Here is a 59,930-nt window from a genome sequence, read left to right on the forward strand (position 1 = left end):
CTCCTCGCCAAGAAAGGCCGGAGCCGGCCCGCCGCGCTGCACAGGGCCGAGCCGCACCGTGATCCACCCCTCGCCTCACGGCCGGGCGCTCTCCCGTCCCCACAATCCTCTGCGGCAGCAGCATCCGCCCGGTCTGGCGCAGGGCCCCGGCGCTCATCGATCGCTCGGCCGATCGGCTGCTCGCCCCTCGCCGCCCGTTGCTAGGCAGGCCCGGACGCAGCTGCCGTCGCCTCCTGCCCGCTCGGAGGCGGCCGGCGGTGGGACGCGGCGCCCCGCCCCGCTTGCCCCTCGCCCGCCATGGAGGGTAACAAGGTGAGGGGCTGCCGCGAAGCGGTCGGGGCGCCGGGCGAGCGGCCGGCGCCGCCCAGGCCCGGCTCCTGCGGACGCCGCGCGAGGGGCCGTCCCGCCTCGTCCCTTGCCCTCCGCTCTGGGAGGGCCCTGAGGAGCCCCCGGGGGCGGCGGCAGCGGCGGTAGCGGGGCACGGCCGCCGTCTGGCCCGGCTTGTTCCTGTGCTCGGCCTCCCTTTACGCCTGAGGTGCCTCGGTGCCTGCCAAACCCGTCCCCGCGCTCGGCCGCGTCTCGCTGCCGCCACTCGTGTCTCCTGGCGCTGAACAAGCCGGGGGCCTGAGGGGGCAAAGGCAGGAGACAGCCCTCGCGCTTCTGCTGCTGCTCCTCAGGGCACTCCTTGGGCAACGCAAGTCTTGTTTTGTCAGCAAGACGGTGAAACTCCCACCCAAGTAGCGGGAGTAAGGAAGTTTTTCCAGATGAAGCCCTATTAGCCACAGATCTTTCTGCAGAAGAGGATAGGTGGTTTGTGAAAATATCCAAAGCTGTTAATGTTTTGGATTGTAGATAAAGTATATTTAATAATTGGTACTCCTGTAACTGTTAATTTTGGGGTTTTAGTCCTTTAGGAACCCACATAACTTTTGCATGATGGTGTTAAATTATGAAAAGTTTGTAGGGCTCCAAAGTAAAGGACAAAACCACATGGACATGCTAACATCAATTATTGTGTTACATATAATAACACAATAATAACTTCTGCTTGTTCACTTGAAAAAGCAGAAGTATCAAATCACTTTTATTACTGTTGTCTGAATCTGGATTTTACAGCTAATTAATTTGTGGTCATGCTAAACAGAAGATGGAGTAGGAAACAGTGGCTGGGCAGAGTATGTGAAGTAGTATGTTAGGACCACTCAAAAAACTTTAATTTGGATATTGTTTCAGTAACTGATACATCAGTAACCTCTTTGCTGAAAACAGATGAGCTACTGAATTGTGATGGAAGGTTTAACTTTAATCTAAAATTTTTTCAGGTGCATTGATATAAGACTGCCAAAGACCCTGAAGTGGTTATGCTAACAGCCACACCATGAGAAAGCCTCCTTTTGCTGTTTTTTGTTAAATCAAGTCTATCACTTGTGCTCTTTAACTATGTGAGGGCTCTCCAATAGGCAACTTGTATTGGAAGTAAGAAAGATAAATATTTATATGTGAAAAATAAAGTACTTTTCTCTGGCTTAAAAACTTAAACACATTTTACTGTTGTTTTTTTTTAATTTTATTTCTTTAGAATCATAGTTAACTGAGTTCTTAACCTAGTTAAAAACTTAATGTTAGTAAGTTCTGGAAACCTCTAGTCTTTCTGGGTTGTGAGTGAAAAACCCCCTCTTGATCTCTCTTCAAGAGTTTATCTAAAGTAAGAAGGTCTCTTGTTCTACTAACTTCATAAGGCAACATGCTTATTGTTGAGTTTAAAGGACAGATTCTTAAGTGTTTAAAATTTTCATAGTACTTTTTGCATTCATTATGTATGTGGCGTTTTATGTCAACTGATGTGCTCCCTGTGCTCTCGGGTGGATAAATTAAGTTAAACCTCAGTGTTGCTTAAATAACTAATCTTAAGCTGGATTTAACTAAGTATATGAAGACTTATAAGTTAGCAGAGAGGTGAGAAACTTCAATAAATCATTTTAAAGTTTGTTTTAAACATTTATTTTTGTGGGTACAATGATTGCTCTACTTACAGAGGGACAGTGGTCTCAAAGGTATTAAGTTTCTTTAAGTTTCATAAAAGATCTCTGTTTGTTTGTTAGTTAGTTTCCTGCAAAAGCAGAGAATTAAGTGGAAAATCATATAGAAAAGCAACAGATTCTAGTGGTAGTGGTAGTGAGACGAAAACTGCAGACCCCAGGAAAGTGGTACGTGCACCTTTTTGTGCACCAGAGAATTGTCTCTGTTTTTGCCTCAGTTTTGAAATAGGTCTCCAACTACATTATCTGATATTGTGTATTGGTTATACTGGGTTTTGGCTATTAACGTCATTAGCATTCTTTCTTTATTTGCTGATCTGTACCTAAATATTGTCTAAAACCAAAACATAATCATATATATTAGGGATTTTAAATAGATTACTATTTGAGACTATAATACAGCACTCTGTTCTCTTCCTACCCTTATCCTTCCTTCCATCTTACCCTCACACAAGGTCTGTTGAGTTTCGTAGGCTTTGTTAAAACTCCACTCCAGAAAATGGTCATTGGTGTTACTTTCTCTTCTGACTTTCTGCAGAAGTATTTGTATTTTTTTACCTTTTTTTATGGATCAAAGAAAATAAAACTTAAAGGGCACTTTCTTTTTGTTACAAAGGCTGCTTTCTTGGTGCTTCTGATCAACTTTAGGTGAAATTTACCAACCCACTACAATCTTCCATAAATTCTAAGTTTGAAAATACAAGAATTTTTTCATGTACAATAATTAAAAATTTAAAATATACTGCTAAAATGCCGCTTCTATATAATTAATTAGCAAAAAGTGGGTACCATATGTTTATTTTCTTCCACCTGCAGCTCATCGTTCGAGTATTTATCAGGGATTATTTTCTTAATCTTTAGTAACTTTTACCAAGTGTAAATTTGAGAATAAGTGTGGCCTGGTCATGTCACTTTGAGTATAGTCATCATAACTTCAGTGAACTAGTTAAAATTATTCAATAGATTAAAATTACTCATTTGCTTTAGTGATCTCAAGCAATATGGTTTTTTTTTAGTTCAATCTATTTAGCAGCAGTGAATCAGTTAAAGGCAGTAACTCTGCAAATGAGGATAGAAGAAATATAACATAAGTAAGTAGGGTGAAGTCTAGTGAAACAATCTCCATGTACTCTGATTATTTTCATTATCTTTTTACTTTTTTCTTCAGTGCTACATATAAATATTTCATATGGCAGTCAATTTACACATGTAGTCTGAACCATTTAAAAATATTGACAGTTGATTGGAAAATAGCGCCAGTGTTTTTTAAGATGCTTGCGATTGCTAAACCAGAAGCTTCCATTGTTCAGTTGAAATGCACAGTAATCTATTTTTAACTTTCGGTGTTTAAAAATCTAACAAAAATGTGTTGTGGCTGTGTCAGATTCCTGCTGATGGATAAAAAAAAAATAAAAATTACATTTGTCATGGTATTTTTAGATTCACTGCTTGCCCATGTTAGTTATCTCCTGAAATGTTCTTACAACTGATTTTGGGGTGACTCAAATGATATGTCTAAGGGGAAAATACTATATTTATTGTTTGCCATGTGAATGGGTTTTGTGAGTTGTTCTGCAGAAAAAGGATCCGGGCATCTTGGTGGACAGAAACTTGAACATAAGTTATCAGAGTGCTCTTCAGGTGGTTATGGCTAATCACATACTGGTTATGTGTATCGTGAAGACCATACCTAGCAGGTGTAGGGAGGACTATTCTCCTCTACTCAGCACTTGTGAAGCCCTATCTACAGTTCTAGGTCTGGTTTTAAGGCCCCTGGTACTAAAGAGGTTCTAGAGTGAGGCACTGAGGTGACTGTGGGGCTGGAGCCCTGATGCATGTGGGAAGGGGACTAAGGACCTGTTCAGACTAGAGAAAAGAAAATTAAGAGGCGATCTAACCACTTTCTTCAAGTATCTACAGAGGATCTTTGGAAAAGATTTGGCCAAATTCTTCTTGGAGATGTACAGTGAAAGTAGAGAAGGTAGGGGCCCTAACTGTCAGCAAACGAAATTATGACTCGGTGTAAGGAAAACATTTTTAGATGAGAGTGGTCAAACCCAAGAACCAGGTTACCCAGAGAAACTCCAACCTCAGAGATATTAAAACCTCAACTAAGTCAGTCCCTGACCAGGGCTGTGAAGTTAAATCTAATAGAGCAAGAGGTTGAACCTAATGGCATTGATACATTGATTACTTCCCAAAAGTGGCCTGACTGAGTACCCATTTGGTCTGTAGCATGATTGAATGGCTGTCATTGGAAGACCAATTTTAAGTCTTCCTTGAAGGGCCACGCTGTTATCCACCATAGGCACTGACGTCAAAATTATTTACCACGTGAGTACAGAGCTGGATAACCCAGTAGAAGTCTGAGCTCCGGGCCTCTTCTAGGTGCAGACAGGTCAGGCAGACTGTGAGTGTGCACTTTAGGGCTAAATCAAGTTAGTGATCACGTAGCAGAGTTCAGTGGTACTTGCCATATATGACTTGATCCTTTCCTTGGAAAAACTATTCATTGTTAATTGTTTACTTCTCTCTGCAAATTCATTACTCAGTCTTTCACTGTTTTTTCTGTTCTAGATAAGAGCCATGGAAGATACTTGGACAGCAGAAGAACTTAGGAAATATTTTAGGGTGATTTTATTTTATTTCTACTATTTTGGATGTTAAGTTACCTTACAGCAGTAGAATTTCTTGACAGTCTAAACACAGAGAGTTGACAGCTTGTTCTACTAGGCACTCTGTCTTGTGGGATCTATAGTAGGTCTTTAAGTCTTTTTGGTACACCAGAGACTTTAAATTTGCATCACTGAATACAAACAGCACAGATCTTTAATGTGTAGCTGCTAACTTCCATGCCACAACCGACTGTTCTGGAGTCTGTCTAGTCCGAGTGTGTCCAGAGACTGGTCTGCTCAACTGTTTCTAGCTCCACAAGTCATATAAGATCATTCTGCAGATTTCTTAATTAGATAAATGGAAAAAATACCATTGTTTTGATAATCACACAGCACACAGCGAGGTCTGATTTGCTGGCCACCAAATCCAAGTTGCCACTCTGCTTTATATAATACTTACTCACTTTCCTACATGTATATTATGTATTGTATTTGTTATCATCATCTATCGTGTTTGTCGTGCTCATTTAAACTGGTTAATTACTTTATCCTCTGGTCAAATCGGCATTCAGGCTCCAGTCAGTTACACCATTGATATTGATATTAGGCTTGTGCTGTATTTTTTAAAAAGCTGTCTTCCAGGAGGTATCTTTTTTCCTTGTGCAGGTCTTTGTTAGTCCTTTGATAAACTGAGCATCCTACTTGTTGATCTATTACCTAGCTTTCTGTTAATTGCATTTCAAAGCTCTCCGTTATTTCGGTATAAGTACTTTGTATATTTATAGACATTCAATAACATTTCCCCTACTTCCAAGTGGGCTAAAGCAAATTTGAGTTGGAATGCTTTAGTTCCAACAGAAGTGGTGTGATTAGACTTTCATTCCTGTGACACAGATGGATAAAGTTTAATTCACTTTACTCATTGACTATAATCAAAGCAAGTTCTGTTTCTTCTGCATTGAGTAAATAGCTGAAATCATGTATGTAGTGAAATCAGTGGGAGTTGTCCTATTTGCTTCAGGAGAGTTAAAATATATTCTCTTATGACTTTAAAAAAATGTAACAATAGTTGCATCCTCAAGGAATCTTGGCCAAAAACTTTCTTTCACAGTTTTCGTATACTGCTTTCTGTTCAAGTAGAAGCTAATCTTCTGTTCTAAAGGCAGCTGCAGGATGGCCAGTTATCTATCGTTATTGCTTATATCTGTAACATGTTTTACAAGATGGCACAGTTTCTGTCTACAGGAGCTAACAGCTTTACGATGCTTGGTTAATTTTTCAATGTAGCTCTAAACAGAATGCACAGTTCCACAGAAAATTTCCTCTTTTTTAGCAAATTCTTTTCAAATACATTGAAAATGAAGCTTATTATTTATTTCATTTATTAGTTCTTTTTTTCAATATGTACAGACATGATGTTAATAATTTTACAAAGTAAATTTAGAAATATATCAGCATTGTAATACAGTGGAAATTAAATTCATGGTTAGCAATTCATGATTATATTATCCAAATTATCCAAAATATTTTTTTCACATGAATATCCTATATAAAGATAGATTGCTACATTATAATAATAGGTTTGTTTGTGTGGTTTTTTTTTATTTCAGGCATCACAACCAGATAGTCAGAATGGAGACCAAAAGCACAGAGAAAAGAAACTGCAGAAAGAGAGATCTGTCTATGACACAGGCACTCATAAACATGAAAGCAGAGACAGAGGGAAGAGCAAGGAAAGAACAAGAGAGAGAGAGAGATTTAAGTCTCGTGAAAGAGACAGGGATAAAAAGAGAGAGAGAGAAAGGGGAAAGGAACACCAGAGAGAAGGAGACAGAGAGAGATACAGAGATAAGCTTCAAGAGTTAAGTTTGGAGAAGGAAAGATACAGTGTACCAAAAGATAAAGACAGGGAGACTGATAGAGAACGAGACAAAAAACATAAAAGACATGAGATAAAGCAAACAGCTACACAAAATAATCCCATATCATTTGAGGGAAGAGATAAAGAACATCACAGAAGAAGGGAAAGCAGACATCATTTGGGTAAGTTGCTGTGAGTTGCTCTTGTACTTTGAAATATTTGATATTTAAATAGAAATATTCTGAAACCATACCCTATCTGTACAGAGAGGATAAAGACCGGCGGGTGTGAGTACCTACTGAAATGTATATCTTTACAGAATCTTGTGGTAACCTAATTTTGTTTTGGTGCCTCTGAAGATAAGGTAAATGTTGCTGGTTTCATTGGTCAGCTGACTTGAAGGGAGTAAGTACCTTACAGCCTAGACATTCTCTACTGAGTGCTCCATTGGAATCCCCAAGTTGCATGGTGATTGCTGAAATTAGTAGTGTGTGTCATTACTCTTACCATTACAAAAGATGATTGAGAATAGAGAGATTCGTTGGGAAAGAAAAAGGAGTAACCAGCTTTGGAGAGAGAATTTCCACAGACTATTAAGTTATTTTTAGAAAGCTCTTATGTTACAGAAAACCCATGCACTGAAATACTGTTTTCTACATGCTATAGTTAATTATGTATGGAGTTTGAGTATAGTAAAATTTGTTCATTCATTTATACGTATATTTTCTAGAGGAGGAGAAAAAAAGAAGTGAAGAGCAAGAAAGAAGACATAAAGAAAAGAAGGTAAAAGAAAGGAAAGGAACAAAGTTTTCCATAATGGAATAAGATAAAATTGTAGAATAATGAAGAAACTGGATCAGACTCCAGTCCCTAAGAAATCTGAGAGATGCATAGGTAGTATGGTCCTCACAAGTGTGCAAAAAATGCAACATCAAAATATATCTGAGGCGTTCTATTTCAAGAACATAAGTCATTCTTTTTTTAAAGTAAAAAAAAAAATATGTAGCAAACATTGCTTCATTTTTGTACAGCTACATCAAAATTTTCCATCAGCTATTCGTACCTTTATTACAAGGATATTGGTAAGTGTATATCCTATTTTATATTAGACCACCTAGTGAACAAAGAATTAAATTTTTGTGTGAAGAATACATAATCTAAAGAATTTTCTGTAGCAAAGTATGTGATGTCCCAGAAGAAATATCAGAATCTTGAGTGAAATGCTAATTTGAAACTTGCCATTGTAGGAGATTAAAAAAAAATGGCTGGAAGATCCATGTGGCAGAAAGAGATTAGGTACTTCAAAATCCATTGAAGTCAAAAAAAAAAAAAGTCCATGGTCAAAAATTGATAGATTTGTGAAGATAAAACAGTCTTGGAGAACCTTCTAACTCTTCAATGGTATTTTTCTCTTTCCAGGATAATGATAACAAAAAAAGCATTGACAAATTTGTAGCCCACAAAGCTGAAGAAGGTGAACATGTACACAAGTTACAAAAAGATCAAGAGTTGAATAAAGAGAGAGAAAGAAGACATGGAGAAAAAAAAGAATATTCTGTTCGACCAGGAAAAGAGAAGAGTCATAAACGTTACGAAAAGGAAGAGAAAGAGAAACATAAATCAAAGAGATCTAAAGAGGGATCTTTTCATGGAGACAGAGAAAGGCAACGAGCAGAAGCTAATGAGAGAGTAAAAAGTAGAGAAAATGAAAGAAAGAAGCATGATCAAAGGGTTAGTTTTGTTAAGGCTTTAAAACATTGCCTTGAAACCTACTTTAATTGTTGATATATCATCACTGATAAGGTGAATAATAAAAATACTAGGATTATAAACCAATATTTTCTGAAATTTGAGGCTAAAGTGGTAGATACAAACACTACATCTGCATTTAAGTATCTTAACCCAGAGCTGATTCCTTCCATGATGTTTAAACTAGAAATTTGTCTGTATGTTAGAAATATCTTTTATTCATAAAATTCTTTATTGCAATGACTTTTGAAACTTTTACAAACACTTTGAAGTGGAGACAAATTTAAGCTAGAGGTCCCTTAAAATGTATTGGCTGCCTTTATAGAAAAAAAATATTGTTTACTAGTAGTTATTTTAGATGTTGCCTATAAAGGGAGCATGGATATACAAGTAGGTACTTGAGTATAGATCCCTTATATTTATGTTTTTCCCTCTACTTCTGAAGCCATTGAATGTCTTGTATGTTTCTAATACAGAGCATGATACTATATCCTAGAGACTTAATCAAAACTTTGATCTGAAGAGTGAAGGCGTACAAGCTTCTCAAAGAAAAGTTTAGAAATATATTTTCTAGTGAAATACTAGGCATCTTTAGTGTAGGAACCCACTGCCAATGATGCCTGTTACTGACTTTCTGCAGCAGAATTCACAAGTCTATCAGGAGCTTGCTCAAGGTTTGACTTACTTGGAAATTTACTCAAGTAGCTGTTACAGGATATATGTTTCTTTTCTGATGTTCATGAATAGAGAAAAGCACCTTTATCTTAAACAAGCTATTGAATACATTTCCAAACTTAAGCAAACCTTCATAATATAGAATTTGAGAGTCAAGTCCCTATACTGGATATTAAAAGTGTCTGAGGCTGTTCTCTGTCCCTGGGTCCTGATGGTGTGAATTGTTGAAGTCCATACTGTTAAAATCTCATGCTTTGAAACGGGGTGTCTACAGCCTGCTCAGGTCAGCACTTAACCCCCATCAGCCTTTCAGCCATGCCTAGGGGTTATTTAGGGAAGTGCCCTGGGCTCACAATTTAGGCAGTGTACACTGGGCCCATACTATTTTTTAACCATTGTTACTAATACACTAATATGAACTTACCCTATAAAAAAGCCAGAATTTGCTCTGGTAAAGCATTGTAAGGTTTTGTCAAGCAAAGGAGAAGACTCAAGATCCCTTATTGTTTCCTTTATGAAATGCATTGCAGAAGGGGATGTAGCCACACTTCACCCTCAGGTATTTAATGTTTTCGGGAGATGCTCATATTATGTGCGTAGCATCTCTTTTGTGGGTGTTCTTTTTCTTTGCTTACCATATCTGTAGGGAGTAGATTATTCTGATGTTAGTTCATACACATAACTTCTTACAAGTAATAACTCATTAAAAATACCATGTGTCATTGAAATAATTAATTAGAAACCTTTCTTACTATTTAATATCACTACTACTATTACAGGTTTGTATACATATTTCATCCCAGCATGATGAAACTGAAATTCTGACACATGAATATTGTGACTTCTTTTACAGAACAGTGAATACAAAAAAGAGAAGGAAATTCGAGAAGTGGTGAGCCATCAGCATGTAAGGTAAATTCAGAGATTTAAAATAAGTATATACTGTATGGTATCTACTAACAGTCAGTCACCACCAAAACAATAAGCATGAATTCTTGATCTCAAAAATCTAAGGTGCATAAAATATTTTTCCTAGGTCCTTTGTACAGTACTATAGAAATTAAATGAAACCCCTGAGTGAAAGCCCAGGTTTGAATGTCAGTCTGTGATTTACAGCTTTAGAGCACATTACACCAAGCTGATCCTGTTCTCCAGTTTGGTGCGGATATTAATACAACTAGTAGATATGTGGTTTATTAGGTTTTTCTTCCTTGGCTTTTTCTTCCATTTTGATGCAACCATAGACATTAAATTTGGACAAGATTTTTGCAGTTCTTAGCTGATTGATCACTTGGCTGTTTCATTATCATTTCATATCAAAAGTAGAGATCTATATTAGTTTTCATAGAAATATTTTAGTTTATTGGAAATTTTCAACTATTTTTGCCTTTTCAGGAAAAAAGACCTATTTTTTCTAAAACAAAAAATCCCCAACAAAACCCCAGAAAACAAAACCAAACCAAAACTAGTGCTTTCTTCTATGTTAACCAATAAAATTGTTGTTCGCTTTTTCAGTAGGACTGTAAAAGATATAGGAAAAGCCATTGAAAAAGAGGAAAGAGACACAAGACAAGAGGTAAAACTATTTGGTTTTGGGATTTAGAATGTTACATTTTTCTTGGGATTAATAACAACTACAATATGTATTTCTATATCATTCCATTCTAAGACAAGATTTAGGTATGTTGGTCTTCAAGTATCTCCTAACCTCTCTTTCTGGATACAGCATTAGAAAATTGATTTATTGTGTATAAATTTGCTAGGCATTGAAGGTAGCCATCTATTCAACTGTATTTTGGTGTCTTCTATGCTTGAAAAAATAATTCTCAATAAATGGAAAGAGTTTAGATGTGTAATACAAATCATCTACAGATACCTAAAGTATATTATTTATTTCTATAAACAGCTGGCATAGGCAAACAATATGTAGTGTAAGCCAAGTAAAATGCAGCTAAGAATGTAGATCATATATATCTCTTAAAACAGTTGCCATACAAAAGAGGAAAGTATTTGCATATGTTTAGATGGACAGGTGCAGACAGACCCAAGTTTTCAGCGAGTCTGAAGTGCAGGCTGTACAGACTTGGGTTTATTTGGACCAGTCTGGCAGGTAGAGCCTAACTTTACCATAAAAAAAGTTTTAAAATATTTTGTCATATTTTCAGCCATTCATAACCATCCCCCAAAATCCAAATTCTGTTTTGGAATGCTGTAGGATTATGGTCCTGATCTAGAAAAAGTAGTAGTACCTAAGGAAGACATCCTTTTCCATATTCTCATGTTATGGACAGCCATATATCTTTCACATGTCCTTCAGCCATGCATCTTTCAAAACCTTACTAAATTCTATTGAAATCTGGCTGTTTTCATGCCAGAAATACTTCTCTCTTGAGGACGCTCCAAGACCTCTGTTATTCCTTCCTTTTAATTTCCAACATGTTTCCATTATTCTTGCTTTAGTGCTAGCATTTAGCTCAAATACTTTTTTTAGGGTTTTCTTCCCCTAATGAGCTTACGGAAAGCATATTTGTCTCTTCTCTGACTTAATTTTACTGTCCTATCCGAGCCAAATTCTTCATTCTCTTATCATTCTAGCAGCTGTCTCTTTGTCTGTTTCAATTTGTGTTGAATTTTCTTGAATGTGGGTGACCAGAGTTGAACACAGTACTGAATATGAATTTTCATCAGTTCCTTATGTAATGCTGTACATGACGTAAACACTTACCTGTTCCTGGAAGGAGTAGCTTTCTGACATATTCTTAGGTTTAGTCTGCACAGCTCTTGCCACTGTGGCCAACAGTCATCCTGGATCAACTAGTATGTTCAAACTGTTCCTCTGTTGTTTCCAACAGCTGAGATTCCAGGTAGCAGCTGGCATTGATGTTAATTTTTAAGGCCCAGATTCAGTTCACCTTTAAGTGTGAATTATCTGTGGTGGGGACTCAATTTTCCCTAAATGTCCTTTGTAGCTTGTGGAGAGAAATAGGCAGTTCAGTACTTTTATATTTGGTCTCCTTTTCCTTTATCTTCTCCGTCTTCATTGGCAATAGGAGGCAACCTAAGAGGGTAAGATCCCTACTTAAGGCCTGACTCAGCAGAGATAGTTAAGTCAAATTCCATAGGTTTGCGTTTTATGCTGTTGAATGTCTTCATATATTTGTTACTCCAGCAGCCACAGTCATCCAGGTATTCCAGCATGGCTTCCTAATCCTGCTTTGTATTGGCCGTATATTCTCCATATGTTCTTTAAAGTAGGAACCTAGCTGTGATGGGATGGTTCTGATTTCCTGTGAGAATATAGGACATTTTTATGAGAATGGTAAGATTTTGACAGCTACTGAGAGATGGAGATTTTTAGTATGTAAAAACTACATGTGTAACAGATGCAATGTTATAAACATAGATTCATAGATTCATAGATTTCTAGGTTGGAAAAGACCTTAGAGATCATCGAGTCCAACCGTCCCTAATCCCCATTAAACCATATCGCTAAGTAGATCATCCAGCCTATTCTTAAACACATCCAGGGATGGGGACTCAACCACCTCCCTGGACAGCCTATTCCAGTCGCTGACAACCCTTTCAGAGAAGAAATACTTCCTAACATCCAACCTGAATCTCACCTGACTAAGCTTATACCCATTTCCTCTTGTTCTATCACCCAACACTAATGTAAAGAACCCTTCCCTACCTCCCAACCATCTTTTCTCAAGTATTTCATTTCATAGATTTCTAGGTTGGAAAAGACCTTAGAGATCATCCAGTCCAACCATCCCTAATCCCCATTATCCTCAAGTAGATCATCCACTCTATTCTTAAACACATCCAGGGATGGGGACTCAACCACCTCCCTGGGCAGCCTATTCCAGTGGCTGACAACCCTTTCAGAGAAGAAATACTTCCTAACATCCAACCTGAATCTCCCCTGACTAAGCTTGTACCCATTTCCTCTTGTTCTATCACCCATCACTAATGTAAAGAGCCCTTCCCCCACCTCCCCACCATCTTTTCTCAAGTATTTTTAGGCCGTAATCAGGTCTCCCCTCAGCCTCCTCTTCTCCAGGCTAAACAGCCCCAACTCCCTCAGCCACTCCTCATAAGTTTTATTTTCCAGCCCCTTGACCAGTTTAGTCGCCCTTCTTTGGACTCGCTCCAGGAGCTCAATATCTCTCTTAAAGCGAGGGGCCCAAAACTGGACACAATATTCCAGGTGCGGCCTCACCAGTGCCGAGTACAGGGGCAGGATCACTTCCCTGTTCCTGCTGGTTACACTATTCTTGATACACGCCAGTATCCCATTGGCCTTTTTGGCTACCTGGGCACACTGCTGGCTCATATCAAGCTGGTAGTCAACCAACACCCCCAGGTCCTTCTCCGCCAGGCAGCTCTCCAGCCACTCTTCCCCGAGCCTATAGCGATGCTTGGGGTTTTTATACCCCAAGTGAAGGACTCTGCACAACTAACATCACTGTGTTATTAATAAAAATTACAGCTCTATAGGCATATTCAGAGATGATTATAGTAAGGTAATAAAAATTATAGGCATCTTTGTGGATGTATTACTATGTGTGTCTTTGACTAAATGGAATAAGAATTTTAGAAGAATTTCCATATGAATTAGTTACTGCTGGATATCTGCGGCCTTGCAGGCAGAGCAAATTGGGGAAGTTTTGCCCAGTTTTGGCCAGTGTTGCCCAGATGGACAACCTGATGTAATTTTATTCTTGATCCAAAGATTGATCTGAGAAATGACAAAAAGCAGCAACCAGAAAGGCTGAAGAGCTGTAGTCCTAGTCCTAGCAGTCTGATGACTCTGGAAAGTAAGATATCCATAGAAGCTGGTTACTGCTATATAATGTCCTTAATACTTTTGAAAGTACTACATTCTGTGAAAACTAGGTGGCTCTAGCTCTTGAGGAGTCTTGAAAGGGTCAAAAGTGTGCCTAACTTGGTGTTTGACCACCAGCTGCTATCCTTTGGTTGTTAATGTATAAGCAGGTGATAGGTGTGCTGTTATGCTGGATAATTTTCATAAAACCTCACATTTATTTCCATTTTGAAATCAATTGAAATCCCTTACACATGGATGATTTAGGCTATGACTTTGAAGAGGTTATTGAAGGAAAATGCTGACTAAAGATTGCATAGATCAATGTGTGTTGTTTTAAACTTTATGTTTGTTTGAGGTACATGTTGGAGTAATTAAGTGCCATTATTTTAATCAAGTTCAATAAGCTGGAGAAAGGCCGTTTCTTTGAAGTTATTTCAGGGGTGCCATAAATCTTATTCCATGTAAATACAGTAGAGGATTCAATGTTAATAAAATTATTTATGTATAAAAATATCTTATTTTCCTGTTGTATCCATGTCTCTGTTTTCCTGGTTCCAATATCTGCACTATTTTATTAACAGATTGAGTCCCCCAGTATAACTTAGGTATAGGGATAATTTTGTCTAATCCTTGAAAAAGTAGAACAGTCTTATTTTGTTGTTACACCATCATAAGAGCTACTGTGAACTAATGACATTATAGGCAACACAGCAGTTTTTATGTCTTTCCCAGTAAAAATGCTGGTGGGAAAACAGTTGGCCTTCCCAAGTTGGTGTTGAGTTCTGTTTTGTCTTCCTGTATTGTTATTTTAAATCAGTAATCACCAGTTGTTAATGCACTTTTATGTATATTTTTATATATATTTCTAAGCTGAATTTGTTGTATGTTTGCTTGAAAATGTAGAAGTATCTGAGAACAACTATTCATGTGTCTTTATGCTAAGATTTGACAGGTAAAGATTTATTTTTTTTAAAAAATTATTTAACAGTTTCTTTTATTTTTCTCATTTAGGAAACGAAAGATGCATGCATCTATAATTCAGACACGGGACTTGATAACTTTTCAGCAAATTATGAAGATGATTTTGAAGTAAGTGAAAGCATACAATTGTCCTGTTGAAGTAATTCTCAAGTATCAAAATAATGATTAGCTTTATTTACAGAAATAAAAATTACAGGATGTTACATAGTTTTTAGTTATTCTTTTTTTGTGACTGACCTTAACTTGGCTAACAGTAGATAATAAGTAACTAAAATATCATGTAAAAACTCTCTGCTATATATTTACTTAGTTTTCATCAGGGGTTTCGAACCAACTTTTGGTTTTGAGTTGAAGTCTTCACAAGATGCTCTTTCTGTGTTTCTGGATTACAATTACTTAAATGATTTTCTGTGAAAAATGCTGATTTTCTTAAATAATGGGAAGAAATAATTGATTTCAGGAGAAAAAAAAAGCCTCATTGTTTTTCATTGCAAAAATATTGTAGGAAAAGGTTTTGACACACAATAATTCACTTGTTTAATTGAACTTTCTTACTTTTGGCTCTCTTTTGTTTACTTTAAAGTTATTAAGATAGAAGAGTGTGTTGAATGTGCTTTTATTGCTAGCTGAACCTGCTACATTTTTGTTCAGCAAAGCTAGAATTCATCTCCACTTACATTAGGATTGATGTCCACTGTTCAGCTGTTGGCTATAGTAGCCCTTTGCCATTCAGTGGAGAGAAATGAGCATGTTTAAATTAATATAATTTGTGTTAGGTGATTATTTTAGCATGAGATGAGTTGCCTTAATTAAGAGAACTGTTCAAGTATGAGCCTTATGCGTGGACTTGCAGCACTGTGGTAGGTTAGTAAATGTGAGCCTGCTTTTGAAGGGCAACTTCAATTAATACTATCAAGTAAATGAATTTATACATCTATGAAGCACTTCATACCACTGACCACTGTCATTTTATTTCTTTAAAGAACATGTCATTCACCTAGACATATAGTTCCTACTTTAGAATATTTTTTTTTTAAAAAAAGGGATCTATTTTGAGCACTGAAGAGCAATACTGTGGTTTTCTCTTGATTAAAATTACCGCACAATCAAGACATGCCATTTTCTTTCTATCAAACAGTTATTTTAAAATGCCTTTCAGTCAGAGGATTTACAGCCATCTGTATGAGAATTTCATTTTTATTTTGACAGTGTTTTATAATTTATTTGAAAGATCTTGAAAAATACATCTATAATACATGTTTATTAGTTATTGAAAGTCCTGTCACTTTTAAAGGATTATGAAGATGATTTTGATGATGATGAAAATGAAAGTGGTGAAGAAAGAGATGAAGAAGAAAACCTAAGAGAGATTCCATTTCCCAGAACATCAGATATTGAAGAAATTCAGAGAGCAATTACTGCAGAAAATGACAGAATTTGTACTTCACTGCCAAAGAAAATTGAAAATGAAAAAAAGGCACCAGTCATGGGTATGTGACTAGATACCAGTCTTTTTTTATTGAAGGTATGAGTAACGCGTGCAACTTACGAGTAAACAGGCTTTTTTTTTCCGGATGTCTGCCTAAAGGCAGAAATCTGGTCCTCTGGATGAGTCACTTAGGTTTGTGGGTAAGTACTGCAACTTTCACATTGCTAAAGAATAATTCAGAGGCATTACTAATCATTTAAAATGTGAACTATAAAAATTTACAGACTGACATTTAATATGTCTTATTTTGGGTAAAAGGAGGATATGAGAGTCTGGATTTTGAAAACTGAAGGAGTGTTGGAACAGTTTGGGTCTTCCAATGACATTAATTTGCCTTTTTCTTTTAGGCAAAGTTGAAGCCACTGCTCTAGGGGGGAAGACGAGAGAAACACAGATACTACTTTAATACATAACTCCATATAACTTTTACAATGCAGGATTTTTTTTCTGAAAAGTGACTATGGAATTCTTGTCTTATATTCAGTTGATCTGATACCTGTGAGTGCCAGACCTACTTATTCAACTAACTACAGCTGTGGTTCGCATTTGCGCTCTCCACTCCTGCAAACAGCAGGATAGAGTCACTGTCCAAAAGAATCTTAAATAGCTTTTTACTATAGTTTGTACATAGTACAGTCTTGGAAGTATAGCATGGAGTTTCTGTAAGTCTTTCAATAGGTTTTCGGTTAAGTAGTCACTGCAAGTTAGAACCAGCATACTGTAAAGCAAATTTCTTCTTGCAGATTATGCAATTATTATTTTTCTAATAAACAATATGGAATCAATAAAATAATTCCATTAATGCTCTAGATCTAATGAGCACGATGGAATTCTAACATAGAATCAGATTTCTAAATTCTGAATTGTAGCACTTAGTGCTTTATTGTATATTACACAACACTCTTTTGATGAAGTTTTGATCTCGTTTGGTTAAAATGGTTGTTGATCATTCTGATAATGATTTTTAGAAGTTTAAAGGCATTTTACAGGTATTATCTAAAGAGGCAGTCTTCCTTTGAGTAAGTGGAACACCATTGGTCCTGACTGGAAGTTGGATATTAATGTCAATTAGCTACCACCTAGTCAGGAAAAGGAGTGAAATCAACGTGACATCAGATATTGTAGTTGTTCCATTAACTGTGGCTTTTAAAGTGGCAATTTTCAATGTTTTGCTTAATCATCCAAGGGCACGAGTTAAGCTGATGTTGATGAGGTTCTCCACTAGCTGTAGTGATGGATTTTTATTTAGAGGTGTAGCCTGTGTGAATTTGATACGATTTCTAGAATTGGTCACAGAACGTTTTACTGTGCATAGGGGAACAAGAACCTGCTACTGGCAGAAGAAAGAGAGAGATGCTTTCTGCATCATAGTCTTCTAAAATAAAAACTGCAACGGTCAGTTGTTTTGAATTGATTGGTAAAGGACTGTAGTAAGGGAAAAATGCTGGCCCATCACTGAGGTTAAGAAGCTTATTGTATTGATAACCGTGCTAGAGCACGTTGTGTAATGTGCAAACTAGTAACTTTTAGTAGCTGTGTCGTAATAATCTGTTGCTTTTTAGACTTACTGCTTTACATTTTAATGCACTGTAAAATGTGAGTTATAACACTAACAATGTTTTATAATATCACAGAAAAGCAATACCCTTCTGTCAGAAACTCTTTTTGTGGAATATTCATGGATTTTCAAATGGCAAACCAACGACAAAGTAGCCGAAGTATGGCTAGTAAGCAGAAGTAAGTGTATTTTAAATAATCCATGCAAAATAGCAATTCGTACGCAAAATGTAATTTTTTTCATTGTTTGAAATGTATGAGCTTTAATAACTTGAGGCTTTCAGAGCAAAGTATTATTTTTGTAAGCTAACAGTTCTTAAGTAAATATGATTTACAGACTTCGCTACATTACATTTTATAACAGAAATTTATCTATATGTCAGTTTGTGTATCATTTTATTACAGAATGAGTTGCCAGATTTGTCATTTCTTTGATTCTCCAGTCACTTGATTAGACATTGACTTATAGTAATAGAGAGCAAGCCTTTTAGCTGCTCTCAGGACTCTGCACAACTGTAATTTTTTGAAATGATCAAGACTCTGTATGGTACATACTGTTGCCAAAATAGCATGTTCCCTCTCAAGGATAACACCAGTTGGTGTAAAAACATGCTAATATTGATCTAAAATTGATCTAAATTTGAAACATCCAAGACAGCTCTGTATTAAAGAAACAAATTGATGCCTCTTTCTTGTGGAACTTGCCAGGAGCTCCAGATTTATCAGAAGCACTGTGTATATCTCCAGTTTTCTGTTACATCAATTGGACGCGTAAAGCAAGAATGGTAAATTTTATTGATAATACTAGAATCCACTGCTTCGTGGCTTCACATCAGTGGCTAATCTCCTTATTGTCTAGGCTGTCTACTTCACCTTGCCTAAATTTATATGGCCAAATTTTACACAAGTTCATTGTCTAGGCTTCCTCTCTAGACAGTGGAAACAGATTAGGAAATTCAGGAAGACATCTCTCTGCAGAATTGCCTTCTGAAATGTTTGACAGCCTCTACTGATTATGTACTATGACTGGGTATGAGTATGTATATAAATTTGTATACATGCTAGCAGTGCATATCACCTGTGAAGATAACTGATATTTTCATGGAAAGAGGAAGAGTTTGTAGAATTTAATGCTGTGATAATACATTGCCACCGGTAAACAGGCTGAAAGCAATCCTATAAATGACCTGTGACACTTTGGAGTTCTAAGTGTTAATACGAAGCTTATTAGTTTATTTTAAGTATTTGTCTGCATGTATTAGTAAGATTTCTAATTAGGAAGCAACTTTGATACCTTTGAATTAGATCTCAGCAATCCGTGCCCACAGTGTTTGTGAAGAGGTGGTGTATTAGGAAGTAGAAGTAAAAATAAAATGTGGGTAAGAAAATGCAATAGATATCATCAAGTAGCAAAAATGAGATGTGAAAATTGTCCTTATGCATAAAGCAAGATCCAGCCTGAAATATTGGAGGAGAAATTCTGGCTTACACTGCTCTAGTCTTTTCCCATTTCAAAGACTATCTTACTGAGAAGAAATTACAACTAGAATATGCATCTGTAAGACTGTTTAGATAATGGAATTGCTACAGACCCAGAATTGTATCTGGGTTGTATTTATATTAAGTATATTAAAAAAACCTGAAAGTGCAAGAGAGAGAAAGGGAGACTACAAAAATTTTCTCATTGTCAAGGAATTTGTATTATAGCAAGATCATGGAATTAACTTGTGAACAGACATCTCTATGTAATTTGAGCAGTTGACTCTTAAAATATCTTAACAGTTTAATGACATTAAAGTAGATGGATAGTTGTGTGAATTGTGACAAAGGTTGACTGTCTTTTCATTACCCACACATCCATACAAGTGGAGTGGTGGGAATCTCTTTGTAGTTGATGATAATGAATAATATCATATAAATGTTTTTTATTTCTCAGAATAAGACACCATATATGAAGGTAACTTGTTTTCCAATTAAGAATCAAAATACAGTTTTATTTGTGAGCAAAGATGAAAAAACTAAGAATTTAGGTAGGCAGAAAGTAAAAGGATAGAGGGAAGCTGGATAAGGCAGTTGGGTTATTTTTTTTAGTCATTCCAGAAAGGGAATTTAGGAATATGGAAAGATTTAGCATTTCATAGGACAAAGAGATTCAGGTATCTCAAATACTGTACAATGTGCTAATCTTACTCAAAACAAAAATTACAAGTTGAAAAATACATAGTGTGACTCAATCTCAAGTATTTGTTTTCATATAACTTAGTTCAAGTCCAATAGTCCAGTGACTGATGGTTTTTGGAGGCCTGATTTCTGGGGAAGAGGTCGATACTCATGTCCACAGGTTATGAATCAGCAATAAATTCATTTAATGTATATATTGAAAATATATTATAGGATAGCTGCTATTGTTACTTGTTTCCCTAGTGATGTAAAGAAGTAGAAATTCGGGTAGTCTATTGCCAATGGAGGTAATTCAAAATGCATTTACCTAAGCCTAGCAAAACCAGGACATTATAGATTATAAAACATGTACACATATAGGTGATGTACATTAATAAAATAAGTTTAGGAGAGTTAGCCACCATCCTAAGTATAGGAAGAAAGAGACATTCATTTGTTACCTCATAGAACAGCTTTTGAATATATAAAACTTGTGGGGAGCGGCTGAGGGAGTTGGGGCTGTTTAGCCTGGAGAAGAGGAGGCTGAGGGGAGACCTGATTACGGCCTATAAATACTTGAGAAGGGATGGTGGAGAAGTGGGGGAAGGGCTCTTTACATTAGTGATGGGTGATAGGACAAGAGGAAATGGATATAAGCTTAGTCAGGGGAGATTCAGGTTGGATGTTAGGAAGTATTTCTTCTCTGAAAGGGTTGTCAGCCACTGGAATAGGCTGTCCAGGGAGGTGGTTGAGTCCCCATCCCTGGATGCGTTTAAGAAAAGGGTGGATGAACTATTAAAGGATATGGTTTAATGGCAGATTAGGGACGGTTGGACTGGATGATCTCTAAGGTCTTTTCCAACCTAGAAATCTATGAAATCTATGAATACTTAGAGAAGAGGATCGTGCTGGACTTTGACAGTTTGTGTTTAATAATAAACAATATAAGTTTGCCATTTGCAGTCAGTATCACATTGTCAAGTATGATAATTATCTCAGCAAACATTGAAAGAGAACTCATAACAATTTTATATGTACTTCTATTGATCTGCTTTTATCTGTCAATCAGTTTTGGTGCAGCTTCAGTTTACATAGATCAATGAATGGTTAGATCTCTGGTACTGTACAAAATCAGGTTGTTTTTCTTTTGGAATACTTGGTCTTAACCTTTTTTGTGTTTCTCTCCTGTAATTCATTCTAAAGAAAACGGAGTTCAGAACTTCTCCCACTAATTGATCTGGACTTCTCAGTTAGTTTTTCTTTATTGGATTTGCCTCCTGTAAATGAGTATGACATGTATATCAGGAATTTTGGCAAAATGAACACTAAGCAGGTGGGTAACAAATATGTAGTAATATTTAAATCCTGAAAGTGCTGGTTCTTGTTCTGGAATATAATTTTCCTTACTAAATAAAGTTACTAAAGCTAATAGGATACTAAAGTAATAAGTTAATAATTTTCATGTCTAAGCCTTAGTTACTATAAAGCAATGATATCAAAACTTTTGGACAGACAGACCATTTCCTTTCTATGTTAGAAGAGAACTCTCTCATGTTTCTTCCCCACTTTCTAAAGGACTTTCTATATGTCTGTGGCTCACTGTCTCAAGTACACTGGGTTTAGTGTTTACGCATCATGTAAGACATTCTGTATTTTTGCAGTAGGCCTAGCACTCTTGTGTGAAATGTGGTAAAATGCACAAATGTGGCACGCACAAAATAGTGACCGTGTTGGTATCCTTAGGTCTTAATTTACAGACAGAACAGGTTGAGCCCATCAGTTTAAGTTCTGTCCAGTTCTGTCATTCTTAGCTGTGTCACCCATGTATTGATCACTTTATCTTCTACTTTAGGCATATGTTCAGTGTAACGAGGACAATATTGAGAGAGACATTCAAACTGAGGAAGTTGAGACATTGGAGAAATGGACACAACATCCAGGAGAAAGTGCTGTTGTATCTGGAGGTGAAGAACACTTTAATCTTACTCATTTATGGATGTACGCACATAAACTTTCTCTTCCGTACCTATTAATTGTCAAGATTTGTAATGTGGCAGACTGCATCAACACCAAACTGCTATAGGCACTCTGAATCCCCTTGTGGAGGGGTGGAGAAGAAGTGGCAGAAATAGTTTCTTCCTTTTGGATTGCTGTTTCTGTTGGCAGCAGATATGATTCCGCAACAGGTCTTGTTCTTCACTACTGTTATTTCGGCTGAAGAGAAGTTGATCCCTGCCACTCTCCTCTTGCTTAAAAATTGCATCATTCTTATGGTTTTATTAATAGATTCCCTTTTGAAGCTTCAAGTTTGATTTTATTTTTCTGTTTTTCTTAGGTCCCCTAAATAGCCAGGATATGCCAGTGAATGGAGCTCTAACACCTAAAATTGATTCACAAAGATTAGCAAATTTCCTCCGGTCTGCTTGCCAGGTACTCTTATGTACTTAATGTCCCTTGTGAGTTGTGTGCATAAGTATACAGTGTGATAGATCACTTACAGTACTTGTTCTGACTAATTTAAATAAATTACTTAAATAATACTCATTATCAGTGAGATTTATCTCTCTGCAAAGGAATGGAACCAGAGCTGTGCTACTTTGTCTGTAAAGCTGGTTTTTTGCAAAGGTATAAAATTAACAGGAGAGTTGATAAAGGTTTATTATATTAATCCACCTACTTTAGAAAGCTACAAATAGCAAAGCTGAAAGATAGGACGACCCTTTTATTTCTATAAATGTAATTATATTTGAAAGGTGATTGCTGTTTTGCTAGAGGAAGATCAAGTTGCAACACAACCCAGGTGGAAACTAAGATCTCGACAAACCAGTCTGTCTATTAGTGATAGCTGTTTCCAGTTAAATACTAACCAGCCATTCCTTCATGGTAAGGGAACTTTACTCTACTACTTTTAGTATATAGTGTGAACTCTTCTTCCTTATGCTAAATACTGTGCTTTTTGTCATGACTGAAGTGCAAACAGCACATATCAGGATATATGGATGATGTAAAGCCCGCCTTTCTTTTAATTGCGCTAATCTTGCTGTAACTCTGCAGATTGGTTTCATGTAGGGAACATCAGGGTATCCTAGCTGCTGTGAAACGAGAAATTCAGCCAGTAAATAACGTGATATAGGGGTGTCCTGGATGTAATTTCCTACCCCTGTTGTTGAAAGGCCATCCCAAGAGCTGTAGTTTCGTTGAGGCTCTTTATGCTGACAGTAGGGTGAAAGTCGAAAATAAAGCAAGGTTATTGAACAGAGAGAATATAGCCTGATATGTTTGAACTGCAGTTGTATCTTCCCCATATAAACAGTAGATGTTTGGATAAAAAGAAAAATGAAAAATAAAGCATCTATAATTATGTTAGGAAGACCTATTATAATGCAAAACCATATGTATTCTAATATGAACACATGAGATGATCCAGAAAAGGCCTGGCCTGTGCTGTGTCCTGTTTGAGGCTTAGCTTAATTTTCAGTATATATACTGACGTCAGCTCAGATTGGCTTGCTTATACCCAGAATAATTATTCTATCAATTTCTTGACTCTCTTACTTTTTACTTTCTACTTGCTTCTAATTTTTTGAATTCCTTTTGTAGTCTCTCCTTTTTTCTTGTATAGTGAGTGTCAAAAGCTATCCACTGTTAATAGAGTTATTCTTCATAATTATGTCTTAGCTTCTTTGGTTGTTGCTATAGTAGCTAAATACGCCTTTTCATCTGCAGTGAGTTTACTTTTTTATATATTTCTTTTCTTGATTTTTTTTTTTTTTAATGGTTTAGACCGAAAAATATCCTGCCTATATATGTCTCCAGTTCAGAGGCAAACACTACTTTCTGTTCATGGATTACCTGAAAAGGCAGGTATTGTTTTACTGAACAGAAAAAGCATCATATGCGTTTGGAACATCTGGCAGCCCTCCAGTCCTCAAAAAGTTTTAATATGCAACTCAGAGGTATGTTTTAATAACATTGCATAGTTGGACATTGAATAAATGGCTTTATTATTTGTATTTTGTTTTCTTGTCCTGTTGCAAGATATGTCACCTTTTGAGAAACATTTTTGAGTCCAATGAGCAAACCACTATTCTTATTCCATTTTGTGCTCCAGGACTAGAATGTAGACATGGTGCTATGGTGTTTTGTTGTTTGTTTTTTTTAATTTTTTACTCCTTTTCATGATTGAATAGTGAATGAACACCTGGTTCAGATGTTGTCAGGACTTCTCTCTACCTGTCACTATCATACAGTCGAATCACTCCCTTCAGCTTTGTGGCAGTAGAGGCAGGTTACACAATTGTCTTGAAAAGGGAAGGCCTACTGAAAATCTTGTCTCCTCCTTCCCTTTTAAATAAGTTGTCCTTCTACTGCAAAGACCTGTAAGCTATCTCTCTGGATTTGCATGCCTAGGAAGAACAAACATGTTTCAGGCTTATGAAATCATTGGTCTTTTTCATAGTATCATCCAGACATATTTTTATTGCTTAACAGGTGATATGTTGCTGCTCTAGTCCCAGTAAAGCAACATTAGTTTTTGCTGGAACAATAGATGGTTCATTGTTGGTGTGGGATCTTCGAGAAGACTCAAGAATGCACCCTCATGTGATGATCGGTGAAACTGACTGGACATTTAGAGTTCCAACATTTTCCACTGGTTAGTATCTACGCATTCTGATGAGTAATTTTGTGGGTGGTGAAACTTTTCCACTACTAATTCTGCTAAGAACACTCCTTCTCAGTAGCCTAGTTTAGCCAGTTCAGATATTATATTTAGTCTAGTAAAAATCGCCAATCAGTAATAGATGTAAGGGTAAAATAATAATAAATGTTTAAAAAAGGTAAAATTGTAATGATAAATATGCATCAAGCAGTGAGAACGGAGAGGTGGACAGGATGTGGAACCTAAGGAGCATCGTAATATTAAAATAGATACTCAACTACTACCTCATCTGAAATCGCTTACCTTAATCAATTTTCATCATGTTATCTCCCTTAATATAACCTACGTTTCTTTTTTTATCCACATCTAAGGACACATATTAAGATGCAATTTTAAAAAAAATCAAGATAATTTAAGACCATAAATCACACTTTTTCAAATGTCATTTAAAAGTCACAGTCTGTACAAATTGTCACTTAAGTCTTGATGTTTCTATGAGGCTGCGTGCAAGATACGCATCCAAGTGTATACATCCATAACCTCTGTTATCATCAGTGCAGTGCTACTCCGTGGGATCTAGAGAGCTTGTTTATTGCCGATTTATCAACTGTTGTAGCAATGTAGTATCTAGGAATTTCTCATATTTTCATTGCATATACAACTGTCTTTTTATGATACTATTGATTCAGAATATATGAATCGTTTTGGGGATGATATAATTGGAAACAAGTAGTGTGTATAAAGGCTGAATGTCAGAGGTCATCTACATAACGGAGTAAGTTGGATTCTGACTTGTGTAGTCAGCAGTCATTTACTTTTAGTCTTTTGTTGAAGGGATTCTAAAGGTGTGACTAAACTTTGGGACCCCGAAGCTCTCTAGTTTGGTATCTCCAGAAATGTATCGATTGCATGTTGGAACAAAACCTGGACATTTTTCTGTCATCCAGCTTGTCACATGAGCAAAATCTCTAGCACTGGGGCCATTTGTGAGCTATAGCATACTCTTTCCAGATTCTTAATGGCAGAGAAGCACAGCAACAAACATTACTGTGAAATTCATTTGCTGCATTGTTTAGATATGACCTAAATTAGTGTTGCAAATGTATAGGCAAGCCAGAAGAAAGTCTACTTTTCAAAAGTGCGTGAGAGTGACCTCCTCTGACGTTTTCTTGTCATTGCATTTCTGTTTTTTTCTACACTTGATCCCTTAGTGTATGATAAAATAACATAGGCTTTTGTAAATTTTCTTATAATCCATAAACAACACATTCAAAAGTTACAGAAGTTTATTTCAAACATATAACTGGCACACTAGAAAATGCAATCCAAAGTACTTCACTCTGCATTTGGATTAGCATATGACATCCTTAGAATTTTATGAATCTGATGGAAATGAATGGACCTTTATGCCTATTACAGGTGTTTGTCATTGGAAATTTAAATAGAGGAGCAAGTCATTAATCTTACTGAAGTTTTCAATGTATGTAGTTGTGTGTTGAGAGGTTGGGAATGAGATGTATGTACTAGCAGTTTGACCCTTGGTTTGTCTCAATCTTAATTAAAAATTGGTGCCATTTTTCTTGGCACTGTATTGTACCCTACAGTGAAAAATAACACATACCAATATTTTAAAAATAATTTTATTATTTCAAAATAAGTCGTTCTTTATGTATTTTTCCTTTTTTTTGTGTGTGTGTGTAGTGCTGCTATTTAACTTACTTTAACTTACCCTGAGGTATTATTATTTTTCTAAAAAAACCACCACACATGCACAGGCTCCTCTTTTGTTCACAAGTGTATCTAATTGCAGTAGCCATGTTAAACAGTAGTGGGTTGTTGATAGACTTAATTTTTTTTAGTAGCTCAAAGCTGCTTGGTCTTGTGTTGCACAATGGGCTAGTAGTCAAATGTACATACAGAGTTTCATGTAGTTGCTTGTGTAAAGAAGCATTTTTAATGCTGCATACTAAGGAAGTTTTATGCTTTTAGTCTTAAATGAGATTAAGTTTAGCACACAGAGCAAGTCCAGAAATTAAGAGTATCTGAAAAAGAATGCATACTGAAATTGCTCTAAATATGCATTTATTTTACAACATTGTTAAAGGGTAAATATATATTTTCTTGTAGTGAATTGTTTGTTTCAGGGTAGTTACTTTCTATTAAGAGTAGTTTTTCTTCAGTTTTGCCTTTTCTGTAGTAAGCAGTGATTTATTTCTACCTCTATTGTTTATGAAGCTTGAAATTAACATAATTCTTTTCATGGTAACCCTGAAACGGCAGATTTTAATGAAATGTCTGGTGTAAATGGTGCAGCAGTCATTTGGAAAATGAAAAGTAAATACAAATGGTGAAACATTGATTTATCTAGTAGTATTTTATTAATTTAGTATTTTATTAATTTAGGAAACAGTTTGCAGTATTGTATTTGGGACTTTTACAAAGTAGTGCTTAATGAAGTTCATTATTTGCCATTCTTTTTTTGTAATCATCATTCTTCCATAAGCCGAAAAGTGATTAGGGTTTCATTGTTGTTTGTGTTGAAAATAATATAGCGTTTACCTCTCATTATGCTTAATTACAGATGGCATTCTAAACTCAGTAAACCACACCTCTCCTGTCCTCGCAGTGGAACCTGTCTCAACCTCTCTCTATGCTGATCAGAATTATGGGCTCTCAAGCCTCTCTTATCAGGGGGGTATGTAAGTTGCTCTTCGAAGCATCAATACATCTTAGTCTTTCTTTAGGTATCCAGTGAAACAAACATATTATAGCCAAAATCCAGCTTATAATTCTATTCTGCCTCTTAAGTTGTCTGTAGTATCAGTTGCATACAACATTCATGTTTATTTTCTGTTCTCATTTTTATATAATGTTCATTCAGTGCAGTTTCACATCAGATGTAGGTGCATGCTTGTTGTAATATCTGTTTTCAATACAATATTTTTTTCTTCCGTAAAATTATTGCTCAAAAACTGCCTTTAGGGAAGTCTTGGTGCTTCTATAATGTCTTTAGAGCAATCAGAATGCCTTTACGGAAGTCTTAGTGCTCCTATAATGTCCAAAAAACCTCCTATCTAAAAAAGTGGATCAACTTGCTTATATCTGAAAGCACTTAAAATATGTGACTGTACATAGTGATTCTTCCTGTGCCTTTTGCCTAATTTTTTTTTATGACCAACCTTTGCAAGGAAACTTTAATCCTCATGCCCCCAAATTCTCAGGCACTGTGCTAGAGAAGACACTGTTACTTCCATTGCAGATTTTCACTTTGAAATCCATAGTAGTTCAATGACGTGCTGCATATTGCAGGTTTTAAGTGCTTTCATCTATTGCCCTTTATCTTCTGTTCCAAAGTCCACGCAGAATCCAGGCATTTGAAAAGATGCAGTCAGAGATCAGCTGCCTTTCTGGTAGGACAAACTGAACATAACTAGTTTCATGCCTTTTTCTTCTTTGGTAGAATTGGGGCTCTTTCCTTTTTTATGCAACTGAGAGGATCATAGAAGTTTCAGAGAATGTATTAACCTAGGAACTGTTTCAAATCCTTTGATATCATTCAGGATGAAGGTCCATATATGAATATAAATTGTTACTCTTCCTTCCATAGAAATGTCAGGCCCTCCATTTCAGATAGCTTCAATGGATGAAAATGGAATCCTCAATATGTGGGTGAGTAATATATCTATGAAAAGAGAGTATCACATGTTGGAGTAATAAAATACTTCTTCATATATAGCAACCCAAATCCAGGATTTTTTGATGAGGATTTCCTCCCTGAAAAGTACAGCAACACTAGCCATTCTGTTGGAATTCTCAAAATTTTTTGACCTGACTCCCTAATGCCACGGTGTTATCCTTAGGCACAACTATGAACAGGTGTGTGAATTAATGAAAAGAGGTAATCAGTAGTTCTGCTTCATAGGAATATGTTCACATATTTCTATAAATTGAATAATAGACCTCGGTCCTCTTTCACCCACCTACTTTATTTGAGTCATGGTGGTGACAGAGACTGTACTGAAAGTACATGAGAAATTACGTTTGTAATTTATATCAAATAAATGTTCAAGAGGCAAAATATGAAAATCTGTAGATAAGATTGCCCTCCCTAAAATATGGCAGGCTGGTAACTATCAGGTCTGTTGCTCTTTATTACTGTTCTGACAACTCCTCCTTTTATCAGATGTTTTCAGTCTTGTTCTGATGCAGCTTTGGCCCAGCTGCTGAACCTGTTGTTTGCAACTGAATCAATCTTGCTTGAGGAACTGAATGGCTCTGAATAATAAGGGGATAAAAGTATTGCCCTTCTGTATCACTAGTGAAGCCCCTTAAAGCTCTAAGTAACTTCAGTAGCCACAGATTCAGGCTGAATGATCTACTCTTTCTATTTCATGAATGGTGAAAATGCACAGAAAATAGATTTACAATTCCTTATTTGGGGATTTAAGGTAGGTTTTTTGTGACTGACCAAACCAACAAGATGCCGACTAGCGATTAAGTGTGGAATGTAACTTCCCATATTCTGCTTTCCAGCAGGGAACATCCCGCAGGCGTATGAAGCTATTTTTAGCATAGCAGACATTGACAGGAGATAGAGAATCTACTGGTAATCATTGTAATGTTCGCCCTACTTATCTAAACGTTCCTTTAGAGTTATGTCATGCATTATTACAACAAGTTAAAAAACTTTGAAGTCGGGTAAATATTTATTGCTTATTAATGTTAAATATTGACTTTTCAGGTAGTTGTTGAATTACAAAAAGTGGATTTAGCTGGTTCACAAACTGATTTAGGTGAGTACTGTACATTAGAGGTAGAATAAAGTACTTGAATTTTGAAATTATGAAGTTACAATAGAAAGGAAGAGTCAGTGATGACAAAAATAGTTTAGAAGGTGGAAAAATTACTGATGAAAAAATTTCATTCTGAATAGGACAAATATCTGATATTTGGGGTTATTGGTTGGGTATCATGAGAGTTATTTTCACTGCTATCTGAATTTCGTCTGCTAATTCCAAATTGGTAATTGCCACCACAGGCAACCACGTTTTTTTGTAAAGTCAAAGCAGGTTCCTGTGTCCTCAACAGCTTCTTTTTTCAAAGAATATTAGATTTTATGTCCTTCTCGGTCCTCCTGTTCTTTCTGTAGTTTTAACTGAATCTGTTACGATGCTTTTTGGTTTTGCCTGTATCTCTATTTTGATGATGATCCTGAAAGTTCTCTTTGGGGCAAGGTGCTTAATTTAGTGTGAGAAAAAAGTTTTCATGAAAAAAGTAAAGAACAAAGTCCATTTAGTCCTTTTTGAGTTATATGAACAAAGAAAATTATATTTTTTGTTCTTTAACCAAGTTTAGACTTACATACTTACCTAACTGGAAAAGGTGGTGATTAAAATCCTGATACATTATAAAACACGCATATGAACAATGAATTAATGCTAACAAACTAGAATTTTGGATCCGTTTTCCAATTTATAATCTTGTGTGCAATGTCCAACTATATTAAGCTGCTAAAGCTGGGTATTATGTCTGTGGAGAGGTATATTTTAAAGCTGTGGTCATATGTTGACACAGTTTTACTGCAACCAGCATTCATTTTTTCATCCTCAAAAAATTCTTGTGTTTGAAGCATTTCAATTGTTTATGTTGTTCTCTCCTAACAAGTAACATAGACCAGCTTTGTGGAAGCATTATTACAGTCTCTCATTACTGTAATTCGTTGTCAAAGATCCAAGTGACATAAATGTTCATTTCCACCATTGATACAATTGCGTTTTATGGAGTGATATTACAGGATGTTATATGTATACTGTAAAACTAACCCAAACATATAATCATATTTCCTTTTGTCCTCTTTCTTTGATTTCTGTCAAAGATTACAACTCTTCAGATTTGAACTCTGAAGTAAATAGTTCTACATGATGAAGATTCTTACATATCAAAAGCTGTATCTACAATAAAAAAAATAATTATGAAGTATCCTTTTGCTTACTGTTTTAGGTTTTAATTTGATGATAGCAGTTTCTTAATGCAAAGTGCTTAAATCACTTCAAATAATTATTTTGTATAATTTTAGGTTTAATTCCTGGAGGGAAAGTGAAGTTAGTACATAGCTCTACTATGGAATTGAATAACAGGTAAGAAGACAGGGACATTTAGTTTTCACATGTGTATCTCACAAAGCTATTTTTCCCTCTACTTTATTAATTTGATGTTATGTAAGATATATTTAACAATATTTTCATTAGTTGCTTGGGCTTTTTTTTGATATACACTTCTTCCCAGAGCTAGTCGTAGACATTTTAGATCAAGAGTTTTGGTATGTACTTGCATAGCTTTAGGAGACAACTTCCTGTATGTATTTATGTAATTTTTACCTTGTGTGTTTTTCCTAGCCTTTTCCCAAAGGACGTGCGCCAGAGAGTGCCCCAGACACTGACAATTAAATTTCTGTCTTCTGATCCTAATCATTTCATTGTTGGAACAAACATTGTGAGTAATGTGCTGAAATTCATCTCACTGTTATTTTTTGTTTTGGAAGCTGCCCCATTTACTTGGAATTTTACCAGTAGACTGCATATAAAATTCATAATTTGAGGCTATTATTAAAACCTGTTAAGTATGAAAATTTTTTAGCTATTAAGGATTTTTTGAGGTTGAATTATTTAACTTTTTCTTGTAACACTGACAATGCAATTTCTGTTGTGTTTTGTTTCATGCTTTTTCTTTATATTGTTCATAGGGGCTGGTAGGCCACGGTACAAGACATGATTTAAAAGTTCTTCCAAAGCTATTCAGACCCCAGGAGAGTGGACTGAGGTCAATAAGCATCAATGCAATTGACTTCTTCCCTTTTGGAAAGCCGCTGTTTTTGGTATGAAAACATTATTATGTAATACAAGTTTAATTTTTTAATTGCTGAGGGAGGATTTCTAATTTGACATATTGAACTAGATGTGATAGTTGATTTACCTTACTGATTCCAATCTGCCATGAAGGGTGACAACAAATCTTGTGTCTTGGTGTTCAGACTTTGCTTATGTAAAACATGGACCATCTGGCTCACAGAAACAAATGGCAATCTCACTTCAGCCCTATAACTTACTGTTTGTTCTTACTGAAATTCAGCATTGCAAGCAGCTCTTCTGCTGTTAACAAAGCCTCGGCTGTTTCTCACTCTTACCATATGTCTCTTAGTGACATAATCGTTTGGGAGACAAAACATCAGTATTTCTATGAAATAAAGGTCCATGGGGAAGCTCTGGGCATTCCCTGCTTTCCTTTCTTCTTCAGTGTACCATGTGGTCAGGTGTGTTCAAGTCTGCCCTCAGCAGTTTATATTGACACACCTACTGTTTTTGTCTCCCTTGTGAAAGTTCATTCAATGCAAGTTCAATCTAACTCTGGTAGGATTTTCCACCTGCATATACTGGTACTTGATCCTCTCTTAAAAATGCTTTCTTTCTAAATTTGCCATGATTTACATGACTTCATTGGGATTGCCTAAGGTATAAAATCAATGTGTTTGGCAACAGTGTACTTATTTTGTGTAACCACTGGACAGTCAGAACTCTTACCAGTGTGGATGTTCTTACCTTTTTCCCAAACGCATCTATTTAGAGTGGTACTGACTTTTACAAGTTTGTATCTGCACAGTCCTTTTAAATGTAAGCACAATTTACAGAGTCACTGTAAAAAGTCATCATAATTTGAACATTCTAGGAAGTTCTACTGTTAAACACAGCCTGTCCTACTGAAAGCTGTTGTTGGTTTTACGGATCACGTGTCACTAAGTAGCCTTCTGAATTGGTCTCTAGGCTCTGACATTGCCCCAATTCAGACTACTGCCAAGTTTTGCTGGCTCATACCATTAGTGAGGTTGATAGTTTGTGAGCTTTATTGAAAATAGAAAATTAGGACTTCATCCTAGCATTAGTGGATCAGTTTACTCTAGTATGCTTAGTACAGAGTTACTGCTTTTGAACTGAAAATTATATTAATAGTTAAAATCCAGATAGTCCATGGAGTAAGGAATGAGAAATACGTGTCATTTAAGTCAGAACACTAATTTTATTTATGTGCTTGATATTCTCAATAATTAAATTGCAGTTTTTATCTTGCTTAGTTTGTTTTATTCCCAGGAAGTGTTTTCTTTTTGACTATGATACAGGTTGGCTGTTCAGATGGAAGTATTAGATTACACCAAATGACATCAGAGTATCCCCTCATGCAGTGGAACAACAGCACGAACGGCCAGCCAATTACTGCCCTGCAGTGGGCTTTAACAAGACCTGCTGTGTTTTTCGTCCTGGATGCATCATCTAATATTTACATTTGGGATCTTCTGGAAAATGATTTGTTGCCTGTGGCAAAGCAGACTATTCCATCAGAGAAGTAAGAACATTACATTACCCCCTTTCTAATGCAGTATTAACATTATTATCATTTACATTTTGATGAGAGTTTGGATGGTGTTTTTTGCTTGACATTAAACGTTCATTAGAATTTGCTTTTCTAACTGTATTTTTTTAAAGTATTGGAGGTGAGGAAAGAGACTGTAGCAAGCTAAATTTTAGTTTATCCTTATTTACTTATTTCATGCAGTCTGATAAAGGAGAGACTACATTAGTTTAAATCAAGATCAGGTATAGTGTTATCAGTTGGGACAGATGTCTGTACGTGAAGCAGTTGCTGTTTATGTGAAGAGAAAAATTTTGTTCTCACTAAAATCACTGGACTGCTTAAATTCAAAGATAGCTTTGCTGTGTCAACCCCTAAAATAGGCAAGGTATGTTGGACAACATTTTAAAATGTCTATATATAGTATGGTTACAAATATAAAGACATATTGTTTTAGTTGTTACAGAGTAAACTTGAATTTTTTTGGCTAGCGCTTGTTCACCAAGACTAACATCACGGTAGTCTCACAATACTGTTCCTGTAGTCAGTGTAGGGACCTGGGTATAGAATCATAGAATCATAGAATCGTTAGGGCTGGAAGGGACCTTCAAAGGTCATCTAGTCCAACCCCCCTGCAAGGAACAGGGATATCTCCAACTAGATCAGGTTGCTCAGGGCCTCATCCAACCGGGCCTTGAACGTCTCCAGGGATGGAGCATCCACCACCTCTCTGGGCAACCTGTTCCAGTGTTCTACAACTCTCATGGTAAAAAATTTTTTCCTAATATCCAACCTGAATCTACCTCCCTCTATTTTAAAACCATTACCCCTTGTCCTATCACAACTGGCCCTCCTGAACAGCCTCTCCCCATCTTTCTTGTAGGCCCCCTTGAGGTACTGGAAGACCGCTATAAGGTCACCCCGGAGCCTCCTCTTCTCCAGGCTGAACAGCCCCAACTCTTTCAGCCTGTCCTCATAGGAAAGGTGCTCCAGCCCTCTTATCATCTTCGTGGCCCTCCTCTGGACCCTCTCCAACTGGTCCATGTCCTTCTTATGTTGGGGACTCCAGAACTGGACGCAATACTCCAAGTGAGGTCTCATGAGGGCAGAGTAGAGGGGGAGAATCACCTCCCTCGACCTGCTGGCCACGCTCCTCTTGATGCAGCCCAGGATGCGGTTGGCCTTCTGGGCCGCAAGAGCACATTGCCGGCTCATATTGAGCTTCTCGTCCACCATCTCGTCGTATCCTGTAGATTGATGCAGAATACAAGTTAAATTCAGGCTTTCGGAATTATAGTCTTGAGAATTCTCTTTCCTCTCTGATGGAAGCCCTACTGGGATACCGTGTCTTCCCTAGGCTTAAGTTAGTCTTGCTGAATATCCTTCTAAGTAAAAGTTTTCCTTGTAGCCTTACAAGCTATAGTGGCCTTGAAGCTACTAGTTTTGGGAGAAAATAATATAATTTTTAAAGTTGTTACATAGTACTGGAAAATACCATAAAAAATAGTTCGTTTTTACAAGCTTGAAATAATTTTTAAGTCATGATTAAAAATCAATGATGGAATCTGTGAACAGGGGAAGAATTGCCTGTTATATTTACATTCAATGATTGCAACTGCTGAAAAGCTAAGTAAGGCGCTGGGACTTGAAATGGTGAGGGATATTACACTGTGATGAGCAGAAAAAAAGCAATTGTTTAGTTAACTATCAGTAACCTGCTAAAACCACATTTGAAAACACCGATTTCTTTTAGTTTTGCCTCTGTTAAAAGCATTCTCCTGTTCTTTTGATTTCAGTGTTGTAACTATGGCTCTACTGGGAGAACCAGAAAAAACAAATGGATTGTTGGGCATTGCACTGGCCAAAGAATCTGGACAGATAGACATTCAGTATGTAAAGAAGAAGTGGGCATTACCTCAGCCTGAGGAATCTGAAAAACTACATTTGCTTTTATTGCAGTCTGTTTAGAAACAGTACACCTGTCTGGGTGTTCAAATTATTACAAAATATTGAGATTATTTTTGACTGCAATTAAAAGATTTGTAATGTAATTTTCTATTTGTATATAACTTGTATATATTTTAAAGAATATCAGTACCCCATTTCAGCTGAAACCATCTATTTTATCACAGAAATGGCAGAACCAGTTTTAGCATTATGGCGAACTCTATTTCGTTATTGAAAGTACTCTAGATGTATATATTTTCAAAAAAATACTGAAAATATATTGCTATAAATTACACTGCTTTTTCTCATTATTCCGCTCTGAAGTAAATGATAGCAATCTTTTGTCTGGTGAGCATGAAGTTGTGCCTCTGTATAAGCAACGTGAATGCATGGAGGCTGCTACACACTGGCACTTGGTAAAACTTCCTGATATCCTCCTGTAAGCGTTACGCAAACATATCAGAATACAAATTTACATCACGTGGTATCTTTCTTCCAGTTTTGACCCTGAAACTTTGCAAAAGGAATACCTGACTAACTTGAGTTGTCCTGATATGTACACTACTTTTTGGATCAAATTGCTTGTGAGATTTACTGAAATTCTAAATCCTTTGGGTTTTCTGATGTAAACCAGAAAATACTAAAATACTGACCTATTTTATCTTGCAAATCATTCCCAGAGCTCTTGTAGTGAGGAAGAGGATAATCGTCTATATTATTTTTCTAATTTTTGTACACTATTGATAAAGTTTGGACCAAGACCAACCACAGAAAATGTCTTTGACTTTTGTAGCCTAACAACTTCTGATTTAAAGATCATGAGGAAAACCATGATTAAAGGAGCACGGATTCAGGGGAAAAAATGGACAATTGGAAGAAAATGTGTTCAGAATTTAATGAACATAAATATTTAAGATAGGTACCATTTCCTTCTAAAGTAGACTGAAACAATGTAAACTGTAATTAATTTGATGCAAACAGTTTTCTAGAGTAACAATGTAAGTTGTGACTTTAGTTGAGCAAACTCAGAGTGGCCACATGATGGTGCCAAGTCACAGAAGTAAAAAACGAGTGCCTTCTATAAACAACATACACCTCTTTGAAAATGAATTTGTTGTAGTCCATTGCACCTTCCTCTTTCCTCAAAAGCAGCAACTGCAATCCAGAGAGCCTGATGAACTGTCATAGGGATGCATATTTCAGAGACAGTTTTCAATGTCCTACTTCCCTGGTCAGCCCTGGATATCTTTTTTTCTATATGCGTAAACACAAACGAGTCTCCTCATCTTCATTGTTGGGTTTATGCAGTAGTAATATACAGTACAAGTTAAATTGGAATAACTGTAGTAATCCAGATAAAGAACAAATAGCAAGTGCTTTTTGCAGTAAGGTAGCAGAGCATGACTACTCAGACCGATAGTAAAAAACAAATCCAAATCTCTCATTCTTTCTGAGAGACACAAACAAACTCCACCACTCTCTCCCCCCAATTTAAGATCAAAATTAAGCTTTTAAATTATAGTAGTCTTCTTAAAGAAATCTCTTTCTTATTATGATTTCATCACTTTCAGGACTTACCATCTTCAGTTTTCTTACTGCATCCACTTCTGTACATGGAAAGTGTAAACAAAAGATTGGTTTTTTTTCTGTCTTGTGGTGTGTGCAGTGGTGTTTTTTTCCCAATATGCAAAAAGAAAAAAATAGTGTCAGCCTTCACAGAGAAGTACCTGTTGCTACTTTTGAGCTGCTGCTGATAGGTATGCTTGAATTCAAAGTTCTGTTTATTTTAGGCCAGTTATGCTTGTACTGCCTGGAGGGCAGAGTGTGAGCCAGTTCCTGCACTGGGCCCATGTTTCTTGCCTAAAAGATGGGTTTTCTCTCTTGATCTGCAAACTAATGTAATAATAGAAATGTATCCTGTGCTGACCGTTGCTGTTTTGAGCGTGTGAGGAAAAAATGCGTAGAGGTTGCTGGTCTTTTGCGTGTTCTCTCACTGGGTACACGCAGACCATTGGAGAGACGCTCCATGTAATCTTAGCAGTTGGATGTATTGATGTAACCATTTTTGAGTGTATGTCTGATCAGAAAAGTGGGAAGTATTGGTAGGCTGCAATACAAGGAAAGCATTCCATGCATAAGGACTTACAAAATTCTTTCAAACAGAATATTTAATTGTCCATCAGCTGCATTCTCCTGTTCTTGCCAAGTTTGTTTTTAACATAATGATTGCCAAGTTTGTTTTTAACATAAGGTATTGGATTTTGCACATTTCATAAAAAAGCAACATGATTCATTAAAAATTAGACACTGTGTATGAAAAAAAAAGTTCACTGTTAATTCCACAGTATTTTTATATCCATATCATTTTTACCAGTAGCTCTGATATGTGTGCATATGCACACACATTCTATTGAATGATCTTTATATAGGATGTAAACACTACTATATTGAAACATTTAAAATATCCCAAATAAATATATTTTTTTCCCACCTGTGGGCAATTTTCGAAAATAAGTATTCTTGGCAGTATGAACTGTAGTTAAAATTAACTGACCCATATAATAGAGACTTACCATTCAAATTATATAAAAGTTAAATCACTATCCACCTGTATTAATAGCTGTTATAAAATATAACCTCTTGCTCTTAAGCCAACAAATCCTGGCAGCAAGGCTGAAAAATTTTAAGTATGCAAAATGCCAGAAAGTTTTGGATGAATGTCTGCTTTTATTTTCCACTTTATAAACGTGCTTTGAAAGCCTTTTCTATTTAGAACATAAATATTAATATTGTTTTCATTGGATTTTGTCATCTCACAGATGGGAAAATGAAGTTTTCAGTAGCTGAACAATAAGTTAACTGAGTAACAGAATTCTTGAATCAGATGGCTGATTTCTTACAACTGTTTAGAGATGCTTTTACTAACCTGTCAGCCTATATTTGCAGTAGAGCTTGGGAGAACAGGAATAGCACGATTCTTCTGTTGTACAAGAAAATTTAATTGTACTGAAGGTGACCATTCTACACCAATGCAATTTTACCATAATTAATTGTAGCTGTCATTTAGTTAAGACATGTTGAAGGATACAGGAGCATTGTAGCTTCCATAGCAATGAGGGAATATTTTACTAGCTGGAATATTTTTAGCAGAACACAGTTAAAAGATAAAAATAGTTGTTCTTTTTTTAAAGGCAGATGTTTTTTTCCTGATGGAGTTTGTTCTAAGTGTAGAAATTGGCTGGACTAAAGCAAATATTAAAATGTCATTGGATTACACAGAGTGTTGGCACAGGCCTGTCTGTAAAATTCACTTACGAAGTAACCAGAATTTGGCCATCAATGGCATGCTTGATGGCATGCAAACCAGGAAAAGTTATGATGATACTGGGACAGGAATATGCCTAATGAGCCAAATTATCATTGCTAGCTTAACTTCCAAACAAGCTTATTGGGATTCTATTTATAGACCAATGCTCATATGTCTGTGTGTTTCTGAGCCTCCTTGGCTGTAAGAAGGAAGATGGCAATTCCATTTACAGCTCCGCTTTAAAAAAACCAACCAACTTCTCTTTTACTAGCAGTTCCTGAAGATTTCAGGAAGTATATCAATAGAAAATCTCCTACCCTGACTCCTGATGTCAGTCTTTTCATGCGTTATTCAGATGGCCGTAGGAAATGGCCAATGTCTTGATGCTACAGCAAAGAAAGTGGTGATTTAGGTGCCGCTCTGTGACAACTGAGTAGCACGTGGAATTATTTATCCTTTTTTTAATGCTACCTGAAATATCCCACTAGAGCTATTTAAGTGCAGATCATACTTCAGACTGTTGTTTTACTTGGAACCTCTTAGCATCACTACAGAGTTTTCCTGCTCACCTCTCATGTGCTGATCGTTGCATGAAAGGTGGAGAAGACATGAGGGCTGCCCAGTCCTGGAAGCTGGACATTATTCAGACTGTTCTGAAATGGAATAAACAGAATACCTGCTTGCTGCTGTGGGGAGATACTGAAGACGCCCTCACCCAAGCCTTCCAGTTACCAACCATGTCCTCTTTACGAAGGGAAAGAAAAATACATTGTCAGTGTCTGATGCTTCAGCAATTGCAGTGTAGTTCACAGCATTTGCTGTTCTTTAAGCTATTAAAACCAAAGCAAAGTTCACTTGACAGAGTTAATGGTTACATCCCGCGGGATTTTACAGGTGGAAATAGAGTGACAACAAACCAAGCTAAGCAAAAGACAAATTATCAAAATTACGCTTCTGATTATGTTTTGCAAAAGCTTAGCATAAGGGGGGAAGTGTTTACATATACTCTTAGTGGTGAAAATAATATTTTTTTATTTAGATCAGCTGTGCCCAGCATTAGCTATTTCTAAAGAAGTCAGAGAATGCAATTATGCAAATAGCTGTTGACTGTGGCTGGGAGGCAGGAGATGCTTTCTTCCCTCCTTGCAGTATTTTCCACAGCCTTTCCCTCCAAACGCTGTGATTCATTCAGCCTTTCTTTTTTGTGTTCTGCATCCACTGCACCAAGCCTGCTATACTGAGGTTGAAAAGATGTCCCTTTCAGATCACCTGAGATCTTGAATGGTTTGAAGTGTGTTGGTAGCTGACACTGGAAGCTGGAGATTTTTACCTCCACAGCAGACACTGCATCCGCAGTAGCAATGCAGACTTTCTCTGTGTCTGACAGCACATGATAGTGACCATAATGAAATAATTTCTTTATACCTCATGGACCAAAAATTGAAGCCAACCAAAATCAATAGAAATGTATATCTTATGTTTCTCCTGTACAAACTGTGAAAAGTAACGGGAAGTATATTTCTCACTCCAGGTCTTTATTTTTGATGTATTTATATAAATGTATTTATAGGCACTGATCATTCTTCTCTGCTCCTCCCCTGCTGCTTTTCTCTCAATTTCCTTTCAGAAACTATATTGTCTTCTCTTGAAGAAGAGAGATAAAGGCACTGAATCTATTTTCGAGAGTTTGAGATGGTTTAGGTGGAAAAAATTCTCTGAATAAGGGTTGAAGAAAGTAATTTGTAAATCTAGTAAAATTCTCAGAATGAATTGAATGGCACAAAACGAGAATTCAGGTGTGCATGAGATCGTTTTCCGGCTGCTAACAGCGGCCAGACCTAGCTGCCCTACCTCCTTACTGAGGTGCCAGCTCTGCACGCTGGAGATTGTCTTCTGGATGCAACGGTGGTTTATGCTAAAGCCTGAAAACTATCACATACTTCTGTTGTTAGGATACTTACACGAGTACGAGGCATGAAGAAGTCTAGTGATCTAAAATATCTGGATTCAGTTTCCCTTTCTCTCAAAGTTTCCTGTGTTATGGGGAGCTCTGGCTTTCCCTGGCCAGGATGGGAAGAGGTTCTCCACCGCTGCTCTTGCTTGGCTGCCCTTCAGTGTGACCTTGGTGCACCTGAGCGTTTGCAGCAAGACAAGGCCAACTCAGAGTGTTCTGCTTTCCATCAAATCTGCTTTTGGGACAAGAAGGGAACATGTGAAATACAGGTTTAATTGTGCCTTCCTGTCCTCTGATGCTAGTTCAGACACTCCAGGAGCTGTGTTGTGTACAAATTTTCCATTTGTAGTCAGAAACACATTTTCTTCACAAAATATGGTTTATCAATCTCAGTGGTCCTGAGTTAAAGTGACCATAGACTGGCATAAGGGCATCAGACCAGATTCACAGAGGTAGACTAGAGTCCGATGGTTTGGTAGCATTGATGGGCTTGATTTTGAGTCCAAGGAAATCTGTGCTTTTTTCTTTACATTGGTTATTGACATAGTGTCAAATACAGACTCAAATAAAAGCACTGCCACTTGTAGATAGTTAGAAAAATCTATATTTTTCATAGATGTAGCTTAAACTTTTTGACACTGTGCCATTAAACTGATGAAATTTCAGCTCCAAATAATTTGTATCCTATTATAAATTAAAACAGCCTAAGCACTCTGTTTCCCAGTTTTACACTGGTGCAACCCAATTGAAAAAAAGCAGGAGTAAAGTAATATTGTAGCCTGTACTACTCATTGACATTTATAACATGATTTTTTTTTCACCTTTAGTTGAACCCTTACTTCTATTGGTTTCATTAAATTTTGTAATATATTTGTTGCCCTTTTCTCCCAGATGTCAAGTGGTTTTTGCTTTTAGTCTGAAATATGCCAGCTTCATTGGAAACTAATCCCATGCACAAGGCAGGCAATCTGTGCTGCTGAATAGGTTTAATACAATAAATAAAAACCATTTAGAGTATATTATTACTCTTTTGAGTCAAGCCCTGAGATGGCTACAGTGTTCTTTTAAGAGGTCTTTTCTTTTAGCCAAAAGTTTTGCTTCACCAGCTGATAATTTCAGTGCTATTCCTCTTTTATGTTGTCTGTCTTGTGACTAGGCAAAACCATTTAACTCGTCTAAACCACAGTTGTTGCATATCAGGGATTTCATAACTTGCCTCTGACTCAAACTGCAATGTTTTATCTCTCTGTTACAGGAAAAAAAAAGATGTAACACAGCAGCTGGTTAGACACATATTTTAAAAGCCACATTTTTAATCCACTTGGTTCTTCTTGGAGACAGAGTAATCTGGGTACTATAGATGGGTAATACAGAGTTATTTAGAGACATGGAGAAACTCTTCCAGAGGCTTAGAGAATGGATAGTCCATAATCAGATATTTGCTATCATTTTTAAATAGCGGAGTCAAACAGTGAACCCTTGCAGTGGGTTACGTAAAGATGTGAATTACCATGACTGCACTCAGTACTGCAGATTTCAAATGCCATATCTTAAGGGCAAAGAATGAAGTGAAAAATTTAATGAACTTTCCTCATCTAGAATAACTTTTGACAAGCATTTGGGAGTTAAGTTCTATTGCGCTGTTGAAATAAGTGAACAAGAAAAGAGTCTTTGTCTCACAGAGCTTATATGATGTAGTTTTTTTAGATTACTGCATTTATTTGCAATGGTAATGCAATACTCTTAATGCCCGTGCAGTTGAGCCAAAGGACAGGCTGATTAATACCAGAAAAGTAGGATAAAGAAAAAAAAATGGATTTGGAACTGCCCTTCTAACCTTCATTTAGAAATTAATGATTACTGGGGTTACTTTAGATATCTAACTGTTTTTCACATTATAAGACACTGTCAAAAGGCCTCATTCAAAGATTAATTCATCCAAAATGATGAAATTCACATTGACTATAATGGAATTCCTTCACTGGAGTTGTTGGGGTCGGAATGCAGGACCTAGGTAGCAGGAAGACAGTACGTTACTGTAGATTCCCAAAGTTTCCTTAGGCTGTTCATTTACTTGCTCAATACTTGGCATTTTGGTGGTTTGATTCATTAAGCAAGTATATTAGTAATGATGTCGTGGCTGCATGAGGTCCATGCTGTACAGATAGAACTGAAAACTACCTATCCACAATCTTCAAAGACATTAAGAGTAGTTTACATTTGCTTAAGCTCCACCTTGCATTCTTTTCATGTTTTACAAAGATAAGGGTTTTGCAATATACTGTATCGTATCCTTGCATCCATGTCTTTAAAAACAAAACCCTTCACTTTAGTGTTTTTACTGATCCCTGCAGTTTCTACAAAATCTATCTCTACATGAAAATAGCCATATTCAGACGACAAGCCAATCTTATCCCATCCACATGGGCCAACAGCAAATGCTGAAGAAATACAAACTAACACAAGAAGCATGCAATAATGCTTTTCTTCCAAGTATGGTAGGTCTTCCAAGCTTCTGGCAATCTGTGGCATAGGAATTTTCTGACTCAGATGGTAGCAGGTAACAGTGTTTCAGAGAAAAAGAAGCCTTTTTTTTCCCATTAGTTCATCCAATAACTTTTGAAAACTATTTTTATTTTGGCCTCCAAAAATTTTGTGTCAATATATTCCGCCAAACAATCACACTGTGTAAATAAATACTTCGGTTTTAAGCCTACTGGCTGATCAGTTCATTAACTACGTCCTAGATCTTGTATTATCTGAAAAGGGAAACTTTAGCTGGGAAATAAATAGGGAAGTTATTATTTCCCATACTATCTCTGTCAATTAATGACTCCTCATACAGAACCTCTTCCAAATATTCATCATTCATCTCTATGTCGAGGTGAGTTGCATCTAGAGCAGGATGTAGGCTCAAATGTTGTCTCACTTTCAACTACAAAGGTGTTTTCTGTAATAGTCATACCTGGGAATACCAGTAAATTGCATCAGACTCTGCTCCAAGGACGCTTGCTTAGATAAGGAAAGTAGATGTGTGTTGAAATTAGCCTCAAGCAGAGCCTGGGACCTTCAGCCCTTGCATAATGTAGATGTAGCCTATTTGACTCCAGTAAAGGTCAGTAATGGACTACGTCATTACCCTTGAAGTGATCGCTTTCTAAAATAAGGAATCCATATTTTGGCATAGAAAGAGACTAGTGATGAGGTAGGTCAACCAGTTTGATTCCCCCAGAGAAATGAGAAAGGCAGCTTTTGTTTAGTGATTGAAGATTTCCGAAGCAGAGCAGAAAGGAAGGAACATTGCAGCTGGGGCAGGACAAGTGACCGCTGAAGCGAGTAGAGGGTTACCATCCTTAGGCAGAAAACCTGGCAAAGAACAAATACCCTGCGATCCAGTGGAAACTTTGAGCTTGTGAACTCTAAGTTGCAAGATCCAAATATGCACACACCTCAGGGACAGACAAACTCCAGGTTCTTGTGACTCCTAATGGAGTACATAGCTGTACATATATCCAATAAGCCTCATCTATTAAAGGACAGACTATCTTTGTCTTAGGTGCTGACTGCTTGACTGGCCATTAGAAACATTTATCATTTTGACAACAATAAGTGTGAGTGTCCTTTTAGTGTTTTGAATTTCAATGTCTCCAGAGAGACGTTCCATTTCGAAGTGCAAAAATAAAACCAAATAGATATCCAGGACTGAGCTAGTTATAGGAGTAGAGTCGAGTCCATGGAGGGAATGAGTCCTCTGCATAATGCAGTGGAAAAGTTGTGATTATTTAGAAAGGAGCAGATTATCTTTGACTTTACAGAAGACAGTAATTCGCCTTTTCTTAATCATGCTTCAGTGGGCATCTTTTTAATTTAAATAATAATCTTTATATCCATAATATTACCATTTTGAATCTTTCAAGGTGGACATTAGACTATCAGAATGAATCAAGGTGTAATATGTTAGCAGATGACAGCTATTGGATTAAACTGGCTCTTAACCAGTTTGTAGGAAATTGTAGGGAAAACCCCACAATTTGTTGGTCCATATTGATCAATATTGATCTTCAAAGTCAAAAGGTCATGGAGAACAGTGATATCATTCAATTCCTAAGAAAGAAGCAAAGACAAAGTATAGTTATCTCGTTTTTAAAACACACTTGCAAATACACTTGTAAAATACTGACATGAGAAAGGAATATGGGAATTAACAATCAATGAAAGTTTTAAATATAAATGGTAATGAAAGAATATAAACATCTGTATATATATATTTCTTTGTATCTAAAACTTAGACACTGGATATCTGAATTTAGGTAATTTAGAGATCTAATTTAGATTACAAAGCTGCTTAGATTTAGATTAAAAAATCTAAGCTACTTTGTAAACCTGGGCACCACCTGCTATGAGGTCATTGCCTCCTTCCGCATGCAAGATTGCCCTTACCACAGGGACCTCAGTCCTGGGCCAGGGACAGGTGCTACCAGTGTCTCTGCCAGGTATGAGGTGTCACTTCTGCATAACAACAAAACAAGCCAGATTTAGGATTCAGCATTCTCTTAGGTTCCTGGAATGTTCCAAGATAATGGACTTTGGGTGATGTATTTCAAAGAGGGAGAAAAACGCTCCTGCATGACATTTCTTGGAGCTTTTTGTGGCACAGTATGATTGCTGTGATTGCAATGAAATGAAGAGAGACTGAGGCAATATTAGTCACTGTAAATCTCATAGATATCTTCATCTATGTCAACGCAGATCTCAAATCTACTCTCCCCAACCCATCATCAATCTGACAGTCTAGGGGTTTCATTGTAACAATACGATTTACTTCCAGATCTCAAACAACAGAGGCAAGACACTAGTTCCACAATAAAAATTTCATCATCAAAAGCTGCTGAAACCGAAGTTTTTGAAACATTTTTTTAGTAGTGTCTCTGCAACACATTTCTTAGAGATAAAATGTGTAATATTGCGGTATAGAGCAATTGGCACTGCCTCCGAAACGGCTTCTCAACCGTTTGCTGCTCTGCCTTTCAAGCAGCTTGTGCCGAAGCCGATACCATCCCCATGGGCAGGCACTATAGGTATATATAGCAAATATATACAGGCTGTAGGGCATCGAAAAGGCTGACAGCTGAGATAAGGAAAATCTGCAATCTCAGGCTTATGCAGCTCTGGCTGTTGATGTTTCAGTTATTTGCAATATTTCTGTAACTTGTGTCATTCAGCAGCTGAGCGAGACTTAGAACATGCTCTCCCAGGGGATCTCAAGGTCTGATCTTCAAGACTGGTTGTGAAAAGTTTCTAATAAAAGTGACACGATTCCAATGAAATGAAACAGCGAGGCAAAATTAGTAGGTACATTTATTTCATAAATGTCTTCTTTTATGTGAATGTGGATTTGAAATCTTTACTTTCCTCACCCCCCCTCACTAGTCTGACAGACTGCATTAAAAAACATGGATGTTGCGGGGAATGACAGGGGAGAGAAGTGGTGCTACTCCATCCCAGAAGCAGAATAAAAAAATGAGCACATATTTGGAGCCTTTGCATTAGAATCGCACTGGAAAACACTTCAACCAGTGACCTGTGGACTGCACCTTGGGAGCGTTGAGACTGAGCGCCTCCACTCAGACATCTGGCAAAGCTCTCCTCTAAAAGCGCTACCTGAAATACTGCTACTTTTTGGGGGGTAATCTCAGGACCCCAGATTGGCTGCCGGGGCCACTGGTGTCTCTGATATGACTGCAATGGCTGCTGAGAAAGCAGAGGAAGACTCCAATGGTATAACAGGGATACACCTACAGGTTGTATCCTACGGCATCTGTTCTGCCTTCAATCACTTTCATTCCATGGTGAAGACCAAAGCTTCCATATGGCATGGCAGGAGGTAACAAGAGGAAAGATGCCCATGTTGATGTAGAAAGGGGACCAGAATCATAGGGGCTTTCTCCTCCTTGCCCTTCTCATGGGATAGAAGAACCCTGAGGAGCAGCCACTGAAGGAGGAAGGCCATGAAGCTGGGGAGCTCACCCACGTGCTGGTGAGGAGGAAGGAGCAAGTAGGCAGCCATTGCTGCTGTTCATGCTGCACATTCCCTCCTCTCACACCAGACATTTCTGCGTCTTGCCCATATGCTCTCAACTGCCCAAACTAGAACCCACAAGTGGTTAACTGATGAAGCTTTCTGAATTTCTGGTTTGTTCCTTTGTAGAACCAGTGTTGCCCAACCAGATCCTGCAGAGGAGAAATCAAAATATAATTAAAAAACCAAATCTTGCTGTTGGATGACTTATAATATCAGTCTGAGACATCAAACAAACAAGTCTCATTTACTTGAAACACTGTTGAATGCTTCAACTTCTTGTGATGCATGATCACACCATCTTCCAGCATTTGCATTTACTAGAGGAGGGGAAGAAAACCAACCCACACACAAAGTGCCTAGTAATTAGCTTTAGAGCAATAAATGTACAATATACATATAGAGATACTGGATTAGAAAAAAAAAATGCACAAAACATCTGGAAGTACCCACAGTACTCATCCAGAATTTAATCTACTGTACCAGCAATGTAAGACATGATGGGAGTGGTGCTTAGGCGTTGCATTTCTGCTCAGCTTGTATTTCAGAGCCTCAATTCTGTTATAGTTTTTTTTTTTTTAATACTCTCATTATTTCCTTGTGCATATTTAAAAATTCCAAGGTATCTGTAACTCCTTTAGAGACGAGTCTCTGTTGTCTTTCAAAATTAAGGCCCTTCTAAGATCTTAGCTCTTGCTGATACTTAACTCAAGGCTGTTCACTTTCTATCAAAAAAGCATTCATGCCTTTGATTTAAAGCACTTCCACATTTTGGTTAACAAATGTCTTCACTCATTATTTTGTCAGTCTGTCACATCCATCGCATTCAAGGCGTAGCAATACACAAAACAACAGGTTAGTGGGCAAAATCCATCAGAAAGTCTGATGCTTGATTCAAGGAAGACTCATAAAGCTCTGCTACTCTAAAAGCATTATCAGCTGCTGAAGTCACTTCAAAGTAATTTTCTGTTCCAGATTAGAGTGCATCTTTGCAGCATAATCAAGTAATTTAATTTACTGCCGTAGTTATTATTTATGGCTTATCATTCATATATTATAAGTAGTTTGCTGTAAACTACATTTGTAATGTTGATAGGTTCATTAACATACATAATTTAAATCAATACATTTTAAAAACTTGAACATCCATAATGGCCTGCTTAACAATCACTGGGGCACCTTTAAAATGTAGTCAAAAGCACAGTGATTGTCTCTCAGGCTGTTTGCATTATAGCACATATATCAATTTGCAATAGTAGCAATAACATCAGTTAACATTTTGTTAAAAATGCTTCTAACAGAATAAAATCATCAACAGAAGGAAGGAAAGAAAGGGAAACATTTTATGCAGGTTGCTTGAAGGATAGGCAGATATATCCAAATGTAAGAAGTTGCCCACAGAGAGTTTTGGAGTTTAGTGGAATGTGTCTTGGCATTGGGTGGATGAACTACTTAAGGATATGGTTTAATGGGAGATTAGGGACGGTTGGACTGGATGATCTCTAAGGTCTTTTCCAACCTAGAAATCTATGAAATCTATGAAATATACATAAGCTAAACAGCCTATTGTGCTGCATCAGGCATAAAAACATCGTGGATATACTAGCATTTGGTTTCCATTTGCCTTGTAAAGTTTTGAGCATCATGTGAATGAAAGTCCATACATGTTTTCAACCCCTAACTGCAGTGACTGCCGAGCAGCCTTGCAAGGAGCTGCTGGAATCTCACTTACTGTATTTAATACTTAAACCCCATGGAAACAGCTGCCTTAAAAGACTTCATATAGAACAGCATGGTCATCCCTACTGATTGAATCCAGTTTTCCATGATGACCATCCAGTTATGAACCTGTGAAAATAGTTAAGCACAGATGTTAGAGCACTACCGCTATAAAATGCCTACAAATAAGTAGAAAATAAGCACAAAATTCTACCAGTCTCTCTTCCTCTAATTATGCACAAATGCAAGGGACAAGACGAGGTGCAAGACAATGACAGATCAGGACCTCTGATGCTTGGTGGCCTTGAAAGGACACGAGCTCTGAGAGGGGCTGGGTGCTGGGCTTGGCAGGATTCAGCTCTTCTGCCTAATTCCTCAGCATATCATTATGGGCTGGTATCATTCTCTCAACTGAACAGCAGTTTTCTTTGTTCACACTCATAGTTTTACCTTCTTTTTTGGCTTCCTCCAACCTTTCACTCCCATGGCCATCTCCTTGCACCAGCACGTTGTGTACCACCATCCTGTCGGTCAGGCTGGCCCCAAACCTGGCAGTCATCTTTCCACAGCATCCTCAAGCATCCTCACAATCAGTCTATCTAAAAAAGGCCAACAGCCCTCTAAGAGATGGTCTGTCCTCTTCTTCCACACAGCTCCCGCAACAATAATCTATTCTCTCCCTGTTTTGGATTTCAGTTACTTCGGTGCCCATTACTTTGACCTCACTAAAAATAAATAGATGAATAAAAGAAGTTGTCCAGAAAGAGGAAGAGTGTTCCTGAGAATTTGGATGATACAACATTTCTGAGGTAAATACTTATATACATAAATATATATACAATATAAATATATACCTATACATAAATATAAATACAATATAAAAATGGAGAAATAAAGCAATCCATTTCTGAACTTGCCATTCTGATTCACAAATGGCACATGGACAATTTCTGGGTTTTTTCACCCCAACAAAAAGCTGGTGCTTTTAACCTGCTGCTGAATTCTGTAACAGGCAATCAGTGTTTTTCAATAACCGATGGTGAAGATAACACATCCATGTGTCACTATGAATCACTAGCAAACCCAGAATTTTCTAAATATTGGAGCGTTGATGTCCAATAATTCTTCGATATTTTCATTTTTTTGCCACTTTCTCATTCCCAAACACAATTATCTCACAATCTTCTTAGCACTGATAAAATGTAACTAATAATACATACCAGCAACGGAGACATGAGCTATTATTACAAGACACACTATAATACAATACTCTTTATTCCGGTAAGAAGTGGGTGGTAGATGCTCACATCTGCCTGAAATTAGGTGGTAAAATACATTTTTATTCTTAAAGACAGTAATTTCCTAAAAAAAAATAACCTCTGGCAGAGACACCATTTGCAAAACCTCGAGATCTCCAGCATTTTATTAGAGCTCAGTCTGAAAGCATTGGCTACAAGGATTTATGCTGAGAGTGCTGGAAAAAACCTTAAGAGAAGAATAATAGGACCATAAATGACAGCACTAACTGTCTGTCTGATACGTTCAGTTGGCAGTGGTTAGAAAAATAATAAAGATAAGGATTGCGCCATTCACCAAAGTGACACTTTTTTGTCTTGAGATAAATGGTGACGACAGAAGGATGAATGACGGGGTGCAATCCTCGTGTAACAGGCTGGTGTGGAGAGCAGGCAGGCTGGAGCGGAAACTGGGAGCTTTTTCGCTGTGCAAAGCACACACAGCGTTTCATTTCTCTGAGCCTTAGCTGTGACTCTGATGTACTTTGCAATGAATTAGGAACCAGAGACAGAGCCAGTCCTACTAAATGTTAGGAGAAAAAAAGATTTGGAATCTGAGTCCCACCTTCATCCCACCTGGGGTTTGATATCACATGGTGTCCACTGACCTTTTAGGCCCTTTGTTACCTTTTTGTTTTGCCTTGAGGTTGCAGATATCTAACTTCAGGCACCCTCACAAGCTTACAAGCACCTGGCTCTGGATTGAGACCTTCATCCCACCTCAGATCTACTATGATTTAGCTGTGCCTCACACCTGAAACTTTAGCCCTGGGCTAGCCATGGCCCTTTAACATCTGGGCCATTGAACAAAGCTTGAACATGGCTTTTATTTGACATTCGCAATGTATTCCTGTTCATTTTCTCCTAAATATTACCTAGCAGCCCCATGTGAAGGCTGGCAGGGGCTGCTGCTCTGCCATGGGAAAGCTCCTGCTGTGATACTTTGAGATCAGATAGCAACGGTAAGGAACAGAGATCTCATGCAAAGACTGGCTGTTGTTTAGTCTTACAGCCTCAGGAGATATGTACATTATGGATATCACATAGATACCATCAGGATTAAGGGCTAGTTCTATAAAAAGTCCAGATAAAAATGTCCTGTCTAACACCTGTGAATTTGCCTGTGTTTGCATCATTTCCATTTATTAAAATGTTAATAGAAGATCAAAAGCATTGGGATAACTGTAAAAATGTGTCATAATCCCATGGCTTATCAGCACTGCAGATCTTGCTGACCTTTTTCCACTCAATCTGCATAGAAGTACCCGCTGGTATCACATTACCCACCTGAGCATCCTTGGGTGATGGACTGTGTTAGCTTTGCCTGCACATCTGTGCTGCTGGAAAGGCTGCGCGGCTCGGTGGGGTAGTGCCCTTTCTGAGGAGAGGGTAGAAATACCTTTTGTATTAACTAGAACCAAATTCCCTTGCCATCCTTTCTTCTGTATCCCTGCAGGATTTTCAGGGCAAAGAGACAGCCACAAGCATTTTCATTTCATTTTCACTGAGGTTTGTTTGGGCAAAGAGAGCAGCCAGAGGTAACCACTTCAGCTTTCTGTCTGTGGGAGAGGGGAAAAGCCATAATCAAAGAGCAAATGAGAAGTCTTCATGGAGAGATGGGCACCTGTTGATGATAGGAGCAGTCAAAGAAAGCTGACATGAGTTGAGGAAGATAAATATTCCAGTAAAACCCGTGAGGAACAAGTTCAGTGTAGGGAACATGAAACTTCACAGCAAAACCTGAGCCCTAGCAGGCACTAAAGAAATCAAAATCAAATCTGGCACATGGACATGATTAATTGGATCCAATTAATTTCTTGTGATATCTAGAGTAAAGAAAGCCTAATTAACAATCCTTCATGAAAATAGTTTGTGTTTGGATGTCCCACCTATTAAGGTTCCTGGAAAGATGAATTGTAAGCACGCAGTGCGGAGAAAGCTGGAATTGTGGGAAAAGTGCATATTGTGGTGTGTGTGTCCTTACGAGTGGAGGGCAGTTTCTCAGGCTCAGCCATTGCAAAGGTGTAAGAGACAGTGTCTGTGCCCAGCAAGTGCTCGGAAAGGAGACAAGACGGGACAAAAGGAGGCAGCTCAGAGGAAGCTGAAGAGCACTGGCTGCCCTGCACACATATGGGCAGCGCCAGGAGGGAGAGTTCAGCAAAGAAATGGACATCATCTCAGTGCATCAGGTCTGGCTCATCTTGGTACTCTTGTGACCTGCTTTTAACTTCAAGATTGCTAAAGAATGTTTTCATCCTGTATTTGCTCTCACGGCAAGCCTGTCCTTAGCTTCTGGGACCGGCAACGATTCAATCATCAGAGAGCACATGGGGAAAAAGCCGCATGTAGGAAAACTCCCCTCACACCAGTGTCTTCTTCCCAGCCTCTGTGTGTTGAGCACTGCGGGAGAAGCAGCACAGGCAGGTGGAAGAGGGGCTGTTTCATGGTCCGATATGGCAGTGCCTGTATTTCATACGAGAGGCTTGCTTTATTTGCATTCCCAGCCGGGCAGTCTTTGTGCTTGGTTTTTCCTGATGACAGCTGCTCTTTGATTGCACTTGCCTACCTAATAAACTGTGATTGAGAACCGTTTATCTCCAAAAATTGAGTCACTGTCATGAATAGCTGCAATAATGGAGAGCAATTAATTGTGCTGAAACTGACCCATCAAAATGGCTGAACTAATTAAACATGTTGTTATGGAGAAATTGCCTCAAAATGTTTTCAATATTATGCAAGCTGATCTTGAGATGGAAGGAAGCTGGTTGACAGTGCTTACACATTAATGTTTATTATGTGCTTTTCAATGCTCGAAAATAGAGGTGTTTTAAAGGGGTGGAGAGCACTGGGGCCACCACGATGCCTGCTGACAGAGGAGTCCTGTCCTGGGAGCGGATGGGTGCCAGCTCCTGCAGCGACTCCGGTTGGATTATTGCCATCTATTTCTGTTTTATCAAGAGCACTGAGTGCCACTCTGGAGCAGCAGCTGACAATAGAGCCAGCAGAACAGGTTTATCGTTCAATATTTAGGGCAACTAGCCTTCATTTAATGTCCTTGGGACTAAAAAAAATCTGTGATAAATTGGAGGAGGGCAGAGAAAGCATTTTCTTTGAGCATGGTTAAGGACAAGAGTGGGCAAGTGAAAGCAGGTAGGAGTTTCAAAGAGCTTTTAAAAGTTTTTGTTATCTTATTTCTCTCCTCTGAACAGTTTCTCATTTGCCTGGAAAATTAAGTGAAATGTCCAGAGCAAAATGCTGTACTACAGAAACAACTCTCCATTAAATAAATCAAGCTATATAAAGGGAATGAAAATGTAGAATGACTTGCACTGAAAATAAAACTATTTCAAAATGCCATTAACTATTCCTATCACAATTCTTACTGAGTACAGAGCGAAGCAAATCTGTCATGGACTGACCCACTGCCAGTAATACAGCACCACTTGATATATTATTATTATTATTAGTAGTAGTAGTAGTATTTAAAAAATGATTCATAGAATAATTATCCCGTTTTTTCTCTGTCTTCTTACTGTTCCCGTCCAGCAAGAAACTGCCGTGGCATTGGTTTGGGTGGTGTTATTTGGCTCCTGCTGAGGAAGAAGGACCATTCTTTCGGTTATGCTGGCTACCTTTTAATCGTGATTTGTTTTCTGCCCTGAGTATTGAAAGCATCTTTCAGATATCATAGCCTTGCAAAGACAGACTGAAAAGCAACGTGTCTGCATTTTAGTATCTGAATGTCTTCCTCTGGGTCATCAGGCTCACATCTGTCCTGGCTTCACTAGGCAGCAAAGAAGGTCTACACGTACCACAGCTTGGACTGAAGTGGCACTTGGTGTAACAAAGCAACAAGGAAAATCAAATGCTGAAGTCCTCCCAAAGATTAATTGCTATTGAAGATGAAGGCAGAATTTCTCTGATTATTAAAATTTATACCTGGAACAAGACGCATATCCTTCCCTTTCTGGGCTAGCACTTATTCTCTGCAGCTGCCTGCCAAGAAAGACATTTAGCTTGAGATTGCTGATAGCGTGAAGGAAATTTTCATTTCCCTTCAAGTACAGAAATCCTGCTGTAGAACTAAGACTTTGAAATATGCAAAAGAGGCTTATGTGCAATGGGACAGAATTGGCTAAAAATTGGAATGTGGAATTGGCTAAAGTTATGAAATAGGAAGCGCTTGTTTTAAAGCGTGTGAGACACTGTGCTGGCTTGCACCATAAATTATGCATCTTCCCCTTCCTGCAGGCCTGCACTGTGTGTCCATGGCTGAACACACAGTCCTTGGCCACAGTGGAAAGAAGCTGTCTGGATAACAAAGGAAATGGAAGATTTGCTACTAGGCGGAATGGTTGTCCTTAATGACACTGGAGCGTGCTGTGAGGATGGATGCAGCTATGCTCCTGAGAAAGGAGCACTATCTAAAAAAAGTTGGTGCTCAACTTCTGATAGCCTGTCCCAAGTAATTATCACCTCAGTAGAAAAAAGGGAAACAAAATTTGAATCTTATGAGGGAAATGTGGGTAACTTCATGTCCGGAAAAGATTTCTTTAATGCTTTCTCATCCCAAACTGAACTAATCTTGTTGACATCACATTCAAACTTACTCAGATCAGATTCTCAGCTCCTCTTCCTCTCCCATATACTTACACCATTGGTTAAATGTATGTCCAGACCTGATCTAAAGCCCAGCCTCCTTTACCATTCACACCAATAGTATGCAAATGCACTCAGGATCAGCTTTGGTGTGAGATCCAGAGCACTCATGAGAATGCTTCTGCATGTGCTAAGTTTATCAGGTTGGACTTGGGCTTTTGCACTCAGAGCTGAGAGGAAACACTCACAGCTTAGTTTACCCCAACCACCGAGAGTGAACCTGGGCAGACACTGTGTCAGAGCAGAGCAGCAGCGCGGGCAGTCAGTGGCTGGTGATAGAGCCAGCTGAAATCAACTCTGCTCTCACCAGTAATGCAGATGCATTTTTGTTCTCTCTCTGGAAGGTAAAATACACAAATGTATATTTCTCTTTGCTTTCTACCATCAGCCATGAAAAATGTTGGAAGACGTCATCTCCCCAAATACATATGATTTCTCATATCATCTCTTTAAATAAGTATATGACAGAAAAACAGAGGAAGAGCACAATGCACAAATTAGTATTTAATATTACTTGAAAAGATAGTAAATGCTACCCGATGGAGCAATTTTTCACAATGTAATCTGTTGACTTGATAATCAATGTGAGACGCAAACATTATCTCTTCACGAGCACAAGACAGCAGATGCATGGAGCATCTTTGGCGCAGAGGAGAAGGCAGTGGGTGCGCTGGTGGTACCGACTAGCTGAGCTCTTAACTCTGAAGGGAAATCCTCAGAGTTTAGGCTGCCCAGGGAGGTGGTTGAGTCCCCATCCCTGGATGTGTTTAAGAATAGGGTGGATGAACTACTTAGGGATATGGTTTAATGGGGATTAGGGACGGTTGGACTGGATGATCTCTAAGGTCTTTTCCAACCTAGAAATCTGTGAATCAAAACTAAGTGAAGCAAGCAAGAAGACAACATGTGTCCTCAGCTTGTGGCTACAGAGCTGTGTGCTCTGGAAGACTGCATGGGAAATGTAGTATTTCTTCAAGTGTTCTGGGAGATGTATGATATGTTTGTTACATCCAAGAGCAAGCTGTAAAGTATAACAAATAGAGAACAGTCATTAAGAAGGCACTGACTAGTTTAGTTTAAATTAGAGAATAGTCAAGTTATGGCTGTGATACAGAACATATTCTTATGAAACACGAGGATAGCTCTGACTGTAAGAGGGCTGTCCTTTTATATTTCATTGTCAGAAAAGCATACTAACTGCAAAATACTGCTTGGCCCTCATAAAACTGTACTTGTTTTTTGAGTGCTTTATTTATGGGATAAGCGGTGTGATGACACTTTAAATGCTTTCTCTTAGAATGGCAATAATGATCTAATGATTATTTAAGTGATTTTCTCAGACAGTCCTGTATTTGAGAAACCAAAATATATGAAAAGTTTTGCCATGTAAATGTCAGTGAAAGTAATTAAACGGTGAGAAATTTAAGATTATACCGTTTGTCCCCTTTTTCCCTCTTCTATTGAGATTTTAGAAAACGAACAGAACTATGATGTCCTGGGAAATACTATGGGATGGCAGCATGGTAGGACTTAAGAAAGAGTTTTCATCTCCTCTATTGCAGTTACCACATGGTATTTCTGTAAATATTCAGAATGAATTATAAATGAACTGTACACCAGACTCCCTAAATGTAATTTAATGGCAAACAGTAATTTCTGAGTGTAAACTCCTATCTCCATTATAGCAGAAAATAGTTTATCGGGGAACTAATAGCCTGAAAGATATTGAACACTTCAGAACACAAAGAAAAAGGCTGCTATGCGTATTGCCAAGTGGCTCTATGAATTTTTGATAATGGAAGATCTTTAGTACAGATGAGGCATCATGCTTCAGAAATTGTTTAGCAAGGTTTATCAGGAGAGGTCCTTCAGTCTTCATGCCACAACAATGCTGAAGTAATGGTTTAGATTCAGACGATCCATGAGGACAGAGGTTGCAAGTTGTTTGATTTCTTGAGGTTTCTTACGGAAGATTCTGGGTTCCATGATTCTGTGATCTATTTACAAAACCAGTCAAATGAAGTAGGACAAATTAAGATAAAAAGATGACAAGGCAGAACTCTACAGAATGAGAAAAAAATTCCTAATAATATTTCACGATTTTTTTTTTTAAGTTCAGTGTGGATATCATTGAGAAATTATCTTTCTGTTCTTGTATATTTATGTTAATGTCAATATGATGGTGTTGATGTATCTATATGCTGATTCATTTTTATACATGGCATATTCTCTACTCAATGAATTCATTCACTCATTAATTTTCTGTACAGCCACATATATTTCATTAGACGTTTCTCCCTCCTGCAGAGATAGGTATCTCTGAAGAAACACAGCAATCACTGATTACTGGAGAAAACATTCTTGAATTGTAAGCTGTGTACTGAGTTTCTCTTTCTTCTGATTTCTTGACTTACTTTACTTCTTTTCTATGTAGAAGTTATTTCCAAGACAAAATCTCCTATGTGGCCTTTCATTTAATTACAACTGATTAGGTTCAATTCTTTTTCTGCTATTAAAGATGTTGCATTATTTTATTAAAATTTCCATTAATTTATAGAGAATATGTTGCAACCCGTTTTTTTCTTTTAAAGAAATTATGACTCAAGAGGCTTTCCTATTTATTTAAACAGATATTTTACTAAACAGAAAGGAAACAAGAAACAATTTTTTGCAAGTAGATGGTGTTTTTCCATTGTTAAAGGCAGTGTATGTGTGTATATTGTGAATATACAGTAATATATATATAAATACAAGTAGAATAACATTCTGCATCAGGAGCTTAAAGGCTGGTATTTCTGTAGCTGCTTATGGAAATCATATTTGATATATTGATACTACACTTTACTGCACAGAAATTTGCATAGCTTTGATGGATAACAGACTTTATCCCATCACAACAGAGTATGTGCTACAACATCCTTGCTATGCGTGGGGTGTCCTGCTTGAGGCAGAGCATGAGTTGGCTGTTGGGTGTTCTGGGGAGGCAAGGTTTGGAGTGGTTCAAGTTGGAGTCCACTGTAATGTGGTCATTGATGATACGTTTCAAGTTTAACATTTCATCAGAACTTTTTTGTGGTTTAGTATAAATCTTCTCAGATGCTGTCTTCTCTAAAGTGTCTTCCTGTCATCAGTGGTACCTATGTAGGATGAGTTTTTTCTCTGGGATTCGAGTCATTCACTGACATCTGATAACATATTTATGTCTCTCCAGGGTCACAGTGTCAAACTCCTTGTCAAATGACTTGATCAACAAAGTTGCTGAGAAGCCAGGAGCTTCTCACCAGGAGACGTGACTTGCCTGGTAGTGACCAAACTCAATTGTCATTTTCAGGTTATTAAGAAGAGTAGAGATTTTTTACAGTTTAAAAAACCCAACAAAACACAAAAACACCTACCAAAACAACATGGTGAAATGGTGATTTTGAAAGCTGATCCCTGTCTAGACAGCCTCAGTCAGCGACAGAAAGAAGACAGAAGAAAATATCTTCAGAAAGAAGATCTCTTTGAGAGGCTGTAATGGAAAGTATTCCCATGGCCAGTATCTTACAGTTACTTAGAAAAAAACAATTATTCACTCCCTCATCTTCTCCTTCCTCTATACCCTAGACATGACTCTGGACTGCCCATCGTACACTAGTGAAATGTTTGCCTCCTGCCCTCGGTACAGCGGGAATGTCCCTCACCCCACATTTCATTTGAACTGCCAAACAAACTATAAGGCCAAGAACAAAAGGTCTTTTCTATGAGATTTTCTGTGAGTATGATTTATTCAGTAGTTTCAGAACTCCACATATTTTACAAACATTAGCTGGATTTATCGTCTGTGACTTCATGCTCTTCTTCCAGGAATTAGCTCTTTGAAGTGCTTTTCCAGAGAAAATTACGACTAAGATATGTCTGTTCCATTGTAAACTTACTGAAACTACTCTATCTTTTCAGATAGATAACACGACCAGTTCCCAGGCTGCTAGAATTTAAACCAGTCTTTTAATCATGCACCAGATCAGTATAGTGAATATGTATCCCTGATGTCTTCGCATGCTTTGTAGACTCTAAAGCCAAAGGTTTTGAAGAAAGGAAGAAAACATGTCATGCTAGTACCAGCTCTAAACCCTGTGACTTGACGTATCCAATTGCAGATGTCAGTGCTTAGGAACATGGTGGTTCTGAGTGTAAAAGAATCCAGTAAAATTGGAGGATGGAAATAAGTCCAATGCATATTGATAAACAGGGAATTTCTTTGATGATCTATAATGCCCCATGAAGAAAAAGAGGGGTCCAGGGGTTCCTGTTTTCATGAGAACAACAGAAAGGAGACAGTCACAGAGTCACAGTCTTCCTATCATTCCTGTCCCTGGCCAGCTACAGAAGGAGCTGTAACTGTAACACTGGAAACCTATTTTGTACTGCACTGACTTGATTTTAAAAGACTAACATCAGATTATAAAATGTGCAGCCCTCCATTCTTCCTAGTGAAGCTGAGCCATTAGACTGAAATGGAAAGGGAGAGTCACAAAACAGGAGCCAAAGTGCTGCTTGTTGCCGAGTAGTCTTTCTGGGAGAAGGGGCTTGGAGTATGGTGACACCCAGTCACCTACGTATCTTAATCAACCGTTTTTAGTACAAAAAACATGAGCAGCAGTGGGAGTCAGGACCAGAGCCCCAGTAGCTTCTAAAACATCAGCCTCCATCTTATTTTTTCTATTAGCCTTTCTGCTTTGCAAGAGGAAATGAGAAAATTCCCTTGCAGAGACTGAGAAAAGAAGCCTCCCCCTCTCTCTAGATGGCTGTTTGAAAGCAGCTTTTCAGAAGGTGATTCACACCCCAGTCTCCAGTTTAGGTTAAAGAATAAGGGAGCACTGGTCTATGTTCATGATTCTAACCTGAAGGACTAAATTAACAACTCGGGTTCTTGCACTAAAAGTTACTGTATTGGCATATCTTCTGCCTCTTCTCTAAGTGCCTGTGGTTTTTGTGTGCTTGGTCTGCCATTGTAGAAATAATTATAAAACACTCTAGCTAATTGAAAGAAATAATGAAGAGATAATCCCAAAAGACATATTAACAGTATGGTATTGAAACATGCTTCTGGGACTTGAACAGCTGAGTAAAGTGGCAGGCTGAATAAGGTCATTTGAACATCGTCACTTTGCAGGCTAAATCCATTCTTTTAAAGAGGGAATAAATATCACTAAAAATATTTGAGAGATTGATTTCAGAGGTGGTAGATGTTCTTTGTGCCTCAAGACACTTACACAGAAGTTAGAAAAATGGAAAACATTCACAGATTTAAAAACTTTTAAAACTTTTAGGAATTCAGTTTTGATTTTTATCTGAAATGCCATAATCTCCAATATTGTTTAACATGGATTTGCTACTTGTGTAGGTGCTCTTTATGTTGCTTTTACTGATAGCATCATTGTTCCTACAAAACATATTACATTTTGTTCCTTAATGATTAATCACTCCACTTTCCTATTCACAAATGCAGCAAGTGGGATACCAGCTACTTTCCTCCCTGCTGAGCAGAATATTTTATGCAGTTTCCTTACAATAGACAGTAAGTAGAAATAGAGACTGGTTACTGTGAGTTGTTGTTATGGATAAAAGTTTCCTATCTCTGTCACTGTTCTAAGACTGCATGGAGTACTTGTTAGAATATTAACTAAAAGGTGTATAATACTGGGTAGAGTTATATTGCATTAAACTATACTGTCCATCTTATTGGTTATAGTCCATTCTGCAGAAACAAATGTCTAAGGTCCATTTTACCTGTAAATTATCAAACTTCAAACTAAGACATACAAAAACCTTTAGTATAGATGTTACTAAAAGCTGACAGACAGCCTCACAAGATGCATGAAAAAGACCAGAACTGACTAAGGAATCATTTCACATACGTATAAACCTTTACTGACGATATATTAAACATTCTCAAATAACTCGTTAAATA

The 59,930-nt window shown here is 37.5% G+C and overlaps 1 protein-coding gene across 1 annotated transcript; it reads left to right on the forward strand.

Moving 5' to 3' along the window:
- The first annotated feature begins 279 nt into the window (after nt 1–279).
- DYNC2I1 (dynein 2 intermediate chain 1) lies at nt 280–35,040 on the forward strand. The gene is made up of 24 exons (XM_086614447.1): nt 280–312; nt 4,617–4,670; nt 6,265–6,697; nt 7,246–7,298; nt 7,935–8,246; nt 9,793–9,851; nt 10,455–10,515; nt 14,782–14,859; nt 16,046–16,241; nt 17,875–17,977; nt 21,161–21,290; nt 21,810–21,921; nt 22,293–22,387; nt 22,711–22,840; nt 23,741–23,913; nt 24,449–24,611; nt 27,199–27,312; nt 28,225–28,286; nt 29,359–29,410; nt 30,694–30,754; nt 31,013–31,109; nt 31,360–31,491; nt 32,788–33,011; nt 34,814–35,040. Exons 1-24 carry the CDS (start codon nt 298–300, stop codon nt 34,983–34,985), a joined length of 3,081 nt encoding a protein of 1,026 aa, XP_086470573.1. The 5' UTR covers nt 280–297; the 3' UTR covers nt 34,986–35,040.
- The last annotated feature ends 24,890 nt before the right edge of the window (nt 35,041–59,930 follow it).

The sequence above is a fragment of the Tauraco erythrolophus genome, chromosome 7 (assembly GCF_009769465.1).
Source record: "Tauraco erythrolophus isolate bTauEry1 chromosome 7, bTauEry1.pri, whole genome shotgun sequence".
In the NCBI taxonomy this organism is placed as follows: Eukaryota; Metazoa; Chordata; class Aves; order Musophagiformes; family Musophagidae; genus Tauraco; species Tauraco erythrolophus.

Excerpts from the sequence above, each read along its gene's own strand:
- DYNC2I1 (XM_086614447.1), top strand. Across the intron at positions 31,110-31,359 it reads TCATTGTTGGAACAAACATT|GGGCTGGTAGGCCACGGTAC; the intron begins GTGAGTAATGTG and ends TATTGTTCATAG. Across the intron at positions 31,492-32,787 it reads TTGGAAAGCCGCTGTTTTTG|GTTGGCTGTTCAGATGGAAG; the intron begins GTATGAAAACAT and ends ACTATGATACAG.